The 69,620-nt window shown below is 41.9% G+C and overlaps 2 protein-coding genes and 2 long non-coding RNA genes across 5 annotated transcripts; 3 read left to right on the top strand and 1 right to left on the bottom strand.

The window, feature by feature from the left end:
- The first annotated feature begins 9,089 nt into the window (after positions 1-9,089).
- Positions 9,090-66,332, top strand: LOC110367212 (Fc receptor-like protein 5). The gene is made up of 9 exons (XM_036133977.1): positions 9,090-9,414; positions 9,716-9,751; positions 60,294-60,566; positions 60,646-60,891; positions 62,522-62,815; positions 62,895-63,140; positions 64,838-65,131; positions 65,211-65,456; positions 65,558-66,332. The coding sequence occupies exons 1-9, from the start codon at positions 9,351-9,353 to the stop codon at positions 65,593-65,595; spliced, it is 1,737 nt and encodes a 578-aa protein (XP_035989870.1). The 5' UTR covers positions 9,090-9,350; the 3' UTR covers positions 65,596-66,332.
- LOC110367213 lies at positions 22,948-26,614 on the top strand. The gene is made up of 4 exons (XR_004930250.1): positions 22,948-24,809; positions 25,096-25,131; positions 26,205-26,477; positions 26,557-26,614. It is a non-coding gene; the product is annotated as an uncharacterized LOC110367213 (long non-coding RNA).
- LOC118561776 lies at positions 35,114-51,764 on the top strand. Its single transcript, XR_004930248.1, has 3 exons — positions 35,114-35,227; positions 35,418-35,453; positions 51,449-51,764. It is a non-coding gene; the product is annotated as an uncharacterized LOC118561776 (long non-coding RNA).
- LOC118561775 lies at positions 38,200-49,560 on the bottom strand. Of its 2 annotated transcripts, XM_036133979.1 has the most exons (3): positions 49,043-49,560; positions 47,673-47,744; positions 38,200-41,842 (listed from the first exon to the last, which is right to left on the bottom strand). In XM_036133979.1, exon 3 carries the CDS (start codon positions 41,547-41,549, stop codon positions 40,284-40,286), a length of 1,266 nt encoding a protein of 421 aa, XP_035989872.1. In that variant the 5' UTR covers positions 41,550-41,842; positions 47,673-47,744; positions 49,043-49,560; the 3' UTR covers positions 38,200-40,283. The 2 variants fall into 2 exon arrangements, with proteins under 2 accessions (XP_035989872.1, XP_035989871.1); XM_036133978.1 differs by lacking the exon at positions 49,043-49,560 and having other exon boundaries at positions 47,673-47,987.
- Positions 66,333-69,620: the final 3,288 nt, after the last annotated feature.

Genomic DNA, 69,620 nt, shown 5'->3' with positions numbered 1-69,620 from the left:
TGCCGCGAAGGCCTACCAAACAGGGCCGTTGCCGCGAAGGCCTACCAAAACAGGGCCGTTGCCGCGAAGGCCTACCAAAACAGGGCCGTTTGCCGCGAAGGCCTACAAAACAGGGCCGTTTGCCGCGAAGGCCTACAAAACAGGGCCGTTTGCCGCGAAGGCCTACAAAACAGTGATGTGAAATGGGAGATGAAGGTGAGGTGAATGGTGAGGTGAGGTGAGGGGAATGGTGAGATGGATGGTGAGATGAGGTGAGATGAATGGTGAGGTGCTCGGCCGGTGCTCGGGGTTGCTGCATGGCTGATGCATGGGGGCTGATGCATGGGGGCTGATGCATGGGGGCTGATGCATGGGGACATGAAAGAATGAATGCTCATGACATGAAGGACACAAAACAGGCACATACAGAGTACATGAGGAGTAGGAGACGGGCACATGGCAGGGCACATGGCGGGCACATGGCCGGGCACGTGGCCGGGCACATGGCAGGGCACATGGCAGGGGTATGAGACAGGTACGAGCGGGGTACGAGACAGGGCACGAGACAAGGCACACAACGTAGCACGTGGCAGTGCACGATGAAAGTAGGTGAAGAGAGTTTGACAGAATACTTTATGAATGCCTGGCCAGAGCAGCAGAGCTCGTGAAGGGCACAACAATTGGTATAAATTGCTGGATTTAAAATGCACTTCTGAAATAAAATGGGTTAAGTACAACTCAACCCTACTGTCCGGTTAAACTGAACGTGAATGACATTGAAGGTACTTAATGCGGACGGATTGCCAATAGTAAGTCTTTGAATGACGAAATCAGAGATTTAAAATGCTGAGACATTTGCTAATACAGCCTGCAGGTTGATGATAAAGGAGACGAGAAGAACGTTGCCATATCAAAGATAGTAAGAGAACACAGGAATGGGAAAACCAAAGAGGAAAATGGTAAGGTTAACATTTCAACTTACAAACTTAATTAACACTTAAAATCAAGCATACTATGGACAAGAAATTACTGTAGAAAATATGAACAATGAGTTGAATTAGACTGACATAATTATGAAATAAGAGAAGATTAATGGAGTCCATCACGAACCATACTGCAACCAGTAGGTGGCAGTAATGCTACTACAAGCCTGTAGCCAACCGCCAAACCAGAAGAAGAAGAAAACGAAAACAAACAGAATGGATGGGATACCTCTGCCTAACAGACGGACAGTTCAGGAGCATGATGAGCGAAATGCATGTAATAAGAATGAAAACATGAGTGGATACATGTTACCTTGAGCTGCTAGGAGCGGGCATGAGAGGAGATCAGACTGAAAGTTGCGCAGGACGATAGCCGCTCTCGGCTACGAAGCAGAGCGGGACCGGAGCTGAGTCAGAGTTGTGACGGCGTCTACGACGCTTGTGAAAGCGGGGATTTGCAAGTTCATAGCGCCAGGAATCGGAGCTGATGAAAACAGAGGTTGGGAGACGGAATGAGACGCCACGGCGGAAGAAGGCCCGCTAAGAGAGGGAATCCAGGTCAGTGCTGGTTAAGATATGCTGGAGCGAATACAGAGATTGCAGAGGATGGATGCGCGGCTAGATGGCGTTCCTAAGAGCAGCAGGATTTGAGGATGAGTTGTTATCGTCTTGAATCGGACATCTGATTCGAAATCCAACATGCAATCCGTTTGCGCTTGCTGGTTAGCAGGCTGAGACGTGGATTTGAAGTTGCTTTTAAGATGAGCGTGGGATGCTGATTGGCTTCATGGAGGTGCGGTTCGTAGCTGATTGGCTCACATCAGAGGCGTATCGGACTCTGATTGAATGGAGGCAGGCGATGAGTTTCTTCAATTGAACTTGCGCCTTCAGCTTCATTTCAATCTGAAAAACTCACAGAGAAAGAAATGGCAATTAGAAGGATTTTATTGATACAATATTTTAAGTCTTTGGCGCTCAGACCTCGGCAGGAACATTAATGCTGAATTATACTTTAATATGCATAAGTAGATGTATGAGAACAGGGATGTTCCCCCCAAAAATGCCGAGGTCAGAGCGCCTGCTCATAAGGCAGTGTGACGGGATAGTGATTTGAATGGGAGATGATTAGGTGAATGAAATGAACGAAATGAACAAGGAGAAGTGAGCAGAGATGCTTTCTTGCGGAAGATGTCTTGCGTATGCTTCTTGCGGAAGATGAGAGCAGAGATTCTTCCTAGCGGAAGATGTCTTGCTTATGCTTTCTTGTGGAAGATGTCTTGCTTATGCTTTCTTGCGGAAGATATCTTGATTATGCTTCCTTGCGGAAGATGTCTTGCTTATGCTTTCTTGCGGAAGATGTGAGCAGAGATGCTTTCTTGCGGAAGATGTGAGCAGAGATGCTTTCTTGCGGAAGATGTCTTGCTTATGTTTTCTTGCGGAAGATGTGAGCATGAATGCTTTTCTTGCGGAAGATGTGAGCATGAATGCTTTTCTTGCGGAAGATGTCTTGCGTATGCTTTCTTGCGGAAGATGTGAGCATAGATGCTTTTCTTGCGGAAGATGTCTTGCGTACGCTCTCTTGCGGAAGATGTCTTGCGTATGCTTTCTTGTGGAAGATGTCTTGGGTACGCTTTCTTGCGTACGCTTTCTTGCGGAAGATGTCTTGCATATGCTTCTTGCGGAAGATGTCTTGCATATGCTCTCTTGCGGAAGATGTCTTGCGTACGCTTTCTTGCGTACGCTTCCTAGCGTACGCTTTCTTGCGGAAGATGTCTTGCGTATGCTTTCTTGTGGAAGATGTCTTGGGTACGCTTTCTTGCGTACGCTTTCTTGCGTACGCTTTCTTGCGGAAGATGTCTTGCATATGCTTCTTGCGGAAGATGTCTTGCATATGCTTCTTGCAGAAGATGTCTTGCATATGCTTTCTTGCGGAAGATGTCTTGCGTATGCTTTCTTGCGGAAGATGTCTTGGGTACGCTTTCTTGCGTACGCTTTCTTGCGGAAGATGTCTTGCGTACGCTTTCTTGCGGAAGATGTCTTGCGTATGCTTTCTTGCGGAAGATGTCTTGGGTACGCTTCTTGCGTACGCTTTCTTGCGGAAGATGTCTTGCGTATGCTTCTTGCGGAAGATGTCTTGCGTATGCTTTCTTGCGGAAGATGTCTTGCAGATGATGCATGTAGAGAAATGAGTAATCATGACAAGATGCGACACAGGTGACATGATGCATAACAGGATGCATATCAGAATGCTTGACGCAGGCATGAAAGAACATATGACGAGACGCAGGACCAGATTCTTCGAGACGCACGAGAGAGTGCATTGCAGGATACATAACAGAATGAGTGACGGGATAACTGTCAACATGAGTGGCAATATGAATGAAAGTATACATGTGATTAATGATGATGTGAAAGAAGCATGAAAGATCAACTATATGATAGGAGAGTTACGAACTGTGATGATTATGAATGATAAACTCAATTTGAAAGAGTGAAACATGAAGGGTCTGACGGAACATGTGAAAAGTTTCAATCCACCACCAGTATTTGCAGTTAGATTACCTTAAAGCCGAGAGGCATTGGGCAGCTAAAATGAATGGAAGCTCAGAACGATGTGTGAGGCATGATGATGATGACCGAGCCCATTGTTTGAGTGATCAGGAACCTGTGAAACAATTATAAAGAACCCCCCCCCCCAAAAGCTACGGATGGCAGCATCCGTAAATTTTTAAACACATCCACGTCAGAAAGGCATTATAGAATATATTTCGATCAGGCGAGAAGCAGACCAGACGGTCAAAACGGCAGCTCTCAACCAGAGTATCCTGTTCAAGAAGGAAAGAACAAATTTAGCGAACTCTAGCTGCCTGGAAATAAAGCATGACTCTGGCAATGATGCATTTGTGAGATTGAGGTGACCAAGCAAGGAGGGCAGCTGACAGTCGAAAATAACCGATATGGGACGAGACTGATATCTTGTGAATTCGAGAGCTTACTGCAGGCAGGAATCATGCTGGAACCAAGTTGAGATCAATACCTAGAACTCGATTTGCAGGCCGACAGGTTTAATTTAAAAAGGACAAACTGAGAATAGTGAAAGGAAGATCTAGGAGAGGACGTGACCACAAGATGAATGAATGAAGAGGATGAAGATGGTAACATGACTGAACATTGTGCCAATTCAGGCACCACAGAGAAAGCGTGCTCCAGACGGGCAGAGAAGAATGAAAAGGAGAAGCAGCGTAGCTTAATGAGAGGGCCGTTTGCCGCGAAGGCCTACCAAACAGGGCCGTTGCCGCGAAGGCCTACCAAAACAGGGCCGTTGCCGCGAAGGCCTACCAAAACAGGGCCGTTTGCCGCGAAGGCCTACAAAACAGGGCCGTTTGCCGCGAAGGCCTACAAAACAGGGCCGTTTGCCGCGAAGGCCTACAAAACAGTGATGTGAAATGGGAGATGAAGGTGAGGTGAATGGTGAGGTGAGGTGAGGGGAATGGTGAGATGGATGGTGAGATGAGGTGAGATGAATGGTGAGGTGCTCGGCCGGTGCTCGGGGTTGCTGCATGGCTGATGCATGGGGGCTGATGCATGGGGGCTGATGCATGGGGGCTGATGCATGGGGGCTGATGCATGGGGACATGAAAGAATGAATGCTCATGACATGAAGGACACAAAACAGGCACATACAGAGTACATGAGGAGTAGGAGACGGGCACATGGCAGGGCACATGGCGGGCACATGGCCGGGCACGTGGCCGGGCACATGGCAGGGCACATGGCAGGGGTATGAGACAGGTACGAGCGGGGTACGAGACAGGGCACGAGACAAGGCACACAACGTAGCACGTGGCAGTGCACGATGAAAGTAGGTGAAGAGAGTTTGACAGAATACTTTATGAATGCCTGGCCAGAGCAGCAGAGCTCGTGAAGGGCACAACAATTGGTATAAATTGCTGGATTTAAAATGCACTTCTGAAATAAAATGGGTTAAGTACAACTCAACCCTACTGTCCGGTTAAACTGAACGTGAATGACATTGAAGGTACTTAATGCGGACGGATTGCCAATAGTAAGTCTTTGAATGACGAAATCAGAGATTTAAAATGCTGAGACATTTGCTAATACAGCCTGCAGGTTGATGATAAAGGAGACGAGAAGAACGTTGCCATATCAAAGATAGTAAGAGAACACAGGAATGGGAAAACCAAAGAGGAAAATGGTAAGGTTAACATTTCAACTTACAAACTTAATTAACACTTAAAATCAAGCATACTATGGACAAGAAATTACTGTAGAAAATATGAACAATGAGTTGAATTAGACTGACATAATTATGAAATAAGAGAAGATTAATGGAGTCCATCACGAACCATACTGCAACCAGTAGGTGGCAGTAATGCTACTACAAGCCTGTAGCCAACCGCCAAACCAGAAGAAGAAGAAAACGAAAACAAACAGAATGGATGGGATACCTCTGCCTAACAGACGGACAGTTCAGGAGCATGATGAGCGAAATGCATGTAATAAGAATGAAAACATGAGTGGATACATGTTACCTTGAGCTGCTAGGAGCGGGCATGAGAGGAGATCAGACTGAAAGTTGCGCAGGACGATAGCCGCTCTCGGCTACGAAGCAGAGCGGGACCGGAGCTGAGTCAGAGTTGTGACGGCGTCTACGACGCTTGTGAAAGCGGGGATTTGCAAGTTCATAGCGCCAGGAATCGGAGCTGATGAAAACAGAGGTTGGGAGACGGAATGAGACGCCACGGCGGAAGAAGGCCCGCTAAGAGAGGGAATCCAGGTCAGTGCTGGTTAAGATATGCTGGAGCGAATACAGAGATTGCAGAGGATGGATGCGCGGCTAGATGGCGTTCCTAAGAGCAGCAGGATTTGAGGATGAGTTGTTATCGTCTTGAATCGGACATCTGATTCGAAATCCAACATGCAATCCGTTTGCGCTTGCTGGTTAGCAGGCTGAGACGTGGATTTGAAGTTGCTTTTAAGATGAGCGTGGGATGCTGATTGGCTTCATGGAGGTGCGGTTCGTAGCTGATTGGCTCACATCAGAGGCGTATCGGACTCTGATTGAATGGAGGCAGGCGATGAGTTTCTTCGATTGAACTTGCGCCTTCAGCTTTATGTGGCAGTAATGCTACTACAAGCCTGTAGCCAACCGCCAAAACCAGAAGAAGAAGAAAACGAAAACAAACAGAATGGATGGGATACTTCTGCCTAACAGACGGACAGTTCAGGAGCATGATGAGCGAAATGCATGTAATAAGAATGAAAACATGAGTGGATACGTGTTACCTTGAGCTGCTAGGAGCGGGCATGAGAGGAGATCCGGCTGAAAGTTGCGCAGGACGATAGCCGCTTTCGGCTACGAAGCAGAGCGGGACCGGAACTGAGTCAGAGTTGGGACGGCGTCTACGTCGCTTGTGAAAAGCGGGGATTTGCAAGTTCATAGCGCCAGGAATCGGAGCTGATGAAAACAGAGGTTGGGAGACGGAATGAGACGCCACGGCGGAAGAAGGCTCGCTAAGAGAGCGAATCCAGGTCAGTGCTGGTTAAGATATGCTGGAGCGAATACAGAGATTGCATAGGATGGATGCGCGGCTAGATGGCGTTCCTAAGAGCAGCAGGATTTGAGGATGAGTTGTTATCGTCTTGAATCGGACATCTGATTCAAAATCCAACATGCAATCCGTTTGCGCTTGCTGGTTAGCAGGCTGAGACGTGGATTTGAAGTTGCTTTTAAGATGAGCGTGGGATGCTGATTGGCTTCATGGAGGTGCGGTTCGTAGCTGATTGGCTCACATCAGAGGCGTATTGGACTCTGATTGAATGGAGGCAGGCAATGAGTTTCTTCAATTGAACTTGCGCCTTCAGCTTCATTTCTTCCAAATTTAGGCCACAGTGTTTTCATCACCCAGGTATCTGTAAATCTTTATTTTATGTTAGCACCACATCTTGTCCCAGCCAATTAATCATGTCAATAAATTAATAGCTCTCTACAACCCTAGAATTTGCATTTTCATATAATTAACAATCGCTGTCTGTCGCGATTATTGAAGAAATTGTGTAGTACCTTCGAACCCCATAAATATTGACCACATGTGGTTAAATCATAACATTAATTTTATGCCTCTTTTAATTATCTGTTCAGCCTTAGTAGCTGCATTTTAATCTGTGTAATTAAAGAAGTTCTTGGATGAACGTGTCAGTGTGTTGGCCTCTCTAATTGGATCTTTGTGTTTTGAGCACAGACCTGGTTGGAACAGAGAAAGTCTTCTCTGATGCTTCTTCTTCTGGCCCCAGCAAACCCCCAAAAGCCCTTTACAGTCAGTGTTAGATTTTAGGTAATCCCCGTGAGACCACCTTGTCGTCTCTTGTGTCCAACCTGGTTCCAAGTGCCTCAGCCATCGAAACACTTTCACCACCTGTGACAAATTCATAACAGTTTCAAACCACAACAGTTTGTCCTGGGCATCTCCACACTCCCTGTGTGTGAAATTTCTTTCCACTCCATCCGCTTGGAGCAAAACTATATTCATGCCTTCCCATAGGCTGAATCATGAAGCCTCGTTGCAAGCCCAGGATGTCAGCTCATGTCCTGTTAAGTGTCCTGCTTTAGACCCCATTTATCCCCAGTTGCATACTGCTGAATCACCCTATTTATATGTTTTTCCCACTACAGTGCAAGAGTGTGTTCTAGGTGGGTTTTCTGAACGCCAACCTGTCCATGTCAGTTCGTGAAACCTTGCAGTTAAAATCCATCACCTCTAAAGCAAAGCAGTCTTGCACAGTCCTGTTCAAGATGGACTTCCAATGTTGGGCGCCATTGTAGCTCTGATGTTCCTCAGAGTCTTCCTTCATTCATTGATATCATCTTCAAGCTGTTATCCCTTCATTATCACCTTGTGTCCAGGAGTCGCTCTGCTATCCTGACCAGATTCCAAAATGTCCAGCTAATCTAATTGGCCCTGTTTCTTTTCATTAATGTATGTAAGAGGATAATCATTAAAAAACACGTCCAGTTGCTTTGTTTTTTATCCTTTTCTTGGAATGACCATGACCTGGATGACTGAGAATCTTCACCAGATTATCATTAAAGTATCTTGACCCAAAGGCCCCTAGGCAAATAGGTAGCTAAACTCAATAGTATATGTATTTGTTCACCAGGATATTTCAACATGTGGTTAAAGGGAGAACAATTGTGTTATTTGCGTTCGAGTGGAGAGATGTTAAGTCTTCTTAAATCTTTAAAGTAACTGCGTGCAATTCCGAACAATTTTCTCTGGTGCTTTAATCCCAAATTTATTCATGTTAGTTAGTAGAATAAATCATTATTATAATCTTGCAGTTTTATCCATTTAAGCCCGTGAACGTTGTGGCGCTTTGCTGATGTCTGCCGGAGTAGCAGCTTTAAGCGGCATCCTAATTATTTGGTTCTTTTTTCCGCCTCTACTTACTTCAAGATATCCAGTAAACGCAGTGTCCGCAATTTCTCCATCGCATCAGCAGGTAGCATAAAGGTTAAGAGTTTATTCTGTTTATATTGAAACATTAATTCACTCACTCGTTCATTCATTGGTTCATTTATCTTATTAACGGTTGATGCAATGCCCACTTCAACTTCCTCACCCACAAGTTTTTCTTGTTCATATTTATTGCTCTGAATTGCATACATTTTTCTTACCCACTTTCTTTTAATGCTTTAACGGCCCCTCTATGTATCACACTTGTGGCTTCAACTACCAATAGTCATACGTTGTCCAACCTGATTATGGTCACTGTCATGGTTTTTAGGTGTTTGGCCCACATGCAGAACACAGTCTGCAGACAGAGAGCAGTTTAAGACGTTTATTTTAGAACATGGAAGCAGTGTGGTGGATATGAGGAGGAACCACGATGGGTGAAAAAGCACATACCAGCATGCCAGACAGTGACGCAGGACGGGGGCTGGGTCTTTCTGCGGACGAGAGAATGAAGGGTTAGACAGAGCTAAATGCAAAGGGAAGTGTGCGGAGTGACGGAGAGCTTACGGCCGAGTTCGGGAACGTTCAGGGGGAAGTGGAGCGGGGAGGTGGGTTCAGGGGGTGACTTTCTAAGATGTTAGCAGATGACAGAGTGGCAGACGGGCGAGGCCTGGACTTGTAATGTTGTTGGTCTTTTACCTTTTAAGGTCGTGAACATTTGCATAAGAATAACTAAAAACTTGTTTGTTCAGTTTGCTTTACGATTCTGCTTTTTGGGATAAAGTTGATGCTTCTGATGATGATGCTGATGACGTGTGAGGAAACGCTGTTTTCTCAGTAATAAGAGGAGGAGGGAGAAAAAAAAGCTGCATAAAGGAAGAGGGCGGACTTTCCTCTGGATCTCCTGCCAGAAATGAAAAGCTGTCGCAGAGCGAGAGGAACCATGGAGGAAAGAACGCCACAGAACCTGCTGCTCTGTAAGTCCAGAACATCTGGGTTTTCCTTAAAGATCCGAGTTTTACTGCCTGTTCTGCTGAGGAATGATGACGGAGAAGAATGGAGGAGAAACTAGTTAGACTGCATGAACTAAAGCTGGATCTGTTATCCAGTAAACATTTACTGGATAACAGATCATCTGAACATGTGAACTAAAGACATGAAGCCATCTTAGAAAGAACTACTGAGCTAGAATTGGACCATCAAGGTGTCCCAGAGATCAGTTTTCTATCAGAACTGTGAACTTTGATTGAAACCAGTCTAAATGTGTGTCATCTGCAGGTCTGAGTTTCCTCCTGTGCTGCACAATAAACCAAGGTTAGTAACATTTTCACCTTTTAATGCTTTTAATGATCATAGATCATGATCTATAATCATGATCAGAAACTAAAGTTCTCAAGAATTTTGTTGTGGATATTAATAATTATCAAATAAGCAAGCTGTCAAAATACCTCTAAAATTGGTGATGTGGTGAGGTCGACCATATCCCCTTTTGCTTACAAATGAAGAATTAATTTGGACATTAAATTTGTAAGTTTGTTAAAGAAGGACAACATAGGACAACATTTTTCTAAAAGGGTTAGTACTTATGTAATAAATAAATGAAGTAATGAGTGTTTTAGTGCAGACAGGCTAAGGGGAAAATAGAATTGGTGTATTCAGCGAGGAAGATGTGGTACCGTGGAGGAGTAATGGAGCGCGGAATGGAAAAAGGTAACAAAAAGAAGGAGCAGATGTTTGCAGGAAGTCTGCCCGAGAAGAAAAGATGACGTGGTCCATTTAGAGCAGAAAGAAGAGGAACAAGAACTTTGAATCAAGCAACACTGGTGAGTGGGGTAAAAGTCGAGGGGGCCCCTTGCAACGTTAGAAAGGAGGAACCAGGCCTTCAGCTTCCCTGACTCGCTGCTTGGGGTAAATGTTAAAAGGAAATGAGACATGTGATGCTGTTCGATGCTAACCTGACAAAAGCCAGCTGTATGTCGCTCCGCCTAGCTCCACTCATACATCTGGGACACCGCCATAGGAATTGCCTTTATTGAAGGCTGGGCCTTATCAAAAATTCTTGCATATGATTGGATAAGCCACTTGTCTGTCATCTTTATCGACGTGCTATTTCAACCACTCACACCGAAGCTAACCCGTGACGCTGATGAGAGCGACGCAGAAAAAAAAAAAAAAAAAGAAAAAAAAAATTATGTGTTTGCGGCTCTAGAGGCACGCGTTTTATTGACAGTGAGCTGACAGGAAGAGGGGGGAAGACAGGCGGCAAAGCGCCGCGGGTCGGAGTCGATCCCGGCTGACCGCGTTGAGGACTAAAGGCCTCCTAACATGGTTCACGCTAACCGCTAACCGCTCCGGGGCCCCGGAAAACAAAACTTGCCAAATCCGGTCGGGAGAAGGGCGAAAACATGGTTTCCACCAACAAAAGCCTTCAGAGCCGTTCTCTGATGTTCTTTTAATGAAACAATATTAGGTAGATTGGACAACACGGAAGAAATAGCAGCATCAATGTTAACGCTTCCTCGACGAGCCGCCATTGCTATCAAAACAGTCTCACGTCATGGTCGCATCTCCACTACGTCACATCTATGAAACTCCAGCCCTGCGTCCTGATTGGCTAGACAATAAAATTGGTTGGAGAAATCACTTTCTACGGGCGATGTCCCAGATGTATGTGAGTGAAGCTAGGCGGAGCAACATACAGCTGGCTTTTGTCAGGTTAGTTCAATGCAGGGGGAGGGTGTGAAGCGCTGCAACCTCCCAACGGTTCTTTCACCACATAAAGGAAAGATTATCTGTGTGCTCGTGGCTCAGATCTCGTCTCAAGAAGACACGCAGCACGGAGCAGAAGAACAAAAGACCTCATACTGAGCAAGCATGAAGCGACAGTGGAAAGAAAAAACACCCATTAGCGGGAAGGAAAAACCTCCAGCAGAACCGGGCTCAGTATGAACGGTCATCTGCCTCGACCGACTGGGGGTTACAGAAGACAGAGCAGAGACACAACAAGACAGACAAAAAAGCACAGAAGCACACATTGATCTAGTAATCTGTTCTATATTAGATGATAATATACATCTGACATCTATAATATACATTACTCCACAATTCTGGGCCAACGATTCTGCAAATTCTGTTTAAGAAGAACTGCTGTGGTTTGACCTGGTCGATCAGAAGAGCCAAGATGTGCCGAAGATGTGAGTTGCACCTGTGAGATGTCAGTTCTGAAGCTGAACCAACTCGTCGAGCAGAAGAGACGCGCCTCAGGCACAGACATCAATGCAGGGGCTCAGAGCGTGTGTATTTGTGAGCGGGGCATTAACGGGACATCGGGAGAATGAAGTTGTTCGGCTGGACAACTCCTTTACCCAGAGTTCAAATACAAGTTGGGTTTCCACCAAATTTAAAATCCTCTCCTGAACGCATTAGTACGCAGCCTTAGATAAGATATAGGGAGTTGATTAGAAGTTTAATTTTGTAATTTGTTATATTGCTTAATGCTGTTGCTAATCCCCTGCCAAAGCATACTAATTAAAGAAGCATATCAAATTTTATTAGGAGTTGTGGACATTGACTTATTGAGTCAACATTTTTCTGAGTTCTTCTATGATTGTAAAACAGACATGGTGCATGGTTCTAGAAATATTTAGAAAGGGCTTAAAAGGTTGCCTGTAGCCCAAACTTTAAAACAACACCCTTAGGGACTATTGAGTTTCTTTCAACATACTGATCCTGTAACAAGTGCCGATGTACAAATGTAGGAGCCACCGTTAACTAGGGCGGTGGTCGGGGAACAGCTGGCTTCAGACTACTAGGTTGCCTGACCTGTCCACTGAAGAAGGACGTGGCCCGCGGATGGAGGTGGTTAGTAGATCAGTCATGTCCTACTTATCTAGCTAAAAAGGTCTCACAGGAATTCTAAATAGGGTAATACTCGTTAGATTCAGAGGTCTTTAGAACCCCAGCTAGTCTGAGCTTTAACCCAAAATAGAAAAGGATGTGGGGAGCGGGGTTTTAGTTCAAAGCCGGAATCGTCTGAGCACATCGCCCATTTAATTAAGAGAAAGATGCATCTTTGTCTTAATTTAATCCTTTTAATCCAAAGACACAAAGCCTTTGAATGTCTCTGTCCCCCAACACAGTCAGGAAACAGAGCAAGAGGAAAAGGGTTCACTAAACCTTTTTACATTCTGTGTTAACATGGAAAATGGGAGTAATGATAAGATGAATGTAGCCAATGGAACGATCCACTTCCTATCTAACCCAACTCCTCTCTGAGTCCTTTATTAAAGAAAACACAATAGTAAATCTGTAAGCATGTGAGCTTCTTTCCCATGGGGAAGTTATGCAGGTGCATCCAGACCAGATATGACCACAGGTACATACATCAATAAAAAATTTCCACAACAGTTTCCTCAGAGAGAGATTAGAAAACAGAAGAAATATGAGACCGTCAGTCGTTAAGTAGTAATGTGTTCATTAATGCAAACATATTTGTTTTCTGAAACAGTGACTTTAATATCAGTCGTCCCAGCTGCTCTGACTGTGAGTCCCAGCAGATCTCAGTTCTTTAAAGGAGACTCTGTGTCTCTGAGCTGTGATGAGGACAACAGCTCTGCTGGATGGACTGTGAGGAGGAACACAACCAGAGGAACCAGAACTCAGTGTGGAGATGGATGGGGTAAACCAGCTGGTTCTAGCTGTAACATCAGCAGCATCAGAGAACATGACAGTGGAGTTTACTGGTGTGAGTGGAGAGAGGGAGCAGCCAGCAGCAGCATCCAGCTCACTGTCACTGGTAAGATCAGACTGTGGAGTTAGTGTTGATGAAGCTGTGTGGAAATGGATGAAATGCTGTAGTTTGTCTCTGTGTTGAGGTGGATCAGTGATCCTGCAGAGTCCTGTCCTCCCTGTGATGGAGGGAGATGACGTCACTCTGAGCTGTCACACAAAGACCGCTCCCTCCAACCTCCCAGCTGCTTTCTATAAAGATGGCTCCCTCATCAGGACTGAGCCTGCAGGTCACATGACCCTCCACCATGTGACCAGCTCTGATGAAGGCCTCTACAGGTGTAGCATCAGCGCTCATGGAGAGTCTCCATCCAGCAGGATCTCTGTCTCAGGTCAGGATGACTGATCTTCATTTCATTGTATCCTGACTTAAGTTTCTATAGTTTTATAATTGATGAATTGAAAAACAACTTTATAAATATCTTTATTTCAGAGGAACCCTCCAACTCGGCCCCTCGACATACTACTGGCTCCTCCTCGTCTCTTCTTGTTGTCTTGTTGCCTCTTGCTTTATCGTTTGTTGTGTTTTCACTGGTGTGACTGTTTCTATTAATGAAGCCACCGCCACACGTCAAGCAGTAAGACGACATGATTCACTTTTGCTCCTTAATCACAATATTTAATTTGTGTTACTGCATTAAAAACATATGTTTGCATAAAATAAACAGAAAGTCATTTAAAAGCATTCAAACCAAAGAGAGTCCCTCCTCACCATAAAAACCTTTAAAAGAAAACACCATCACTGCTCTAGAGTCCCGTGGTTCATGCTTTACACCACTACATGTGAAGCTGATGGAAATTGTTAAATCAACCTTGTTGTCTTTGACCCTATCTGACCCCAGGCTATTCCTCCTAGTCAGATCTAAACAGTGTCTAATGCCTAATCAGCTGATTCTAAAAGGCCCATGCTGCTTCTCCATGTCTGGTTCTGGTTCTGGTTCTGCAGAGTAGGCTGGAGCCAGAAGACCTTAGTGGTCTGGAGGGTTGATACACTGACTAACATAAGGATTTTAAAGTCTATTCTCTGAGATACAGGGAGCCAGTGGAAGGACTTCAGAACCGGGTCCATGTTCTCTACGTTCTTAGTCTTAGTGAGGACTTCAGAACCGGGTCCATGTTCTCTACGTTCTTAGTCTTAGTGAGGACTTCAGAATCGGGTCCATGTTCTCTATGTTCTTAGTCTTAGTGAGGACGCAGGCAGCAGCGTTCTGGATCAGCTGCAGCTGTCTGATCCACTTTTTAGGCAGACCTGTGAAAACACTGTTGCAGTAATCAATTCTACTAAAGATAAACGCATGGATTAGTTTTTCCAGATCCTTCTGTGACATTAGTCCTTTAATCCTGGAAATGTTCTTCAGGTGATAGAAAGCTGACCTTGTAACTGACTTTAGATGCTTTTGGAGGTTCAGGTCTGAGTCCATCACTACTCCCAGATTTCAGGCCTGATCAGAGATTTCTAGCTGAAGCAGCTGAAGCTGTGTGCTAACCTTTGATTTCCCCTTATTTTTTGTCCAAATATTATTACTTCTGTTTTGTTTTTATTCAATTGATGAAAATTTTATCATATCCATTCATTGATTTCTTCTAAGCATTTACTCAGAGCTTGAACTGGTCACCTGGTGACATGGTGAAGTAGAGATGTGTGTCGTCTGCATATTTATGGTAGCTGATGTTGTTTTTTTATGATTTGAGCTAGAGGGAGCATGTGGATATTAAATAAGACGTGACTTACAATTTTGTTTTTCAATCTCTACAGATGGTTCTTCCTTTGTCTCCTATTTGGAAGTACGGTGTGACTTCATAACAAAATTAAAATAGTTCACGATAAAACTTTTTTGTACTTTTTTGTACTAATCTATTAAGGAACCAGAAATGTTTTTGAATCAAGCACATTTACAGAGTAAAGTGTAAAAGTCCCAGAAGTGCGGTTTGAATTAAAACATGCACTCAAGACAAGATTTATTTTATAACAAAGTGAAAAGATACTAAATTAATTATCAAAGTAAAGGTGTGAGACAATATAAAAAACACAATCTCAAAAAATAGCTCAGTTTTCAGTACTAAAAATTCTCTAAAAAATCCTCTGGGTTAATGGGCTGCCTCACCAAGAGGATTTTCTTCTTCCCCCCAAATGTTGTAGCCCAGAAAAGACTCAGAAACCTCTCTAACATCAGCGTTCTAGCTTTTTAAAGAGTACTGAAGCATGATTAACATGTGAGGAGGAATCAAATACAAAAAGTAGACTGCAGAGAAAAGTCTCCAGGGCAGGATGGTGTTGACTACAGCTGATTAGAGTAAGCAATGCATGGACTCATCTTCTGCTTCCTGGCAGCGTCTCACTTCCATGTTGTTCTGGTAGCAGAGATTAGTCACCTTCTCCTTTCCTGGTATGTGCTTTACAGCAGATGCTGGAGCTCATAAAATAAATATATAGGTCTAGTGTATGTGTGTTTGCATGGTACCGGCTAGTTGTATTGTACCAGAGTTTAACTTAAAGCAGATACCCTTTAGATTTAACAAAATTTCTTAGGGGGACACAGTTACTGAAAGCAAAGGACTCAAGGCCCGGACATTCAGAAATTAAAGTCATTTATGAAAGTATTACAGTGATTTGTTACCTTTTTAAGTTTTGTTTTACTGTATCAAATCATAAATGTAACTAGAAAAATGTGCATTTCCTGCGAACATGCACTGTGAATGCAGTAAGCTGAATGATTGAGCAAAAGATGCAGAAGTTCTTTGAAAAAGAGAAAAAAATAGCTGAAAAAGTTGAAAAAGTTGAAAAAGTTGAAGAAGTTGAAAAAGTTGAAGAATTTGAAAAAGTTGAAGAATTTGAACATGAAAGAACAATAGCTGAATAATTAGAAGAAGAAAAAAACTGAGGGAATGGCACCAAACATCTCCTAACTCATTCTAAACACTGAATCGTTTAACAAAGCAGAAGTAGAATTTCAAACTTGAATATACTGTAGCCATATGTGGGCCTGCATTTCTAGGAGTATAAGGGGTTTCGCCCCCCATTGAAAAGCATTGGATGTTTGACACCTCATAGCTTGGAGATGCTTTATGCGACATAGGCCAAATTTCTTGTGGAGCTTTCTCTCTAAAGAAAGTACAGCCTCTGTGAAGCAGAAGTTGGTGAGACCTTCCTAGAGCTACTTCCGGTTAGCAACATGCTAACAGTTAGCCGCTAACATGGTTGTGTTCAGTATCAGTTGGTGATTGTACTCTGTCAGTTTGGTCCAAATCCTGTACTGGGAAGTGCCTCAAATAGGGGTGCCAATACTTAATGCCACCAAACGTGACCAAAGTTCATGGGTCAGATTGGCCTCCTTTAGCAACTCAAACTCACCACATCTGGGCCCAGAACTCAACATTTGACCAACATGGTGTGTAGCGCCATTTCCCACAGGTGGGTGGTGCTGTATTGGCTAATTGGGTCGTGTCTGGGCATCATGCCAGGTCCTGTTGGAAGCAAAGGCCCAATAGGAAAGCATGTGAAATCCAAAATGGGACAGAAAAGTGGCACATGGCTGAAAGTCATTTGAAAATTTTAAAATGTTAAGAGGAAGCGACTGTGCGAATTTCAGATTCCTACATTAATCACAGCCACTGCAGTGGGTGTCGGAAGTTGCCATTCTATCTCAATGGAGCTTCTCCCTCTGGCCCTAAGAGTTCCGTCGTCATGGAAACTCACTCACACACCTGCAGCGGGCCTGTCTACAAAAGTGCAGACACTTTGCTCACAATATGTTCCATTAGGTTATAATGGAGAACTTTCCCCCGCACAATGCTCCATATCTCCTGATCCGTAAATGGTAGAGACGTAATTTTTTTTCTGCGTTTATTTCTTAACGGATAGGGTAAGAAGACTTGCTATCGGTTTTGGCTGGAAATATTTTAATAAAGGCGTAAAAAATTATGATATAAAGGGGATTTTTAAGGAATTTCAAAAATCCTCTAAAAACGGTCCCGAATAAATCGCTCTAGCTGAAAAAGTATAAGAGATATCAAAATAATTCTTTCACTGTGAGTATCAGCAGGCTTTTGAGGACTATGTTGCTAATTTTCATGTTTGTACAAAAATTGGTGTAGGCACAGCGACGATGTAAAAAAGTGGATCATGTGGAAAAATGCAGCTCTAAAGCCTTTTTTAGAATTTTGCACATTCGCTACTCCCGAACAAACTGTTCCTGCGGCAAAACCGTAACAGTTATCCAAAAAATTCCTTTTTTGTGAGTGCCAGAAGGGTTGGGACATTCATGTGTGAAAGTCTCATGCCTGTACATCAAACGGTTTAGGAGTAGCGACGATGCGAAAATGTGTGATGTTTTGGATTTTCAGACATAATTTTTCAAAAGAGGAAATGAATGGGGAAAGTTTTGGGTTTGTGTCGCTCTGAGGTGATTTGCGAAGAATCTATAAATGCTACACCAATGAGGGTTACATTTCCTGAATCCAGACAAAATTTCCTACGTTTTGTTGTATAATTTATGTGGATAGGTTGAAAATTGAGCGAGTGAGAAGAAGTTGTTCAGAGAAGAAGAATTTGTTGAATTTCTAGAGTGCACTTGATAACTGCCTCCTTGACGACCATAGCAACGCATGTTATTTGCTGAATTTCTTGAAAAGCCAAAATTATTTTAAGGAGGTACTATATGAAAATGGTAAAAGATATGAAAAAGCTGAAACATACCATAATAGCTGAAAGATATGACTACATTTCAAAAGTTGAATGGCGTTTCTAGCTGAAAGTAGGCTGAAGCAGTAAGCTGTCAAAAAGCAGCTGAAATGAGCGGAATTTTAGTGAATTACATTCATTTCCTATGAGAGAAAAAAAAGCTGAAAATTTGCAGAAAAAGCTGAATATTTTAAAAAGTTGAAAAGTTAAAAGTACAAAAAGATTGATTGATTCCAGAAGAAGCTGAATAGTTTAAAAGTTGAATGGTTGAAATCGGACAAAATTCACAGTAATTAGCAGAAACCAAAAGTGTAATTCAAAGAAAGACATCAAGTTTAAAAAAAACGTACACCTTTTCTTTTAAAACTGAAACAGACAGAAAAACAGAGCAGATATGAGGTATATGAATGTACCTCATAAACTTTCAGGTAAACGTGAATCCCCCCACTGATCTTCAACACAGGAACACCACAGGGCTGTGTCCTGTATATATATATATATATATATATATATATATATATATATATATATATATATATATATATATATATATATATATATATACATAATTTAGAAGCGCTTTCACAAAAAAGTTTGAGCCCAAAGTCGCATGTGTCCGAGGGTAAAAGAAACTTTGCGCTCACGCGCAGCGCGGGTCTGTTTTGGTACAGTTTTCTAGCACTCTTGAAACTACGGAAAGCGCCGAGGGTAAAAGAAACACAGTCCGGAAAGTGCGGCGGGGGAAAAAACATTAGGGAACGGTGTGTGTGTTTTGACGCGCGATTAACGGCGACAAAAAAATTGTCGGCGTTAAAATGGGTTTACGTTAACGCCGTTAATAACGCGTTTAACTGACAGCACTAATATATATATGTATATATATATATATATATATATATATATATATATATATATATATATATATATATATATATATATATTGTCATGGTTTAAGTTTTGTCTGGCTTCTTTCTTGGTATTTTGTAGTTCACTCAGCTCTCCCTCACTCAGCTATTAGTCACACCTGTCTGGACACTAATTAGTCTTAATTCCCGTCACCTGTCAGTCTCCCTTTATAAACTCACCTCAGTTGTGTTCTCGTTGCCGGTCCATAGTGTTTACTCCCGCTCAGTCTCTGCCAGAATCCTTTGTCAGCTCAGTTTTTTGTCACAGTCAGCCAGAAGACTTACTTCAACTTTGTTTTTTTTGTTCTAGTCAGCCAATAGACTTTCCTCCAAATGTGTGAGAAAAACGTAAGCAATTCAGAGGCTATGAGGAAAAAGAATATAGAATATAGAAAAAGAATATAAATAGATAAAGCACCACAAAGGTTACAGGCTTAAATGGATAAAACTGCTAAATTAGCATAATGAATCATTATATTAACTGACAATGGTAAAGTGAGGATTAAAGCAATAGTAAAAAATTATCATGGTTATACAGGAACAGGTACAATTACATGGAGTCACCGGCAAGGTTTAATGACATTTAATATCTTTCGGCTCGGATGCGAATAAGCAAATAGTTCTCCTTTCATATTTTTTCGACGGGTAGGCAGCGAAAGGGAGACCCGTTGTGTGTCCCGATTTGACTCATCTCGTGGGATACACCCTATATTCTTGGATAGAAAATGGTGTGTCTTTGTCTTTTTCAGTCCTGGACGTGGAGACATGTTTGGATTCATGATACTTTGATTTCTACTTTTTGGATTTGGTGGATTTTTGATGTATCAGCAAATACACCGGATATCGGTAGCCATTTGGCCTTGATCAGTCTACCGGCTGCATATGACGCGCTCACTAAGGTGGTGAACGGACAGACCTGGAAGATGGAGGAGCAGAGCCGAAAAGCTGGCTGTGCTGGAACACAGACTGGTTTCGGTGGTTGAACTCAAAGGGGTGATGGGATAAAATCTGGAAGTGAAGCGTAAAAGCCCAACAATTTGGAAAATTGGTTTTCACCATTTGGAACCAGCAAAAGACTTGAAAGCTGACAGGAAAGTAGTGCAGCTTGCACTCATAACAAATAACATATTTGGACTATGCCTTCCCTATCAATGAATCACTCCCGGATTTTTATGGCGTAGAGTGCTCAGAACTCTCCCCCGCTCCCTCCTCCCCCGCTGACATCTGCGGATGCTTTCTGAACTGTTGGCCGGTTGATAACATCAAGGACAATGGCCTCTGGAGAGTGTTCATGGAAATATAAACACTTTTACCCAAACAGACACACATAACTGATGCTCACAACAACATATGAACTTACACGCGACTAGTCTCCAATGTTAACCTCTGCTTACACGTGTCTCGTCATATTTGGGCTTCTTGTGCCAGAGGTTTTTTATAAACTAAATTAGAGATCACAGGAAAAACTAATTTACTCTCTTATCATACAAACTCTGGATTCCTGGACAGAAAAGGTCACTATGTAGAAAAGTAGTGGGTAGAAAGTTAAATTAGTTATGGGATGATGAAATTGAATCCCACTGTTACATTTTGTCTTTTTAATCAAATGCATGAAATTTATGTTATCCATTTGTTTATAATGAAATGAAGTAATGCAAAGTTAAAACACATATTTTCTCTCTGTAGGAGTGAATTAGTTATTTGGAGAAAGAATACAATGCAAAATAGATGTATATAATAAAAATATTTACTATTTTATAGCCATACCACTTTAAAGAGGAAACGACTTTTCTTAAAATCAGAAATTCACAATCATGTATGTTCAAACATCCTCATGTTCCCCTGTATCAACTGTACTGAGACCCTCCCAAGTCCACAAAATTGTCAACATGAATCAACAATGTATCAACATTTGAATTTTAGCATTATTTATGCATCCCTTTAAACAAACTCTTTACTTTTAACCACTTATATACTTTCCCAGTGATGTTAGTTTACAGTAGGTCCTGCTTTGCGTCCTGTTTTCATCTCAAAAACATGTCAGCATTCTTATTTTTCTGGTAGCCAAGAGATTACGATGGGACCTGTCCTTAAATAAACCTTCTTAATCATACTTCCTGCTTGTCTGGCGTGATACTGGGTCCATCTGTCCCGTTCTTGACAATAAAAGCATTTTAATTTTCCCTTACCTCAAGTAAAGTTGGACAAGCAGGTCTAGTTGCAAAGATGTTAAGTGACATTATAATGACAAATTACATTATTGCTTATGGTAATTTCAATTTTTCATAACAATCATAACAATCTAATTTTCATCTCTGTATAATGTGACAGACATTTTAATATCTAAACTTTATATTAAAAGTGTTACAATCTCTCTGTCTACTGAAGTGTTCAAAGTTCCTTTCTCTGGAACCAAGGGGACTGAAGTTTTTCAGGAGGTCAGCTCCTTAAAAACAGCCCCACACCTGTGAGGGAGCCCGCCCCGGTGTAGGATGGGCTCCCTTGCCCTCTGAATCTTCTTAGTTTCCCCATGGGCACAGCAAGTCATAAATGGAGTCTTCTCCCTTTTAAAATTGGAGAAATATGATCCCTCTTGTTGATTTTCATCAGAAAAATGAACGCTGCAGCATTTTGGATCAGCTGAAGACTTTGAACCGCATTTTGTGGACTTCTTGATAGTAAAGAATTACAGTAGTTCAGCCTTGAAGTAACCATCTGGTACGCTGGTGCCACCGTTAAGGACAAGGGCAGACTGCAGCGTGTCATCAGGTCTGCAGAGAAGGTGATTGGCTGCAATCTTCCATCTCTCCAGGACCTGTATGCCTCCAGGACTCTGAGGTATGTGAGGAAGATTGTGGCTGATCCCTTCATCCCAGTCACAGACTATTTCAGTCACTTCCCTCTGGCAGGAGGCAGAGGGAAGGGAGAGATTTTTTTTGTCTGCACCATCAACACCAAGTCAAATTCCTTGTAAATGCAGACCTACTTGGCAATAAACTTGTTCCTGGTTCGGGTTCTGATTCTGAGTCTGATAATTGCTGTTTTTAGGGCTGCACCTGTGTTTAGGAGACTTGGTGTTCCCTTTGCATGTGTTTGCTTCTTTTCTCTTTTGGGTTGGTTTGAGTTACTTTAAATGGACCTGTTTGAAAACTTAGTAATTTAATTTACACTTAGCATTCTTAAGATTGTCAGACCTTTCTTTTGCTTTAAATTGGGTTATATTGTTTCGTGTTTGTAAAACCATCTTTTTACAATAAATCACCTTTTCATTCCACTAGTTTCTCTGGACACAAATTTTATGTTGCTGTCCCTGAACCCCTACACCTTGAGGGCGTAACATAAGGCCATGAACTAAATTCAGCAGACGAATGTAATCCTCTTTCAATACTTCTCCTACAAGGCTTCAGCTTGTAGGAAGAGTTTTTCCAGGGTCCGGCGTTCTTTTAAGATCCTTGGTCTGATACATTAGACACCAGGTCACAGTTCAAAGGGCTATAAATCAACACCTCTGTGTTTTTCTCTTTACAGAAATGTTTAATACCACTTACAGATCCATTGCATAATATCAGGGTCCTTGTCCCCGTGGTGTGTTATGATCGTTGACATGATCCTCCTGGGTCTCATGTTGGAGCGGAACGAATCTGTTTAGTAACGGAATTCCAACATTTCTAGCAGGTTTACTCTTAACATTTTTTGTGAGAACAGACCATTGTTGTTTCACTTTTCTTGGGACACTTCTCTGTTTGTGGGGCGTTCGTTGATCCTTTGGTCTTGCACCCAGAGTGGTCCAGGGATTCTCATTTTCCTCAGGCAACTGTTTGTTCACTGAGTCGCTGGGCTGGTGGTCACCGTTCGGAATCACAGGCAGGGTTGTTTCATTTCCATACGTGGCGTTTACATCGTAATTCACTTCGAGTCGGTGGATTTTCAGATCCATAACAGTTATTTTCTGTAGAAGCATGTCAAAGTCCTCTGTGGCGAAGGTAGGCATCTTTTGAATCGAGTGGTTCTTCTCCACATCCACTGCTTGTTGAATTCTTTCAATAGGAGCATTTTTCCTGAGAACTGACTCCTCTTGGGTGTAAAGAGGCATCTTTAGCTGAAAACTAAAATAGTCCACAGGGGGGAATCAAAATCAAAGAAAAATAAATAAAATAATATAACTAAATCCAACTTTCTGTAGTTTTGGGAGAGATGAAAATTAGATGAGTGATCAGAGATGTTTTTGAATGATGAAGGTTGGTGGTTGTCAATGTCCCGTTTCTGTTACACCCACAAAAACACAACCCTCAAGGAAAACATTCTAATTACAAAACTGATAAGGTCCAATGTGCTGAAGTCACTTATGCTGCCCTTTGCTTTGTTTATTCTTTCTAGAAGAAAAGATGCATAAATACATAAATGTGCATAGATGTTAACATAAGACTCTGCAGATTTGATCATTTTCATTTGATTAGGAGGAGTTAAATTATGAATTGATTCAACATTTTCTATCAAAACAAAATAACAAAACCTCATTTTGACAACAATAATAAACCATGAAATACAGTCAAAAATCCAATATTTATTAAATGTTTGAATTTGTGTCTAGAATGCCTAATTCTGTGCTGAAAATGGACCATCGTCTGATAAGAGAAACATTGTTGAAACCAAGCGCTCCAGAAACATGAGAGGGTTCAACGCTTTTCTGCTTTTATTCGTCAAAATCCTGTACTTTTCCAAACTCAAATATCCAGAGTTCTCTGAACATTTTAGCATTTTATGGAGATATTTTGACAGTAGTAAGGTATAAGGTGAGAAACCACCACAGTCACCATTCATGCCCTTTGCATGATTTGTTTTTGCCATAAAATGCATTTCTACAGCAAGAACAGGAGGAAAGGATTTGGTGCCCAAGCAAAGTCAAAGGACTCAGTTATGTGTGGTGAAAATCATCCCATCCCACCCGTCATCCATTGTTTATTCTTAAACTCCAAATGACGATCTCAAATCTCTTTCATTTACACAGTGCACAGGATCTCACACAAAACAGGAGTTATGGTTATAAAATATCTAGATTTCAGTCAGGGAGAACATATGGTTTCAATGAAGCGTTGGGACTGCACTACCAATGCCCCAGTGAGCACGGCTCGGTCCTCCGACTCATTCCTATTAGATTACATCAGCAGCCTTATCATGACCGAGTACTCCACTCACACCAAGCAAAAGCCTCTTTCAAAAACACTGAATAAAAGTCAGCTTGCCTCCTATTTAAACCTATTCACTGTTTTTAGAAATGACACCATTTGACGTAAACGAGGCTTTCAAATGGTAAACAATTACTTTTAGAGGAGTTTAAAAAAATGAACTAAAACAAATTCTGTGCATGTAGATATAGCTCGTGTCTCATACTCAGTTATTCCTCCGCCTCCTTTTGCAATAACGGTCGGCATAATAAATGTAGAGTTTTTGTAGCTTTGGAGGCGAGGTTGTGAGTATTGGAGACCCGGCTCCATGCTGTTAAAAACACAGCAGATAGTGGCCCTTAGCTACTATCTGCTTAGCCTTAGCTAAGGCTAAGCAGATCTGGGATGGTCTAAAAAAACATGCAAAAAAACACCAAAAACAAAAAACTTATGAGCTGTCTGTTTGAAATCACCTTTGGACTACAGCAAAAAAAAAAGTTATTTAAACTTGAGGGAGATCTTGGAAACTCCTCCCAGAAAGGCCTGGACTTTAACTTCTAAAATGTTTAATATTTATATAAAAATGACTAAAACTTGTTTGTCCAAAGTTTGCTTTAAAATTGTGCATTTGGGATACAGTTAATGCTTCTGATGATGATGCTGACGAAGTGTGAGGAAGACCTGTTTTCTCACTAACAAGAAGAGGAGGGAGAAAAAATAAACTGCAGAAAAAAAAGGGGTGGACTTTCTTCTGGATCTCCTGCCAGAAATGAAAAGCTGTCACAGAGTGAGAGGAACCATGGAGGAAAGAACACCACAGAACCTGCTGCTCTGTAAGTCCAGAACATCTGGGTTTTCCTTAAAGATCAGAGTTTTACTGTCTGTTCTGCTGAGGAATGATGACGGAGCAGAATGGAGGAGAAACTAGTTAGACTGCATGAACTAAAGCTTTGACATGTGCAGGATTAAAGATAATCTGAACATGTGAACTAAAGACATGAAGCCAGCTTAGAAAGAACTACAGAGCTAGAACTGGAACATCAAGGTGTCCCAGAGATCGGTTTTCTATCAGAACTGTGAACTTTGATTGAAACCAGTCTAAATGTGTGTCATCTGCAGGTCTGAGTTTCCTCCTGTGCTGCACAATAAACCAAGGTTAGTAACATTTTCACCTCTCAATGCTTTTAATGATCTCATAGAGGCGGAATTAAAGTTCTTCAGGATTTCCTCAGAGAAAGATTAGAAAACACAAAAAATACATGAGATGTTAGATGGGAATTTACAATTTTCCATTTTGGTAACACTTTACTTGAGGGGTATGGAAGACCAATCCTGCCATCATTAAAAATACAGACAGAAATAAAAGAAGGACTTTATAATGTAAAATTGATTGAAAAAGTAAAATTTGTGTGCCATTAAATCTGAAAACATAATAAAAAGAAGATATTTCTTCAACAATTGATTAATTATTCATCTAAACATATATATTTTAACCTTTTTTCCCTTCTCCTCTTTTTCCACTTCCTCTATTTCTATTTTGTATTTTTTTTTTACTTTTTCCACTTGGTCCTTCTAACTGCAGCCGTTAATGTTAAAACACTGCTATTATTAGCTACTTTTTCAGGGAATTTTATATTATTAACTCCTTCATTTGTTTCTGTAATAATTTTTAATTATAGCAGGATTGGTCCTCCAGAGATATTAAAAAAACTGAGTTATTTATTAAGCATTAAATAACTTAAATAACATTAAAACATGCACAACAGGCACAACAGGTCTAATAATAAACTTGTATAAAGTTTATTTAGATGTGTATCTTAACATTACACTTTGATGTAATGACTTTGACAACAGTCATTAACATTTATAAAGACTTCTTCATGTACAGAAAATGTGCTATGTCATGTTTATGACAGTGTAATGTCAATCTTACGCACAGCCCTTTAGGAAAAATGTTACTTAGTTGTTTTTTTTACTATTCTTTATTGCCTTTTTGCATGTGGTTGATCATTAATGCTAACATTAATGATGCACACTGTTTTTCTCCTGCATTGTAATATTCTGATCAATGCTGCACTTTATATTGTAATGTTGCCTTATTCCACCTGCAATCCCATTACACTGTCATAAGCTGTATGCAACGAAATTTCATTCTGTATGCACTCTGTACATACAAAATAACAATAAAGTTGTCTAAAAACATGTTTGTTTTCTGACTTTAATATCAGGCATCCCAGCTGCTCCGACTGTGAGTCCCAACAGATCTCAGTTCTTTGAAGGAGAGTCTGTGTCTCTGTTTTGTGAAGACAGCAGGTGTGTTGGATGGATTATGAGGTGGAACATAACCAGAGAAACCAGGACTCAGTGTGGAGATGGATGGGGGAAACCAGCTGGTTCTACCTGTACCATCAGCAGCCTCTACATAGAGGACAGTGGAGTTTACTGGTGTGAGTGGAGAGAGGGAGCAGCCAGCAGCAGCAGCATCCAGCTCACTGTCACTGGTAAGATCAGACTGTGGAGTTAGTGTTGATGAAGCTGTGTGGAAATGGATGAAATGCTGTAGTTTGTCTCTGTGTTGAGGTGGATCAGTGATCCTGCAGAGTCCTGTCCTCCCTGTGATGGAGGGAGATGACGTCACTCTGAGCTGTCACACAAAGACCGCTCCCTCCAACCTCCCAGCTGCTTTCTATAAAGATGGCTCCCTCATCAGGACTGAGCCTGCAGGTCACATGACCCTCCACCATGTGACCAGCTCTGATGAAGGCCTCTACAGGTGTAGCATCAGCGCTCATGGAGAGTCTCCATCCAGCATGATCTATGTCTCAGGTCAGGAAGACTGAGCTTCATTTATTTGTTTCGTTACTTAAAATTCAAAGTTTTGTGATTGGTTAATTGAACAATAGCTTTACAATATGTCTATTCCAGGAAAACCCTCCACCCCTGCCCCTCTCCCCGCTGCTGACTCCTCCTCATCGTTTCATGTCGTCTTGTTGCCTCTTGCATCATCATGTGTTGTATTTTTACTGGCGTGACTGTTTCTGTTAAAAAGCGACATCAAAACAAGTCAAACAGTAAGACACACAAGTCTTGATTCACTATTGCGCCTTAATTACAATTATTGTGTTTTGATCAAATTTGTTTAAATAAAAAAAGAAAATCAGGCATTTCAACCATCGCTCCAAACAGTTTCCACATTAAGACACTGATGTTAGACGAGAAGTCCTGCCTCTCAGTCTCCACTCCAATGCATCCCAAACATGTTCTGTTGAGCTATGTTCAGGACCCTGTTTTTAGGACTGTCAAGGTAATCCAAACCAGATTCTCTTCTCCATATCTTTATGGATCTTGATTTATGCTCTGGTGCTTAGCCATGTTGGAAGAAGAAGGGCCGTCTCCAAACTGTGCCCACAAAGTTGGGAGCATGAAGTTGTTCAAAATCTCTTGGTCTGCTGAGTTCCTCTCAGGACTTCAGCTCCTAAAAAACAACCCCACACCTGTGGGGAGCCCACCCTGGTGTGGGATGGGAGCTGTTATTATTAAAAGCTGGCCTGTTGCTGCATATCTCTGAAGGCCCATCTTACCCCAGTTCCAGATTTGGCAGTAAATGAGGAATACGTTGATCAGAGGTAAAACATTGCAATATGCATATTTAATTTATTAGAAATTAAATATGGAGACAGGGTATTACATTACCATTATAAATCCATCACTGCCATTGGCGATGCAAAATTCTGTCTAACTTTCACAACTCTGAACACATCTTTTTAAGGTTGAGACCCTCCCATGTTTTTTAGGAGGAGGGGGAATCTGTTTCGAACAAAAGAACTCTCTTTCTGACCCACCCCCTCCGGCAATAAACCTTCATGTGTTATCCTAGCCAGCAACGGGGGGGAGACATACCTTAAGCTTGGGATATTTTTCTTAACAGAGCCCATCTCTGATGTCCTCCAGTAGCCTAAGCCTATAGCAGCATAACTATAGAGATAGCTCAGAGTAACATGAGCCACTCTAACTATAAGCTTTGTCAAAAAGGAAAGTTTTAAGATTAGTCTTAAAAGTAGACAGGGTGTCTGCCTCACAGACCAAAACTGGGAGTTGGTTCCACAGGAGAGGAGCCTGATAGCTAAAGGATCTGCCTCCCATTCTACTTTTAGAGACTCTAGGAACCACCAGCAGACCTGCAGTCTGAGAGCGAAGTGCTCTGTTAGGAACATACGGGGTAATCAGAGCTCTGATATATGATGGAGCTTGATTATTAAGGGCTTTATACTTAGGGCTGGACGATATAGAAAAAAAGCTAATCGATAAAAAAATGCATATTGATCGATATCGATAATTATTGAAAATATTTAAAACCATATTTTATGTACAGCTCTGCCTGGACATTTTATGATACCGCTAAATGATTTAATTTTAATAAAGAACACAAACACAGAATTCCAATTAAGTCTTTATTTAACCAACGTTTTTAACCATAACAGAATATTTTTTAAAGAAAAATAACTTAAGAGACCTGAGTTATGTTATTAAATAATGGCAAAGAATAAACTAAAGTGACCAGTAAAATGACCAAAATAAATATACCAAATAAATAAATAAAATAGCCTATTTAGGTGGGAATAGTACACTAGTTACTTCTCAGGTTTCATAATTGAGAGGCTGATGCAGGGCTGAGGTCTGAGGTTGTGGCGTGTAAGGACGCAGATTGCAGCTCATTTTGCACTGATTCCCAGCACTAATTGCACAATTTAGGAAACGCTGTTAGAGAAAAAGTTGCGTCCCGGAACTTTATATCGCGGATCAAGGGTGGCGAGTAATTGTTTGAAGTCAGGTTTTTCAGCTGCAGACGTATCAATCACTATGAAGCATGTTACTGCATGCCTGATGTCCTTATGCCGCTTGGACGCTTTTTCATTTTATCACAAAGAAGGGAGCCCAGTTTAGCTGCTGTACCTGCTTTGTTTTGGAAGAACTTCCAGAAGATTCCCACGAAGACGCGCAGCAGCGCGGGGCTAAAACGGCTCGCGCTGCTGCGTGTGTGAGCGGCTTACGTGATGAAACAAGTTTGTTGCGTTACCAGACTTTGTTTTTACCGGTTTCTTGCAAGTTTTACAAATCACTGGTTTATTTCTGTCAGGCTGGCGAACTAGTAAAACCCCGTTTTGGGACAGTTTCCTCCGCCGCTCCTTGCTGCGACATATTCACCTGCTCTGTGTTGTGGTTTGAGAGGGCGGGGCTTAGTGACAGCGTGCCTAGGTCCGCGATTACGATTGGTCGAGAGGAAGTAGTGACTGTAGCATCAACTAATATGATAGGCTGAAAGGAAGGAAGGAAAACTGTTTTTTATCGAACTTTTATCGGCCCGTTTTTTCCTATCGCGCCACACGTCTATCGATCGATATATATATTGTTATTGAATTATCGTCCAGCCCTACTTTATACGTTACAAGAAGAATTTTAAATTCTATTCTTGATTTAACAGGAAGCCAGTGAAGGGAAGCTAAAGTTGGAGAAAAATTATCCCTCTTGTTGATTTTGATCAGAACTCTCGCTGCAGCATTTTGTCATGATCACAGCTTTTGCTGGGATTATTTCCTGTTGCTTTTGCTCTTGTCACGGCATTCTGGATGGTTCTAGCTCTTTCCCCTGATTACTGCCCCATGTGTTTGGCACTATTCAAGCCTGCCTCCTTCAGATTCTGGAAAACCACCGTGTGAGTAGACCTTCCAGCATTCCTGGCCTAGACTATGTTTTGACTTCTGATTGTTGTGGATTCCTGCCTGTGTCTTTGCCCTTTTTGGATTCTCCCGTTTCTCAGTTTCTGGACATTGACCCTTCCCTGCTCCTCGATTCTGCCTCTCAGCCCACCCAGTATGTACTTCTGCTCGTTGGATATCGGTGTTTTGGATTTGGAATAGGACCTTGGACTCTGCGTACTGGATTTTCCCTTTTGTGCCTCTGCCTTCCCCCAACCATCTGTGTAGGACCTTGGACTGACTCAGTATTCTCCGACATTACACTCCCCTTTCAGGAGAGAGATTTCCTCATTGGATTCAACCCTGGTTACGGATTCAATAAAGGTTAGTGGCTACAAGGGGAGTGGTGGCCTAGTGGTTAGAGCAGTGCTCTTGCACTCAGAGAAGGATGCAAGTACCCGGTTCGATCCCCAGTGCCGGCACTCTGGGTCCCTGAGCAAGACCCTCAACCCCAGATTGCTCCCTGGGCGCCACATATGCCAGCCCACTGCTCCCCAAGGGTGATGGTTTAAATGCGGAGAACAAATTTTGTTGTAATGTATGTTTCAATGACAATAAAGATGATATTACTATTATTATTACTCTGGAGCTGTTACAGTCTCCCTGTGGAAGCTTTCAGCCACTCTCTCCTCTGCAGAGCTGCCAGTACCGTTCCCTGAAGCTTCCCAGTTCGGCTATACTTTCCTTTTTGATAAACTTATTAAAACCTTTACCTGATGTTTTGTGAAAAGGTGGGTAAAAACCTTAATATTCATTACACATTTTGGATCAGCTGGAGACTTTGAACTGCATTTTGTGGACTTCCTGATAGTAAAGAATTACAATAGTCCAGCCTTGAAGTAACAAATGCATGGACCAGTTTTTCAGCATCACTCCTGGACAGAATGTTTCTAATTTTGGCGATATTCCTGAGGTGAAAAAAGGAAACTCTGGAAACCTGTTTAATATGGGATTTAAATGACATGTCTTGGTCAAAAATAACACCAAGATTTTTTACTTTATTACCAGAGGCCAAGTTAATGCCATCCAGATTAAGTTATTGATTAAGAAGTTTAATTTTTTGAGGACTCTGGCCCAAAGATTACAACTTCTGTCTTGTCAGAATTTAAATGCAGGAAATTTAAAGTCAGTTTTGTCTTCTTTATATCATCTGGAAAACGTGTTTTTCAATCTTTTAGTTTCAGTTCTGCTTCAGTCAGATTGTTTGCTATGTGAAAACCCTTGAATGTGTAATAATTTACCTCTTTTTTCCAAAATAAAAGCATCAAATATTCAATGTTTTCAGTTGTCCCTCTGTCAGATTGAAGTGTGCTTTTACCTGGTGGTTTGACTGTGTATTACTACAGCACAAAAAGCCTAAAACCCTCAGCAGTTCAAAGCAACAAGAAATTACATTTTAGATCAATATTTTACTGTTAAATTAAATTGAGAGATAAATAACAGATACATTTTTGGAAATGCAATAAAAACATCTACTTGGGCTTATCTAGTTAAAACATTCTTGCTTCAGTTTATGGTTTTTTTTCAGGTTCATTATTTTCTCTTCCTGATCCCAAAAATGTTGAACTGATGCCAATGTTAACATTTTATCAACGTGCAGAAACACCCGAAACTCAGTTTCAGTCTTACAGCTCCTACAGTAAATAACAAGCCAGAGACCCAGGAGAGAAGGTGGAGAGATGTTTCTGGGTGGATTTCAGTCATCTGGAGCAACATTGAGTGTAGAGTTTCAACAGCCTGTCACTAGAGAGGAGGCATTTTTACATGATAAAAACAACAGTTTCAAGGTGAACTCCTTTCAAGGAGAAACATGACCCAACCTGTACAACACAGACACTTTGACCTCTGAACCCCCTGCAGAGTCCTTTACCTCCAGCTGGTGACACCTTAGAACCAAACACACACCCGAGGGTCTGTTGGAGAAATGACTCCAGTAACTTTAACTAAATAGTGATACAGGGCAAAAGTGAACAAACAAGATAATCCCTCAACTATATTGGAAGCCCATAAGACACTTTACAAAGAAAGGAAAACACTGCAGAAAAAAAAGAAAAACCATAATGTTTAATTTACATTCTCATTGCTCTTCTCAGCACAGTTACAAAATCTGCAGTACTAATAAAACAAACAAGTAAATGGCTTTAGTACCCGAGATTTGGTTAGAAGATAAGATTCCTTATTAGTAGATGTAAAATTTATTATACATTTAATAAATCTACTTAAATTAAAGACTGGATTTTTTTGTATGTTTTGTAGCGCAAGTTTATCTTCCAGAAATACAAACTGAAATTGTTTCAATGCTTTGTGATTTTTATTTTTTTTTACTTAAGGATAATTGCTTTAAATAAATATGGAGGATCCTTAATTTTCCAGCAAGGCTTATTCAGACAACTCATTTCTTTCTTTATTCCCTCTCATGTGTCCTTTTTATGTGACGTTAACAATCGTTACTTTATCATTATATCGGATTAAATCATTATGCACAGCAGCCGTAGAAATCCGGGCAGCATTTATCAGTGTACAAAAATAAAATAAGGGCTTCTTGTGCGGGTGGCATAAAATACTGAGATGTTGTCTTACTTTAAGAAAAAATACATTTCAAATGTTTGTCATAACATTTCTCTTCCAGTTAAAGTCAACAAAATAACTTTAGCTGCAGTAAGGGCAAGATCTTATGTAATATGTATCTGATCATTTCTATGCTGATGACATTCAGCTCTATTGTTCTTTTAAGCGTAATGAATATTTTATAAACTGTGTTAATAATATTAAACAGTTCCTCTGTTACAACTACTTGCACATAATCGCTGATATGATGGAAACACTCATCATTGCTCCTGAGAACCAAATAATAAAAATTAAGAAATGTCTGGGTGTGTTGGCCTCCTCTGTCAAACCAAGCCTCAGAAACCTTGGCATAATTTTTAATTCTGCTGTGTCACTAGAGTGTCCTTCATTCTTCTTTGAGCTAAGAAATATCTCTAAGCTATAAGCACTTTTCTGTTTTTATTTGTCAAAATCCTGTACTTTTCCAAACTGAGATGTCCAGAGTTCTGGAGAATCACCACATTCACCGTTCATCTCTTTTCTCTGCCTTATGCATGATTTCTTTTTGGCATAAAATGCATTTCTACTCCAAGAACAGGAGGAGATGAAAATTTTATGTGGTGAAAATCATCCCATCCCACCCGTCATCCATTGTTTATCGTTGTTTATATATATATATATATATATATATATATATATATATATATATATATATATATATATATATATATATACTTATATGTATACATATATATATACGTCTACATACATACGTACCTACGCGTATATATGTGCATATACATTGTATACATTTGTACATACATACATACATGTGTGCTGACTTATGTTCAGGTGGTGATAGCAGCAGAAGTCACTACATCAGGATTATTGCACGGGTTGTAGTACAGTGTATTAGATAGATTATCGCACATTAGTTATTACAGTTGTGGTTACAGTTACAGTGCAGCATTGTATAATCTGATAGCAGCAGGGATGATTGACCTGCGGTAGCGCTCCGTTTTACAGACTTAAATCTCTTTCATTTACTCAGTGCACAGGATCTCACACAAAATAGGAGTTATGGTTATAAAATATCCAGATTTTGGACAGAGAGACAGATGGCTTGAATGAAGCGTTGAGACGGCACTACCAACTCCCCAGTGTGCACAGTTCAGTCCTCCAACTCATTCCTAAGAAATTACTTCAGCAGCCTTATCATGACCGAGTACTCCACTCACACCAAGAAAAGCCTCTTTCAGAGAGACTAAATAAAAGTCAGCTTGGCTCCCATTTAAACCTTGCTGCTTTTTAGAAATGACACCATTTGAGGAAAAAGAGGCTTTCAAATGGTAAATAATTCCTCTTAGAGAAGGAGTTTAAAAAAAAACCAACTAAAACAAATTCTGTGCATGTAGACATAGCTCGTGTCTCATATTCAGTTATTCCTCCGCCTCCTTTAGTGATAACGGTCGGCATAATAAATGTAGAGTTTTTGTAGCTTTGGAGGCGAGGGTGTGAGTATTGGAGACCCAGCTCCATGCTGTTAAAAAAAACAGCAGATAGTGGCCCCTTAGCTAGTGTGGAGCCACAGAGATTAGCCTCATGTAGCGGCCCCCCCATCAGCACCCGAGGAGTCGGGTAACCAGTCCAGCTGGGTGACGGTACTTAGGAGGCACGGCTCTAGATTACAGCCCCTGGGACACCACCGTAGTTCTATAGTCTTTAGCAGCTAATGGACTCATTTCCAAGTCAAGAAAATCAGACAGTAGTTTACAATAAATGTGCAAGAAAGTTAGTTAGAAAATTGTGCAATTTGCATCGTTTCTAAACAGTCAGTCCCTGAGAGATTGAAGTGTACTAATACACATTTCCATGTAAGAGGCAGTAAAAATGACTTCCATCAGATCAGACACCTGTGGAACCAGTACTGAGCTTTTGATGTGTAACGTATAATAAACTGAGCTGTTGTGTTGTTGATTTCCAGCAGGGGGTGATAGCCCTTACAGCTTTGGGAAAAAAAAGCTGTGTTTAACTGTTAGGGATTTTGATTTTAATGTTAATGTTACAGTTGGATCTGACTTACTGGAAGGTCTGAAGCCAACTGATGGAATAAATAACAACTGATATGATAAGAACTCCTTTTTTCTTCCACAATGGGGAAGTTCTGGTGTAATAGTGGCAAAGAAACACTTACACAAAATTATTAGCAATGAAAAACAAGAAAAAAAAGGGGACAAACTAGTCTAATCTAAGATTAGCTCAATACTATGATATGCACTGTGCATCGTAGCTAAGTAGCTAAGGCGTGAGAGTTACCTTAGCATCTGTCGACATTGTAAATGGTTAATGATCCGATCAGAACCTGTGCAGCTATTAGCATAAACAGGTATCGAGTCTGTTGTGAGCAGCAGGTTAAAAAGGTCTGGCTGCAGCTGGAAGAAACAACACTTAGAGGATCTGGGATGCTCTAAGGAGCAAAATGGATAATAAAGAAACAGAAATAATTACCATTTAATGGGTTGATGACAAACACATGCAAAAAATATATATAAAAAAAACATGAGCAGTCTGTTTAAAATCATCTTTGGACAACAATGAAAAAAAACCTCATAAAAACCTGAGGGAGATCTTGGAAACTCCTTCCAGAAAAGTCTGGACTTGTCATTTTTTCTTTCAACTTTTAAAATGTTGAATACTTACATAAAAATGACCAAAACTTGTTAGTCCAAAGTTTGCTTTAAAATTATGCTTTTCGGAATATAGTTAGAGCTTCTGATGATGAAGTGTGAGGAAACGCTGTTTTCTCAGTAACAAGAGGAGGAGGGAGAAAAACAAAGCTGCAGAAAGGAAGAGGGCGGACTTTCTTCTGGATCTCCTGCCAGAAATGAAAAGCTGTCACAGATCGAGAGGAACCATGGAGGAAAGAACACCACAGAACCTGCTGCTCTGTAAGTCCAGAACATCTGGGTTTTCCTTAAAGATCAGAGTTTTACTGCCTGTTCTGCTGAGGAATGATGACGGAGCAGAATGGAGGAGAAACTAGTTAGACTGCATGAACTAAAGCTTTGACATTTCCAGGATAACAGATAATCTGAACATGTGTTTATTGAAACCAGTCTAAATGTGTGTCATCTGCAGGTCTGAGTTTCCTCCTGTGCTGCACAATAAACCAAGGTTAGTAACATTTTCACCTCTCAATGCTTTTAATGATCTCTTAGAGGCAGAAACTGAAGTTCTCCAGGGTTTCCTCAGAGAACGATTATAAAACAGAAGACATATATGAGATGTTGGACAATAATCTCTAGCTTTAGTTTTCTTTTTCTATTCTATTTAGTTCAATTAAATTTTATTTATAGAGTGCCAATTCATGATACATGTGTTGTGCAATTACACTCTTTTAATGTTATCTAATCTTTAATAACTATCTGTCTGTTAGGTATTGTCCAGTGGAAATCAGCTGTAGAGCTGATATCAGGACAATAGTTGAAAGGGATGAATTGGAGCACTGGCGATATTTTATCAGCAAACTCTGCACACATATAGAATAACTGAGTGATAACTTCTCTTCAAGTTCAAGAGTTTATCAACAGAAATAAAATGAGCATCCAGAGAACATCACCATATAATGCTGTTAATCTGAATTAACGCTATATTTCAATCAACAAATCCTCTCTACTAGGCTAGTGAAACTTAACTAAACTACTAAGCAAAATGAAGATAAAAAGAAGCTAAGCTAAGGCACTATGTGCCTGCTGTGACGATCTCGGCACTGGTGCTGATCTGATCCTCAACTCAGCACACCTGCTCATAGGGTTGGGAATTGAAAAGATTTTCACGATTCCGATTCTCTTTTCGATTCTGTGAAACGATTCGATTCCTTTTCGATTCTCTTTTCGATTCCAATTTGGGAAAAAAGGAGAACAAACAGTTTGATGATGAGCATCAACTTTGTTTCCTTAACTATCACACGACCTTACAAACTAACAAGGTCGTGATGTCCACAGCAAATGTGCAACTGGAGTAACATTTATATTTGTTTAAATAAAAAAAGGAATATAAGAACAAACTTAAATAGAGTAGATGAGTTGTTTAGAATACAAGAAAATGTAAGTTTGTTGTGACAGTTGCTTATTAATCTCTCTTTAGATAACCTCAGTCATCTAAATCTAAAGGAGAAGCCATCCATTTAATGAAAAAGCATTACTGTACAATTTTGGGAAATAAACTCATCTCCCCTTGATTTAAATAAACAAGTGTCACCTTTCTCTCGCTCCCTGAACTGCGGAGCAACTTCATATCATGTTTCGTTACATCCATTGCAATAGCTAGAATCATGTAAGAATTCCAGCTACCAGTAGTTCTAATTAAACATGCTACCAATGAAGGGCTGGATTAATGAGAAAGGCACACTCCCTTAATAACCCCAAAGAGAGGTAGGAAATTGGTTTATTTCCAGAAATGGCATATGATTTACTAGGAACCAGCCAGTGATGTAAAACTAGCTACTTACCACCAGAGTTGCCTTCCATGCTGGTCGTAACTTTAGCTTCTGTCCGGTAAGAATCAAAAACATTCATTAAATGTATGCCATGTTGTGTTCGCAGGTGTTTCTGCCTGTTGGATCTATTTCCTCCCGCGGATGTATATGCCATTTTGCAATGATTGCAAAGCGCCTCGTTGGCATCTTTCTCTTCCTTAAAATGAAACCAAACTTTCGACCGCTTCCCCCGATGGGGCGGCATTTTTTTTGTTTGGTTTTTCGCCTGGTCACGTCGTACTTGCTTACTGGATGCCGTGTGCGTAACTTACGTAAAAAACGTGACGTAACTTGCGTAAAAACGTGACGTAACTTGCGTAACTTGCTCAGAGCCGCAGCACAACCGAATCGAAAAGAGAATCGTTAAGCGAGCTGCCAAACGGTGCCACGGAATTGAAAAACACGGAACCGGTTCTGAACAGGAACCAGTTTTCGATTCCCATCCCTACCTGCTCATCTCCACCATGCCTGCAATTAGTTCTCATTGGTCCCACCTGTTTCCTCCTCCATATAATCCTTGTGCAGATCAGCTACCAGTGCCAGATCGTCTCAAACCAGCGGTAAATGCGTCCCAGCACTTCTGTTTGTAAGCCTGTCTGTTGTCTGACCTGTTTCTCTGTTCTCTGTTTCCTGCCTGATCCCAATCTGATTCAGTTTGCATGCCTGAAATCTGCCTGATTGGTTTCTGGATCCAGTACCTGCCTGTCCGTTAGTAACTGAGCCTGGCGAACTCTCGGGTGCTTTTCGGTTCCTGCCAGTGACCCGGACCTGGACTGTCTTGCTGCTCGTACCACCCCATCAGAACTGCTGCAGGAGCTCTGCCTTCCCTCCTCAGACCTTTCCTCCGCCAGTGTCTGTTCTCTGCAGCTCAGCCTTCCTGGTCTATCCTGGACTCTGTTCCGTCTCTGTTCGCCTGCCTCGTCCATAAATAAACCTTTTAAAGCATTCGCTCCGTGTACGGCTGAATATCGGGTTCTGTCCAAACAAAGTATCACACCTGCAAAAGAAGCAACAGACAAAACAAAGTGGTGATCATAATTCAGTGAATCCTGGTTCACTGCAGATCTGAGTCAAAGAACCAAACTTGATCTTAAACAACATGGAATGAGCTAAAGTTAGTTTAACTACTTCAGAACAACATTTTGTATGTGTTTCAACCACTGAGTTATATAATACACTGGAGTGCTGATTTTGCCGAAAAAGTGAAGTCACTGGCCGCCATCTTGCTCCTCCCTACTCTCACAGAATCCCATAGGATTTGGTTGTGTTAGAGCTACCGCACCCTGGTGGCGGTGAAACACCCCAGTGGTCCCGGTCCGTTTTACCCTTCAGACGACCGCCACTTAACTATACTGGAGACGTAAGACTCTCGAAACAGTAAAGTATATTTCTATTATTTAATTCCCACAAGGTCAGAGAAATGGTTACAAAGTCATCAGCGCTGATGGGCTCTTGATCGGCAAGACGCGCCGACTGCTCATCACATATACATTATATAGAGATCTAGGTACACACCCACGCAAGGGCTGTACGCTTCCTGACTGTGTCATCAGTAGGGAAAATGTGTCACCACCAGGGTGCTATCTGACAGATATGTGCCAATCTTTGTGTTAGTGCTATCTAAGTGTGCCCTGTGGCTCCCAGTCAGGCTGTCTCCACCACTGATCCAAGGATATCCTTACAGACCCCCCCATGATGTGCCTAAATGACACATCATTAAGGAAGATCATCCGGACCCGGATCAGTGGTAGGACCGCCCGCAGGCTGTCCCTCTGCAAGAACAATCACATCCCCTTGTTACCCCGTAAACCTATATGTAATCAGGAGGTTCCATCCGGCTAGCACGTGGATCCCTGCCCTCCCCCCAAGGGTGGGAACGCCATTTCTCCGGTAACCTTCTGCGTAGTGTAGTGTAGTGTAGTGTAGTGAGCTAGCCCAAATCATTCTATATGTGCTTGATTAAGGAAAGAGAGAGAATAAACACTGCCCCTAAGCACAGCTTTAAAATCTGACTAAGCATCATGTGAATCAGTTAATGTAGACCCTAACAGTCGTCCTCTTTTCCACCTCTGTATGCTCCTTCTGTCTTCCAACCAGGCGTGGTCGTCCTCTGGAGAAGGAATGGTTATACACAGTAGACCATTTGACATTCAAGCATGGCTCTAATATGGGAGGACACAAATCATTCTTTAGCCATGCCTTTCTTGCATAACACATTTAGACCTTGCGGAAATAACTTAAGTGATTTTTCTGTATACATAAATTGTTTAAAAATCCTTCAAATTAGTGGCGTCCTTATCTCAATGTGATCAGACCAGAACCTCTTGTCTGAATGCGTTTGACCCTCTTTCTGCTCACTAATTACAGCTCTGACTTAAAATCATTAACATTTCTAGGTTTTTAAAAAAAAATTTTGATTGGTTTTATGCTACAGAGGAGGATCCGGTTAACTCGCTTCATTTCACCTTGTGTGTCCTCCCCCATAATATTCATAATCATTTACTTCACACTGTATCTGTTCCGATTCTATTCTTAATCATGTTGACCACTGTTTAAAATAAAAATAAAAAAATCGAAGCATAAAGGATATTAGGAGAGAAGGTTTTCTCCCCTCTTAGTTCAGACATCGTTGTCTGTGGGGCTTAAAAGCCGGATCACAGTCTCCCCCTCATCGGCTCCTTTGTGCAAAGGAGCCGATGACTGAATCATCGACATCTGGTAGGCAAGAGGAGCGGCCCACCCTCTCGCAGCCTGGGCTCCCAAAGCCTTGTCCACGCACCTGAAAAACAGTGCCCGTATGCACGGCACACAACAGCAGGCACAGACAGCAAACATTGCAACAACAATGACAGAAGAAGAGAATATACTCACGAAAAAACTTCCCCACTTTCCAAACCATTTTTCCATCACCGCAGTGAATTTGTTTTCTATTCCAGAGTCAGCGTTTAGCTCCTTTGACAAAGACTGCAGGCCTCTTATTGCTTTTGTTAGGGATCCATCAGGAGCTGTGTTATTTGGGATAAAAGAACAACATGCATCGCCGATTATACTACACGCCCCTCCCACCTTTGCCAGGACCATGTCCAAAGCCAATCTATTTTGATAGGCGACTAAGGATGTGGCAGAAAGCTGTCCATGAACTGCCTCAAACCCATCTCGAGTAAGGTTCGAAAGCCTTTGTACATTATAATGTATATAATTAATTCGATCAACATTTTTGTTTGGGGTGATCCATATAAATATAGATTCAAACCCCGCTGCAACCTGATTGGCCAATTTATACTCATCGGGCACCCCACGCGGGATCCCGATTGCATCAATCCACACAGGTGAATCTTTAAACAGATCTACAGATCGTCTCCTGACATGGTTACGGGTAACATCCCCCAAGGATGCTGACCAGTCCGCTTCGGACACGACCTGGATAGGTGACAGCAGGGAAACTAAAGCACATCGGCCCCTCCAATTCACAGGCAGCCACCCCGCAAGGTGTCACCACCGCAATACCACCACACGTCAGCCCTGTTCACCAGTAACTGTCCAGCAGTTCTAACCCCTGTCAGGTCGTAAGTAATCACACAGTATTTAGGTGACAGGCGACCAACACTAAAGTGCCCGTCTGCAGCGTTCCCATTATTAAAGCAGGTCACCTTCGTTAGCATTGTCGGTTGGAAGATGGGAGGCGTAGTGTTTTGCGGGGCCACTGGAAAAATGGCATGCCATCCAGCACATCTCGAGTTCAGATTATCATTGGACATAACCTGAAGTAGGCAGTTGATATCACTTGAATTTGTCGCTGGGCTGGAACCATTGGTTGTGTATTCAAAAGCGGTTTCAGTAAGAATCAGATTTGGTCTGGCCTGTGCACATACAATGCAATTTCCCTTCTGGGCTTTGTGCGCCGCGTCCTGAATCAACAGGAGCCAGGTGTTTTTCTGGGAGTACCCTGTAGCTAATTGCAGCTGTTGTGAGTATGAAATCTTAGTGCTATCAAAAGCCCGCACACGGGCTGTCTGTACTGGGTCCTTAGCTTGATAGTTAGGGTGTTGTGAGCCCAACAGATTAAAACGTATGAGCCCTTTAGTATCTACGCCTGTGGCTTCCACCCCCAAAATAAGGTAAAACCCTTTATCCCCCTGTTTCTGACAGTTATTGAGCTGGTGTTTGCCGCAGTAATACACGTTCTTCCTAAGGTCCGTCACACTCAGTAGCAATGGATTTAACCCCATGTCTTCCCCCCCCATGGAGGTCGTGGTCAGTTGCCCCCTCATCAGCCCAATTTTCTTTTCCTGTAGTTCTTTCAAGTCACCTGATTGTGGTGCTACATACCCCCCTGGGCCAGTGTTCCAGCCCACATAACTCCATCGGGGACACCATGTGCCCCCAACAGGTGCGCCATACAGGAAGTGACACATGTAAACTTCATAACCCCTCCAAGATGTAGGGTCCTCCCCACAGTCAATGACGTCACAGAGATCGAATTGGAAAGTTACTGAGCTACCCAGAGTATAGTTTAACTCTAAGCCACCGTAATATTTGATGCAGGGATCCGACGATCTTTTCCAGACCGGCGCATCGCGCTTGGCCCTGTGCACAAACGATCTAGAATCGTTCATGCGGGAGGTTGTGGTATCAAAATGAGTTTGTTCAGCATAGATTAAACCAGAAACAAAGAAAAATAAAATCAAACTAGACTGTCCTCCCCCCGATACTTTGCTGCAGCACAGCAACATTCTTACTCCTCAATGTTTTCTCCAATATCCCTCAGGTGCTTTCTGATTTCTCTGAGGTTCCTCTCTGTGGAAGGTGTGCCCTTTCTGCAGTGTGATTTGTGCCAAGATCTGCTTACCTTGGTTTCAGCTTCGTCGAGCCAAACCTTCAAACTGTAAGTGGTTGAGCTTACCACCTTAAAAGGTCCAATCCACCTGGGGTCTTTCCACGTTCTGTGGAACACTTTTCTGTATATCCACTCCCCAGGTGCAATTTGCTCCGGAGTCTCTCCCTTTGGTTCTCCAGTCAGGGCTTCCTGTGTGTTGTGAGACAAAAACTTCACAGCAGACTGCAACTGTTGGACATAATGCGTTAGCTCCTCTTGTTGTAGTTCCAAACTGGGTTCACAGCCCTGTTGGAGAGAGGAAGTGAAAGGACAGGGCATCGTCCTTCCTGTCAAAAGTTCATGGGGAGACAACCCCATGCGATCAGTGGGTGATGATCTAATTGAGAACATCACCAATGGCAGCGCAGTCAGCCATGTCATCCCAGTATCAGCACAAACTTTAGCCAACTGCTCTTTGATTGTGCGATTTGTTCTCTCCACAAGCCCCTGTGAGGCCGGATGATATGCTGACCCAAACTTCTGCTTGATCCCAAAATACTCCTCGACTTGTTTTAAGGAGTCTGAGGTGAAGTGTGTTCCGTTATCCGAACGGATGCTAAGTGGAACACCATAGCGTGGGATCAGGTCATTAATTAGCCAATTAATGACCTCTCGTGCAGATTCTGTTTTGGTGGGCGTGGCTTCAACCCACCTGGTGAAAGTATCAACACAAACAAGCAAATATCTACATCCTTTCACCCTTTTTTCTTTTCCCATGTCCACAAAATCAATAACAACCTCCTGCCAAGGTTTGCTGGGAACAGGGAATGCTCCCATTCCAACCTTCAATGTTCGTTTTGGGTTGTAATGGCAGCAAATGGAGCAAGTATTTACAAAATATTTACAAACATCTTTGATGAAAGGGTGCCACCACTTTTGGCTAATTAGCCTTAGCATTTTTTCACTGGACTGGTGGCCCCTGTGGTGCGCTTCTTCACAAAGAAGCAACAGAAGTGCAGAGGAGGCCACAAGTCTCCCATTATGTGACCTCCATACACCCGTCTGTTCATCCTGTTTTGCCCCTTTTTCAACCCATGCCTGTTTTTCCTGGGGTGCTGCAGCTTTTTGCATGTCAATGACTTCCACCAGCCCCGTGTCCCGCGCAACAACGGGGGACTGAACCATCTGTGCTTTTGCTTTTACAGTTCTTTTATAAACAGCTACTGCTTTTGCGGCCGCATCAGCAGCGTTATTCCCCATTACTATCTTTGAGGCCCCCGATTGATGACCCGCGCATTTAATGACCGCCACGCATTCAGGTTTCGTCAAGGCTTCTTTCAAGCGCAGCATGTGATCAATGTGTTTGACAGGTTTACCGGCTGTGGTTAAAAAATCAGTTCTCAACCAGTGTTTTAGGTCGACATGGACTGTTCTAACTGCGTAGGCCGAATCAGTGTAGATGTTCAATTTTTTACCTTCATGCAGTTCGCAAGCGCGGATCACAGCGATTATTTCTGCTAGCTGGGCCGACGCCGGAGGCGGGATGACCTTAGCTTCCACGGTGTGCCATGTGCCCCTTGAAAAAAGGTTGAGATCGACAGCATTGCAGATAACAGCATAGGAGGCCACGATCCCCCCTGTTGGGGTAGCGTGGCTGTGACCATCTGTAAAAACGTCAATGACACCTGGAATGGGTTCTGTTAAAACAGAAGGGAAGACATTCATTTCATCTCTCACCAGAGCTTCGCAAACGTGGGGTGAGTGGTCCGATGTGGGAGCTGCCATGTTAGATTCGGTCCCTATGTAGAAAACATTGGGTTGGAGTAGGATGTCCTGGAGCTTGCCCGTTCGCTGCCTTCCTAGTGTGAATCTGCTGCTCGAAATGTAGCTTGCTACAGTGTGATTAGTGTGAACCCTGACATCTCGACCACGAGTGACGTAGGATGTTCCTTTTAACGCTTTAGCGATTGCACACAGAGCCCTGGTGCATGTTGGATGTCCCATCTCCACTGGTTCCAGCTTCGTACTATAGTAACACAACACTCTCCTGCCCATAGTACCAGGTTGCCACAAAACTGATGAAACAAAACCATTTTCTTCCTTCACATCTAGCTCAAACATTTTCGTTAGATCAGGGGATGCTAGTTCCGCAGCCTCATTCAGGTGTTGTTTTAAAAGAACAAGTGCCTGCTCTGCCTCACTTGTCCACACTAATGGTGCTTTCAGATGACCGTGCCCTGCCTCTGTGAGAAGTTTGCGCATGGGAGCTACAAGTGCAGTGAAGTCCGGAACATAGTTCTTGCTGTAGTTTGCTAAGCCCAAAAAGGACATCATTTCACGTACCGTGTGTGGTTTTGGGTGGGCAAGGATGCTCTGCTTGTGACTGTCTGTGATCCCCACTCCTGCTGCTGTGATAATTCTCCCCAGAAAAACGACCCTGGCACGACAGCACTGCATCTTCTCCTTGGAGACCTTGAACCCTTTAGAGTTTAACCAGGTCAAAAAATCTGCACTCAGCTGACTGACCTCTTGTTCCGTGGGGCCTGCCAAAAGGATGTCATCCACGTACTGCAGGATGCTGCACCTATCCAGCAAGGGATGGTCAAAATCCTGCATCAGCCTCTGCAACACATGATTGAAAAGCGAGGGGCTGTCCGTCAAACCCTGCGGCAGCCTGGTATAGGTATACTGCTGACCCTCAAAGGTAAAAGCAAACAGCTTCTGGCAGTCTGGATGGATCGGAACACAGAAAAAAGCGTTAGAGAGATCCATAACTGTGAACCATTTGAAGTCCCGCTCAAGGTTTGAAAGCATTGTGTAGGGGTTGGGCGTATCATAATGAGTCGATTTTAGTCCAGAGTTTATCTTCCTCAGGTCATGCACCAAGCGATAGGTTTGTTTACCATGCTTCGCAACAGGTGTGATCGGGGTGTTGTAGGGAGAGTCACAGGGAACCAAGACACCAGACGACAACAAACCGGAGATAGTACCTCTGATGCCGTCAACCTTCTCAGGCGAAAGCGGGTACTGCGGTTGGTTCACAACCTCAGCCGTGGCCATCTGTAAATGGATGGGTGAAACATCACAGCACAGGCCAACATCAAATGGTCCTCTGGACCAAACAGTGTCTGGAACAGATTTCAAAAGCTGCAATGCAATTTCAGAATCTGTGTTTTCCCTTCCGTGACTTCTGCTCCTTTTCACTCTCTCCAACTTCACACATACCTTCCCCTCATAAATGAGTTTGTAGGTGTTGCAATTTGGGCTGTATTCCATGTGAGGACTGCCCTCCACCTTCTGCCAATCTGTCGCTTCGACTGCTTTTTTCACCATGGGCCCCAGGTTTTTTGCCTGTTCCCCGTTTGCGACCTTTAAGGTGAAGTGGGGATGCATGTCTGGAGCTAGCTGATACAGCATCTGCAACTCCTCAGGTAGTTTAGCTGCAGCGGCGACCCCTTGTGGTCCTATGAAAATGTTGCACCAACTCACCCACAGCAATAATTCATCAGAGCTGTACGTGTCCTGTAGCAGCTTCATGGTCATTTCCCATGCATCCTGATATTTGTCGATGTCAAACACCTGTTCTGGGGATCTCAGATAGTTCAGCGTAACATGTAGGGGATCTGCTGGGGTAGAGTAGGGGCGGAGAGAAGTTATCCAACCGTCCCAGCGTTCTGCAACATCCGACAAAGAATTGTCAGTACAATGCAGCACATTTCCCCACCACACAAAAGCATTTTGTTCTTCAATACACGGAGTCTGGTTCATTTGATTTATGTTGGAGTTCTGAGTTCTAACAATCCTGCCATTTGGGAAAATCACATCAGTGTATGAGAAGGAGCAAACCACTGCGGCCCTTAGAGCTGCAATCAAATCACGAGCCAGCAAGTTTATAGGGCATTGTTTTTCAATCAGAAACTCATGCAAAAACACCATGTCAGAGTCATCAAAAGGGAGCACACATTCAACTGGTTTTGAAAAATAACATGTCTGGCTGTTACCGGAAAATCCCATCACTTCAGTGAATCTGCTCGAGGTTGGGAGATCAAAATTTACAGTGCTGTAACGTGCCCCAGTGTCAAGCATAAAAGGGTAACTTTCACCCTGAATAAAGATGTCAAAAATTGGGGCAGGGAACTCCTCTAAGCCTACTTCTGTAATGGAACCCCGGCACCTTCAGTACTGTGGCATCTGATCGCAATTGGGTGCCTGATGTCCATATGACTGCTGTGGTGGTGGGTTCTGAGATGTTCGCTTTTGATGTGGTGAGTGCATTGGTTTCTGCTGCCGTTGCGGGCGACCAGGGCCAGGGCACTCTCTTTCAAAATGTCCCGGCCGGCCGCAACTCCAGCACTCATCATCGTCTTGCCAATATTGGGAGCTCCTATGTGGCCTTCTTCTGTTATATCTGTACCGCTGTGTACCATTTCCAGGCATTTGTCCCCGCTGAGCCCTCTGATACATCTGATATGAGACATCTGTGAGAGAGAGATCATCCTGCTGCCCTAGAGGTCTGGAATCAGTAATCATCTGTGTTTTCCCCGCCTTAATTTCCTTCCTCTTGTCATTGTTCCTTTCTTTTTGTTCCCATAGCTGTTCACTTAGGAGCTGTTGCTGAAGTTTTTTTATCTCATTATTACCTTGCTTCTCCCCTTTATCCGCCCTCTCCAGGTGATGTATCAAGGTGGCCATCCACTGATCTAACGCCATGACTTCACCCGCAACCAGCTTCTCCATTTCTTCTTTAACAGTTCCTGTCTGGCCCTTTATCATGGCCTGCTTAAACAATTTTTGCAGCGTACTTGATAACGGATAAGATCCTGTTTGTTCTTCCCATACCTTCAGTATTCTGTCTACATATGCTTCAGCTGCCTCTCCTGTAAGACGTGTGGTGTCATTTAAGAGGTTAGAATCTGTTCTTACCGGGTAAAACGTCCTCAGCATGTCCCATAGGCGATTCGCCACCGGAGCCAACGGGGCAGCTGCTCCTAGGTTGCTGGTTTTGGCACATTCCTCGATGGTGTGTAGTTCATGTGGTTCCAAGTAAGCTGATAGACCATTTCTTGCATCCCCAATAGACAACACATGTCCGCTAAAGAGCTTCACGAACTCCATTATCCAAACATTTCCCCCTTTCCTAGGATCAGGCAGCATTGCCTTCATTTGCACGGCATCAGCACATGAGAAAGGGTTATATGTGACTGTCTGTACCTGACCTGCAGCATTATAGGTTTGGACCAATGGCATCTGAAGCTTGTGGCTTGCAGCCGATTTCGTGGGACCCGCTTCCTTACCTGAACGCAGGACGTATCTGGGACCCGATGCATCCAGTGGCTGGGAGTAGGCTGCCCTTTTCTGCAGTAGGGCGTTTGCAGGGTACATTTCATACCCCTCCCCCTTACCTTGTTCTGGTTTCTGCGTGTGGTCTCCTTCTGTGGGCACAAGTAGTTGGTCAATCAATTCTGAGCATTCCTGTATTCTACACGCCATGTTAGTCTCTTGCTCAGCTGCTTCACCAAAGTCGAGCAGTGTGTCTGATCTTATCTGCTGCGATACACTTACCTGTTCTTCCTCCTTCAACCCCCTTTTTTTTCCGCTGTTTGTTTTATTCGTTTGCTTTCGACATCTAGTTTTTGTAGTTGCAACTGTAGCTCCAACTTTTTTCTCTCTATTTCTATCAGCTCCTCTTGTGTTGCACTATCGCTTTTATCTGCCTTGTATGTACGTTTGCTACAGTGCGTCCCGTCAGTTTCTATGTCATCTGTGTCATCTGATACCGTGGTTTTTAGGACGTTTCTTACCGCTTGTTCTATCGTTTCCCGCAGCAGGTCCTGTTTGCGTTTATCTAACCTCTTTTCTTCATACGTCGGTTTTATATCACAGTTTATCTGTCCCCCGCGTAGTTCTACGATAGGCATTTGCACAGTAGGGGCCGATGGAGTCACAACATGCTTAGCTTGGTACAACAATCCAGATTGCATTGTATCAACAGCACCCTTGGCAGACATGTGTGTATCAAAACAGGGAGGCTCGTGCTTACCCTTTTTCATGAAGGACGGTGGGTCCTCCACCCCCCGTAGTTGTATGCCCTGTTGTTGTTGTTGGTCGTATCCTGAAAAGCATGCGCTGAAGTAAAGTTTAGTTAGTTTTATCAAGTCTGACATTTTGATTTCCTCTTTTTGACATTTCTCTCGAGCAAAAACACTAGCACCAGCAGTTTTTTCTTGTGCCTGGACTAACCTATTTTTTAAAACATTTAAATAGTGAGTTCGCGTCGGAGCTTCTGGTGGGGGCCCCTCAAAGTCACCAAAAACCCCGTCGCCCCTCATCCTTTCGCACCACTCCTCAAATTGTTTCAGATGATGTTCAGCATCTTTGTGTGGGAAGCTTGCCACTATGCTCCCTTTTCCTGTCTCCAGCAGTGTTCTCAAAGAACACCCCTGGAGCTCATTTGCTACTGAATCCTCAGCCATTCCAGCACTCACACGTTTTGGCCAACCTGCTGGGACAGCGTCCTGTCCCCGGTCCAATGAGAGCTTATTTTTTATCCCTCAGACACCAAAACTTATTATGTTCCTATGTGCCTTATTATAGTGTTTTTACACGGCAATTTCAATGAGCCAGTGTACTCAGGATGGGCAGGTCATTTGTCACCTGAACAGGTGCACCCTTACCCTTCACTTCCACGGCTCAAAGATAGTAACGTGTCTCACACACACATACACACTCTCACACTCTCTGGCCAATCTTTTAGTTAACTCCGTACGTACCTTCGTTCTTGCTGGTTGTGTGTGTGTCCAGCTCACGGGCTTATTCCGGTCTTCCTGTTTCTAAAACAGGTCACGGTTCATAAAAAGATATCTTGAACTCACTGGCTGATTCTCTATATTCGTCTGTAATCGGGGTTTTAACAGAGCCACCCTCCGTCAAACCTCCGCATTCACACCATTGTGTATTTGCCTGGTCTTGTTCTCAATCTCATACGCGCTCGTTTTTCGAAAAGGCAGCTTTTATATTTCCGTGAAGACGAAAGATTTTATGTTAGTCCCCGCGGAAGATAAGGGGCTCTAAACCCACGTTTTCTAGGCTACACGATGTTTTAGAAGCCACGCGTAATGGCGTGTCTGTCAGAATGGCCGCTTTTATGCTAGACACAGAGGAAGACGTATTTTCCTCTGTGCCTAACAAGGGACCTCTAAACCCAATATTCTCAAGGTTCACAATATTTTCATAAGTTTGGCCAAAACTTCCCGGACTTTCACCTCTGTGACCGCACGCAAATCCCAAATCCTTATCGATTATCGATACGTTTGCAAACAATTATCCTCAACCCTTTCTCTGCCTCTGGGAGTACAAAAGTCGGCCCTCCAGGAAGAAAAAGACACTAGGAGATGAATGAAATCTCCTTACCTTTTTTGTGCGGCCGCACGTTGTGTTTTTCTTCCGGAATGGCGTCCTGACCGAAAAAACGGAAGTTGGTACGTCGTCCTTTGGGTCCGGGTGGAAACACCAGTTTGTTAGAGCTACCGCACCCTGGTGGCGGTGAAACACCCCAGTGGTCCCGGTCCGTTTTACCCTTCAGACGACCGCCACTTAACTATACTGGAGACGTAAGACTCTCGAAACAGTAAAGTATATTTCTATTATTTAATTCCCACAAGGTCAGAGAAATGGTTACAAAGTCATCAGCGCTGATGGGCTCTTGATCGGCAAGACGCGCCGACTGCTCATCACATATACATTATATAGAGATCTAGGTACACACCCACGCAAGGGCTGTACGCTTCCTGACTGTGTCATCAGTAGGGAAAATGTGTCACCACCAGGGTGCTATCTGACAGATATGTGCCAATCTTTGTGTTAGTGCTATCTAAGTGTGCCCTGTGGCTCCCAGTCAGGCTGTCTCCACCACTGATCCAAGGATATCCTTACAGTTGCAACAACAAGCAGTTTTCTGGCTGAGTGAAAACGTTTCACAGGTAATTCTACAGTCAGTGGATGTACTAACACTATCAACTACTAGGAAATTAGGTGCTGAAATATTTTACATGTTATTCATATTAAATATATATATATTTGTATATATAAGTATGTGTATATGTATATATGTATATATATGTATACACATATGTAAATATATGTTTTTGTACATTGTTATTTATATATTTATAAATGTTAAACATATATATTTAAATGAATAAAATGCAAAATATTTCAGCACGTGACTTTCTCAGTACTTGATATTTTTAGAACATAACATAAAACTATATGGCATTTGACATTTTAAAAGTTTTAAGCCCCCCCTGAACATGAGAAAATCCTCGTTATTCGATGCTGTAGCGCACATATTCCCTAGTTACTGGGGGGAAATAGGGAGTACCAATATGGCGGCTGGTGGCATCACAGCGACTCGTTCAAACAGACGGTGATTAGCACTCCAGTGTATTATATAGCTCAGTGGTTTCAACCCATTCACAATGCTAAACCTGAGCTAAACAAAACATTATTTAATGAAATAACATTTTAAAGAATTATTTTCTCAGTAAGAACTTTAGGGAAGCTCGGTTTTATTAATGCGTTTATACCTCCGGGACGCTAGGCGTCGCTGTAGCAATCTGTCGCTAAAATCAGCTAATCTAAAGTTATACAAATCGACATTATTATTCCATATTAATGCCGAGATAATGTTCGTAGCACTATGGAACGATGGTGGAGTGAAACGAAACAAGCGTTATTTTTTAAACAAATCTTAGTCACTGATCTGGGAAGAGCAATGTTACCGGAAGTTAATAGGATTTAAGCTAGCGGACTTTTGGTGCTATTTTTAAATAGCAGCTTTTTTCACTTTTGTCGTTATGAGTGGACCGGATAACACAAACATCAATATCCCATCAATGTATAAAACCCTTGTGGAGATAACGTTTGTTATAAACATAAAAACATACTCGAATTACTTCAGCAAAGAATGCTAACGGCGGCTACCCTGTAAGCTCCATGTGTTTCAAACACAGAGAAAATGCATTACGTAACCTTCTAAATAAACCATTTAACTTTCGCTGCTTATTCCTCTGCCAAACCTGTCGGTGCCTCTGTGTGAGTTCTGCTTCACTTTGGGCATCCGGTTGGAAAGTAATACTCCAAACATGGTCAGGGTGCAGGGTAGGCCGGCCGAGGTCCCGCATGCAGTCTTTGAGCTCTCAGCTTGTCTGGTGAGGGAAGGCGACCGATCCGCGTCTCCCGTCAGCTTTCCTGCAATAGCTGAGGAAAAACAAAGCTGTTTCCGCATTCTCTCACTTCAGCATTGCGCAGAAGTGAGAACGCAAACTTATTTTTGATTCGCCCGGTCAGGTCCTCGAACCCAGTCGGGTCCTCTGCTCCCCAGAGGACAAGTTTCTCCCCATCGCTGTCCCAACGAAACAGCAGGAACTGAGTTCTAGAGAAGCGCATTTTTACTCAGCTAGTGGGTCTTTTGGGCCCCATGAGGCCCCATGCCTGGCTGGCTGGTCCCCAAGGGCGGACTCTCTTTCCTTGAGAATCCCCGGAAGAAGTGGGAGGGAAGACGTGTAGTCTGCTCTCTATAGCAGGCGCCTGCTGTGAGAGGCTGTTTCTGCTCACAACCCACCCGACTTCTTCCAATGGTACATGTTTCCAATTCAATCTGAATTCTAGTCCATGGCTCTGGTGGTACAACACATGTCATCTCAAGGCACTTTCCAAATTAGGAACTGCTTATTGGCAGGTTATTGATCATTAAGTAGAAACAAATGCTGAACTTTAGAATATTTATCGTCTTCATGTTTTTAATGTTAACTAAAGCAGGCCTCCCAGTTGGTCCGACTGTGAGTCCCAGCAGATCTCAGTTCTTTGAAGGAGAATCTGTGTTTCTGAGCTGTGAGGAGGACGACAGCTCTGCTGGATGGACTGTGAGGAGGTACACAGCCAAAGAAGGTGTGGACTGTGGAGATGATTTGGAAAAAGCTGCTGGTTCTACCTGTAACATCAGCAGCCTCTTCATAGAGGACAGTGGCGATTATTGGTGTGTGTCCAGATCGGGACTAAACAGCATCGGCATCCAACTCACTGTCACTGGTAAGATCAGACTGTGGAGTTAGTGTTGATGAAGCTGTGTGGAAATGGATGAAATGCTGTAGTTTGTCTCTGTGTTGAGGTGGATCAGTGATCCTGCAGAGTCCTGTCCTCCCTGTGATGGAGGGAGATGACGTCACTCTGAGCTGTCACACAAAGACCGCTCCCTCCAACCTCCCAGCTGCTTTCTATAAAGATGGCTCCCTCATCAGGACTGAGCCTGCAGGTCACATGACCCTCCACCATGTGACCAGCTCTGATGAAGGCCTCTACAGGTGTAGCATCAGCGCTCATGGAGAGTCTCCATCCAGCAGGATCTCTGTCTCAGGTCAGGAGGACTGATCTTCATTTCATTGTTTCCTGACTAGAGTTTCTGATGTTTAATCATTGATCAATTGAATAATTTCTTTACAAATATCTTTATTTCAGAAGCGTCCTCCAACTCTGCCCCTCCATTTCTTACTGACTTCTCATCTCTTCAGGTCGTCTTGTTTCCTCTTGCATCCTTTTGTCTTGTGTTTTTACTGGTGTGACTGTTTCTAATAAGAAAGCGATATCGTCACAAATCAAACGGTAAGACACAAGCATCTTGGTTGACTCTTGCTCCTTAATCACAATTATATACATGTTTAATCTATGTTAGTGTCTTAAACACATTTGTTCAAAATTAAAAAGAGAAAATCTGGCATTTTAACCATCGTTCCAAACAGTTTCCACAGAAGAGCTAACAGCATCATGAAAACCGACCCTGTACGCCTTCATCTCTCACATCTAAATTGTTCCCAAATCCTGATTTCCTGTATCCATGACCTGGTACTGACTCAGTTTTATTACAATCACCGACTGAAAAAGTAAAGACTCAGAAATACTGGTACGATCTGGACAGAATCTTTAGAGCATCGTAACAGACTCATCAGACAGTGGTACCAGCAGGAGATGGAGTTTCATGGAGAACAGACAATATGTTCCCAAAGTATTCATTCCCCTTTCTTTTATAAGCGTAGGGATTCATGATTAACATTTGAGCAGGAATCTAATACACAAAATGCAGTGTAAAGAAAAGTCCAAGGCAGGAGGAAGTAAAGCATCTACGTACCTCTACGCCCATGTATGGAGTTCTCTTCCTCTTTCCAGCAGTGTCTCACTTCCAGGTGTTTGTAGAAGGCTCAAATGTAGTCGGCCCTCTTTTCCTGGTACATTTGGACTTTCAAGATAAACCTAGAACTGGTTTATCAGGTTTAAAAGGAAATAATGTTCTACAGTGATCAATGGTACAAGGGAAATTTTGTTTGGGAGGCTCCTTGGCTTTATTTTAACATTTAGTTTCCTGGCTTTCTCAATTCTTCTTAGATGAAAATTGTTTTCTACAATAAATATGTTGTTACAGATTAATGAAGCCTATTCAGATAAACCACTGATATTCTTCTCATACAAGACGGCACCATGGAGAAGACATTGTGACAATATTTTTACTGTTTCTGAAAGGTTACATGCCAGTAAATCAACACTGTGGAGGTGAGATACCAGTGGATGTTGACAGCGACACAGACTTCCTTAAGTTTAATGCTATTTACTCTACAAAGGACTTTTTTTATAAAGTTTATAATCTTAGCCTTAGATTTGTTTTTATGTGGGTACAGATTGCTGTTATCATAACACTGCACTAAAGGTTATGCTCCTATTATGTAAAATGCTGTACTTCATTAACATGAGTTAAACCACCGTTGTATCATCAGTAAACTTAATGAGCTGATGTGTGATAAAATCAGCTGTACAGCCATGTGTCAATGGAGTTGTGCCTTGCTGCTAAAACATATTATCTGTTCTCTTCTAAACAAGGACTTGTCTGGGGTTGACTTGATTGTACCATTGATTGATTGATTGACTTGTTATACCATTATATATGATGGAGAGCAGGGGTATAGCTGATTAGATGCATCCCAGTCTGTCACATTTACAAAACAGTCTGTTTTACATTCATTACAAGATCTGAAAAACATGTTTGACTCTTTCAGTCTCAGTTCTGTCAGATTGTTTGCTATGTGAAAACCCACAACCCCTGTATGTGAGATCATTTCACTTTTATTCTGGAAATAAAAACATCAAATAATAAATGGTTTAAGTTGTCCCTCTGTCAGATTGCAGTGTGCTTCCACCTGGTGGTCTGACTGTAGATTTCACTAGCACGGAAAGACTAAGACCCTCATCAGTGATCTGTCTACCCTGCTACCATAATATCACTCTACACACAAACTTCAAATGCTAAAATCCAGGAGATGTCCGGGGACTGCTTTTTTAGTCGACAGGTTGTCCAAAACTGAGACTTCTGACAGCTATCATTAGCGTTAGCTAGTGCTAAATGACAAATATCTAATATGTCGAAGAGCAATGCAAAACATACAAGACAATCATTAAGTACATAGACCTCCATGATCTGCAATTTTGAAATGAACAGTATGGCCAGAATTTTCCTTCAGTTGATCAAGTTAAAGTAAAGCGCTGTGTTATATTGTAAGCTACATAACAGTGTTCTCGAAATGAAAAAAAGATAATGTGATTACACTGTTACTGAAAATATAACACCATCACTAACACCATTCTCAACAATACTAACAAACAAGCGCTATGCTGCAGCAGCGTGCATGGAGAGATATAAATTATAATAAAGCAGTGCCATGCAAAAATACAACATTTCTCTTTATTACCCTCATCTGGGGATGTTTTTGAGTCAAGGCGTAAGTGAACAAGACTAACAGAGCAATTAACCAACGGGCCGTGCAGGAAAACCAAAGCATGCTAATTTGTTTGACTCGCTAGATCAATGCAAAGGAAGATTCACAACTCTGTTTGCAAAGGTAAGCAAATAGGGTTGCACTTTGCCAATGCAGAGGGACTAAGTGTAATTGAGGCATGATGCATTTACATTTATGTCTACAAATGATTTGCTGAGTTTTAAAACACAGACTTAGTATGAAAGAGCTACTGGGTGAAAGATGATTACTGTGACCTAGGAGCACTGATGGCTGAGGGCAAGAGCATGACATGAGGTGCAATTCATCCTCTCTTCTGTAAAGAACTGCTCATATTATTGCGACATCTTTCTGTAATCCACAAACAGATCTTCGAAAGTTGTTTCCGTTTACCATTCAAATGGCCAAATTTTATGATTATGGATCATTTCTACAGACAAAGCTACAGGCGAGTCTTCACCTCCAGAATGTTAACAATTTGTTTATTAGATGCCTGCGTTATTTTGGCTTTTAATAGTGAGAATTGGTGTAACTAATCATGGGATAAAGTGGGTTGGAACATTGGAAAATGTGTACTGTGTGTATTAGATGCATGCAAACACTTAGTCTCTTAAAGCCCATTTTAGGATTCATATGCAAAATCCAGCTAAATAAACGACAAAGTGAGGAGGCAGCCCCCCTCTTTTTTCTAAGAGTGTCACTTTGTGACACACTTTGAAACTTTGGTTTAACTCAACATGGTCAACAGCCATCGCACAAACAGGGACATATTTTAGACTTGATCATCACTGAAAGTCTCAACATTTTCAAGGTCAATGTAACCGATGTTGCCCAATTTGATCACTGTCAGGGTTCTGTTTTTACCTGTCCCACCCTGGACATTCTGGGACCTTCTGCCTCCCATGCAGCCCGGTCACTCTGATTACCTCTACCTGCCATCACTAATTAAAGGGAACTCATGCCACCTGTCAACTCTCCTATGAAGCCTTCCTCAGTCTGCTCTTCCCCGCCACATCATCTTCATCCCAAACTTCGTCTGCCAGTCAGATCTTCCCATGTCTGCCAGCCAGATCTTCCCATGTCTGCCAGCCAGATCTTCCCATGTCTGCCTGACAGTTTTCTACATCTGACTGCCAGAGTTTTCTACGTACTCTAAGTACTCTCTCTGCCGTGCTGCTGGCTCTTTCTGGATCCCAGCGCCCTCTTCGTTGCCCTTGGAGGTTTCCTGGCTCCCAGCGTTACGCCTGGCTCCACAGCGCATCACCCGCAGCTCTCCAGCTCCTGCACGTCCACCGACTCCTGCCATAGCCATCATCCTGCTCCAGCTCAGTATAGACTGTTGGTTACATTCTCCACCACTTCACATCTTCAGTAAAAGCACTTAATCGAAGCTCTGTGTGTGGCTGAGTTCGGGTCAGCCACACCGTCATCACTTTTCTGTTATCTTTGAAAGCATCATTTCCAGTGACTCATTTAGCCAAAGGGACATTGTAAGAAAACACACCTTTAAGGACAATTCCACAGAAACTTTTATCTAAGCTTACTCTGATACTTCAACCTTTGTCACGTTTTGTAGACTGAACCCGGACACAACCACAGCAGAGTATAGTTTAACAGTTTATTGAAGTTTGTGGATCGTGGAGGAAGGAACCAAGAGTCTGTGCTGAGCTGAAGCAGGAGGATGGTGAAGGCAGGAACTGGCAAGCGGGACGGAGCCAGCGCACGGAGGCAGCAGGACCAGCAGCACAGCAGAATGGAGACTTGGAACCAGGCTACAGCAGGCGGGCGGAGAATGGAGGAACTTCAGGCTGGACGAGACTGGATGAGGTGAGCAGCAGAAACAGATGTAAGCAGGAAAACAGAACGAACCGATATGTGAGGACTGAATGCAGGGAGCTTAAATAGTGAGGCTGACAGGTGTGCTGAGTGCTGACTGATTAGCGACTGACAGGTGTGGATGATTACTGAACCGGAGACTGGAGCTGTATGGAAGGTGGAAAGTGTCTAGAGACTGTGCATGGTGCAGCAGACAGGCTCTATCATGACAACCTTGGGCTGCAACTCAGTAGATGAGCCAGTAGTTAATTTCCATTCTAAAGTATGTAGCATTGCTACAGTTAAAGTGAAAGTTGTATCTGGGAAGAAAAAATCTCCGTGGAGAAATGCTCCAGCAGGTAGAAGAGAATCGAAAAGCTGAACGCAGGTGGAGAAAGAACAGACTCCAGGTTCACTATGACATCTATAAAGAGAGACTTTACAGATAAAACTTACAACTGAAAAATGCAAGAGAATCTTTCTTCTCTGAGATCACTAGGAAAAACATTAATAATGCTTGTGTCTTATTTGCCACAGTCGACAGGTTAACAAATCCTCCTGTGTCCGTGGCTTCAGAACTCCACTCCACCAGGGCCTGCAATGAATTTGCTAACTTCTTTACTGAGAAAATCCTAAAAAATTAGAGGATCAGTTTGTACATCCACACCAGCTCCAGAACCAAAGCTGTATCCAACTGGAAGTTATCTTGACAAAATGTCCCAATTCAGCCAAATAAACTACAAAAGCTTAGAGACCACTGGTGAAAAAGAATAATTTAGACAAACTACTACTCCAGAACTACAGGCCCATCTCAAACCTCCCCTTTATCAGTAAGATTATTGAAAAAGTTGTATTTCAACAATTAAACACCTTCTTAACTACGACCAGCCGCTTTGACGTTTTCCAGTCAGGTTTCCTCACCACAGTACAGAGACCGCCCTTATCAAGGTGTTTAATGACATCCATATAAATACAGACTGTGGAAGAACCACCGTGCTGGTTCTATTGGACCTCAGTGCAGCATTTGATACTGTTGATAGGGATTTATAAATCACTGAATGGCTTAGCACCTAAATACATCACAGACTTGTTATCAGTGCATCAACCCTCCAGACCACTCAGGTCTTCTGGCTCCAGCCTACTCTGCAGAACCAGAACCAGAACCAGACATGGAGAAGCAGCATTTAGTTCCTATGCTCCACTGATCTGGAACAAACTCCCAGAAAACTGGAAAAGTTCCTTTAAACCAAGATTAAAAACACGTCTGTTTAGGATTGCCTTCGACTGTTCTAGTAAACCGTTTTACTGAAACATCATTAGTTCAACTTTGTAGTCCAACTGTTTTTAAAATCCTTAATATTTGCTTTTGGTTTCCATTTTTCTGTTTTATTTTGTTTCAGTTTTTCTACATTTTATTACAGTTTGCTTTTTCTCTGTTATTATTTCTCTTTCTTTTCATAATGGAAAGCACTTTGCATTGTGCTTGTAAATGTGCTGTACAAATAAATGTGCTTGCCATGCCTTGCCGTCTGCAATGTCTTAACACATTTTATTATAAATCACAGCTCAGATAAACCCAACCAGTGCAGTGTGTGTTGTGCAACCCTATTATGACATGCAGAGGATTGTCTGCATCTGTTTTTCTGCTTATTAAGCAAAAAAAATAAAAGGAAGACAAACTTGCCAACAAAGCAGAAATGGTTTTGTTCGTTTGTTTCTTCATGTCTGTAGTTATTTCCACATCAGATGTAACATTTTTTTTTAAACTGCAATGTTGAATTGTGCTTTTTGTTTTGTTCTCAATGCCGTGCTGTAAAGATCTATGAAAATTCAGCTATTTTCTGTGGAAGGGTTTTATTTTTCTTTAGGTGGGAGACTTCTGGGTTTGTGTAAGAGTTCATGATTGTAGGGACTCTAGCAAGGTTTCCGGGGCCTTTAGAAGACAAATGGCCAACAGCATCACAGGTGCTCCACCGCGCGTCACTGTAGGCTTTTCCTCAAATATCCCTTTGTTTCTCACCATTCCCACTTGTAATGTTGCTGCATCTTCATCCAGAGACACTTAACCAGATCTAATTGCTAGGCCATAATTTTCAGTGACATTGGATGGATTGGTGTGTTTCAGCACTTTCAATTACTGAAAAGTGCTTTCTAAATAAACTTGCCTGTCCCGTTTTGCCCAGTGTCAGGCCACTACCTTCTGAGCGATGTGGTAAATGCAGTAAACACAATTCATCGGAATCTAAAACGGTGGCAATGACAAATCAAGTGTATTTTAAAAATGTATTGTTTTAAAAAGGAGAATGCTCCATCTATAGATACGGCTAAGAAATCACAGGGAAACTGAGGGGCAGGACTGGATAAGCTACTGCTTCTTCCTGCTCCCCTTTTTCTTTTCACAGACATTTTATAAGAGAAGAAAATAACACAGGTAGGTTTGGGTAAGTATGTGTAACTCAAACATATTTGGACCTTCTGACCGACTAGTTTAATGGTTATAAAAGAAAATCAGAAAAGAGAAAGAAAACATGAAATTGGCAAAAATTCATATTCTTTGATGCTTTTAGCATGTGGAAGATGTATATTGGAAAGAACACCGTACCTAATTTCTCTAATAGAGTAAGGTTACTGTGAATCAGATGCACTGATTGATGACCTGGAGATCTGTGATCGATTATTCCGGTCTTGCAACTCATAAGCCACAGAATGATGCAGTAAAACAGGTTAAAATCAGTTTAAAATGCGTTTTATTCAATGTGACTGTTCTAATTATGGCTGATTCCAGCAGTTATAAAGTGGTGCCTTTAATGATTTTATGTTTTAGTCGTTTATTTTGAGATCTTGTCTCGATTTGTTGAGTCTGAATTGAAACAGGGTCTGTGTGTTTTTTTCCCCCCATTATTACCCTTTACAGGGGTGTAACACAAGAAGGTTCTGTCTGAAGCCAACTTATGGGAGAATTAACCCTTAAAAATGGCTATTTAATGGGGTGATGATGAGTACATGAACACAAATAACAACATATTAATAGTCTGACACAAAGTTTGTTTAAAATCACCTTAGAACTGCAGGAAACAAACCTGAGGGAGATTTTTGGAAAACTCCTCCCAAAAAGGCCTGGACTTGTCATTTCTTTTCATTCAACCTTTAAAATATTGAATTTTTACATAAAAATTACTAAAACGTGTTTGTGCAAAGTTTACTTTAAGATCCTGCTTTTCATGATAGAGTTATGTGAGGAAACCATGTTTTCTCAGTAACAAGAGGAGGAGGGAGAAAAACAAAGCTGCATAAAGGAAGAGGGCGGTCTTTCTTCTGGATCTCCTGCCAGAAATGAAAAGCTGTCGCAGATCGAGAGGAACCATGGAGGAAAGAACACCTCAGAACCTGCTGCTTTGTAAGTCCAGAACATCTGGGTTTTCCTTAAAGATCAGAGTTTTACTGCCTGTTCTGCTGAGGAATGATGACGGAGCAGAATGGAGGAGAAACTAGTTAGACTGCATGAACAAAAGCTTTGACATTTCCAGGATAACAGATAATCTGAACATGTGAACTAAAGACATGAAGCCATCTTAGAAACACCTACTGAGCTAGACTTGGACCTTTAAGGAGTCCCAGAGATCAGTTTTGAATCAGAACCGTGAACTTCGATTGAAACCAGTCTAAATGTGTGTCATCTGCAGGTCTGAGTTTCCTCTTGTGCTGCACAATAAACCAAGGTTAGTAACATTTTCACCTCTTGATGCTTTTAATGATGTCATAGGTGCTGAAACTGAAGTTCTCCAGAGTTTCCCCAGGGAACGATTAGGAAATAGAATAAATATCTGAGATGTTAAACTGGAAACTCTAGCTTTAGTTTTCTTCATCTGTGCTGTATTGCTTATTAGCAGGTTATTGACTGATAAGTAGAAACAAATAGTGAACAGTATAATATTTATTGTCTTCATGTATTTAATGTTATTTATGCAAACTTGTTATGATTCTTGTTTCTTTTCTGTCTTTAATTTCAGTCCTCCCAGCTAGTCTGACTGTGAGTCCCAGCAGATCTCAGTTCTTTAAAGGAGACTCTGTGTCTCTGAGCTGTGAGGAGGACAGCAGCTCTGCTGGATGGACTGTGAGGAGGAACACAACCAGAGGAACCAGGACTCAGTGTGGAGATGGATGGGGGAAACCAGCTGGTTCTACCTGCGCCATCAGCTACATGGACCAATTAGACAGTGGAGTTTACTGGTGTGAGTGGAGAGAGGGAGCAGCCAGCAGCAGCATCCAGCTCACTGTCACTGGTAAGATCAGACTGTGGAGTTAGTGTTGATGAAGCTGTGTGGAAATGGATGAAATGCTGTAGTTTGTCTCTGTGTTGAGGTGGATCAGTGATCCTGCAGAGTCCTGTCCTCCCTGTGATGGAGGGAGATGACGTCACTCTGAGCTGTCACACAAAGACCGCTCCCTCCAACCTCCCAGCTGCTTTCTATAAAGATGGCTCCCTCATCAGGACTGAGCCTGCAGGTCACATGACCCTCCACCATGTGACCAGCTCTGATGAAGGCCTCTACAGGTGTAGCATCAGCGGTCATGGAGAGTCTCCATCCAGCAGCATCTCTGTCTCAGGTCAGGAGGACTGATCTTTATTTCTTTGTTTCCTGACATGAATTTCTAAAGTCTGATCATTGATTCATTAAATAATATCTTTATTAAAATGAAAGTAAAGAAGAAATATAACATAAGCAAACACACACATATACTTCCGTCTGTAATGATGTACCAAACTGAAAACCCAACATTCAAACGAGAAACCGTGTGAGAGTTAAAAGGTTTATTAGAACAAAATAAACAGAATCTTGGTGCTGGCAGGTAATGTCCAGACAGGAGCTGGAAACAAGCTGTGTAGATGGCAGGCAGCACACAGCAGGAGGTGATGGGCAGAAAAGGTTGGAGGTAGTTATCTGTGAGACAGGCAAAGGATATATAGGGAGTAGGCAGGCAAAGGAGACAAACAGGGTCAAAGTGCTAGGCAAAAATTTAGATAAAAAAAACAGGCCAGGTTGTGTCCAGTATCAGACTTGACGAGGTGTCCACCGAGGACAAGGTGAAAAAGGGAAATTCAAAACGAGAAATGAGGTCAAGAGGACAAGCCAAGCAAACTGTGACGGCTGGACAGCTACTCATGCTATGGCTTTCAACAATCTGGCAGAGACTGGCTGTGAGAGACAGCTAGTTATAGGCAGGATCAGAGCTGGAAGAAATGATGGTGATTAGGAGTGAGACAGGCATATCTGCTCACTCTGATTAGCAGAGTGGAGCAGAGCTGAGATGGCAAACATCCAGCCGGCCTGAAAAACAACAAAGTCAGAGCCAAAGAAAAACAGACGGTCCAGTAAATACACACATTGCTGGCAAAGTGTTCATTAAGACCTTCTGACTTAGGACCATGGAGAGAGCCACAGCTTCAGCACCTCTAGGAGGGACAGCTCTTAATATTTTAACGTAAATAAAAAGACACGATTGTTAAAACAGCTAACAAACATTGAAAGCAATTAGAGTCAGACAAAATGTCAAAGCAAGCAACTATAAAAGGATTTTAAGAGATGCATAAACAATCTCAGTTTCTACTTTAAACCTTAAACAAAGCAGTGAAGTCTGACGTTTTCAAAAATACTTTTTTCTTTACTTTCTAGAGGAAAAGCCTTTGATGGTTTCTTTAAAGTTTAGCCCCTAAATAATATTGAGCTCTACAGACATCAGTGAGAGTCTGAGTCTGTCCTGGTTCATGCTGGATCCTAGTCAGGGTTTAACAAAGGAAAGTTTAGAAAACAAGCGTTCACCAGCAATATTTGAAACTGGCAGCGTCAACTATAATCTCAAAGCAATAAATGTGTTCAAAAATACTGTTTAGAGTTGTCTTCAAGAAAGTCCACGGCTGAGGTGCTATTCCATGTTTGTGTATTTTTTTTAAATAAATTCCAGAAAATATGCCTCCTCTTCAACAAAATCCTCAGCTAAATCATTTTTATATTTTTCACATAGCTTGGTTGCTACAATTAGAAGGTTTAAAAAAGGAATATAAAACAATGAATATTTGTGCTGTTTGATGGCCATCTCTTGTTTTATTTTATTTTTGTCTGCTTTATTGCTTGTTACCATGTGGTCGATCGTTAAGTACACACAATATTGACCGCTGTAACATTTATTTCCCTCTTGATTTTAATGTTTTCATTAATACAAACGTATTTGATTTCAGAAAAAGTGACTTTAATATCAGTCGTCCCAGCTGCTCTGACTGTGAGTCCCAGCAGATCTCAGTTCTTTAAAGGAGACTCTGTGTCTCTGAGCTGTGAGGAGGACAACAGCTCTGCTGGATGGACTGTGAGGAGGAACACAACCAGAGGAACCAGGACTCAGTGTGGAGATGGATGGGGTAAACCAGCTGGTTCTACCTGTAACATCAGCAGCCTCCTACTACATGACAGTGGAGTTTACTGGTGTGAGTGGAGAGAGGGAGCAGCCAGCAGCAGCATCCAGCTCACTGTCACTGGTAAGATCAGACTGTGGAGTTAGTGTTGATGAAGCTGTGTGGAAATGGATGAAATGCTGTAGTTTGTCTCTGTGTTGAGGTGGATCAGTGATCCTGCAGAGTCCTGTCCTCCCTGTGATGGAGGGAGATGACGTCACTCTGAGCTGTCACACAAAGACCGCTCCCTCCAACCTCCCAGCTGCTTTCTATAAAGATGGCTCCCTCATCAGGACTGAGCCTGCAGGTCACATGACCCTCCACCATGTGACCAGCTCTGATGAAGGCCTCTACAGGTGTAGCATCAGAGGTCATGGAGAGTCTCCATCCAGCAGGATCTCTGTCTCAGGTCAGGAAGACTGATCTTTATTTCTTTGTTTCCTGACATGAATTTCTAAAGTCTCATCATTGATTCATTGAATAATATCTTTATTAAAATGAAAGTAAAGAAGAAATATAACATAAGCAAACACACACATATACTTCCGTCTGTAATGATGTACCAAACTGAAAACCCAACATTCAAACGAGAAACAGTGTGAGAGTTAAACGGTTTATTGGAACAAAATAAACAGAATCTTGGTGCTGGCAGGTAATGTCCAGACAGGAGCTGGAAACAAACTGTGTAGATGGCAGGCAGCACACAGCAGGAGGTGATGAGCAGAAAAGGTTGGAGGTAGTTATCTGTGAGACAGGCAAGGGTCATATAGGGAGTAGGCAGGCAAAGGAGACAAACAGCGTCAAAGGACTAGACAAGAATTTAGATCAAAAACAGTCCATGTTGTGTCCAGTATCAGACTTGATGAGGTGTCTATCGAGGACAAGGTGAAAAAGGGAAATCTAAAATGAGAAACAACGTCAGGAGAACAAGCGAAGCAAACTGTGACGGCTGGACAGCTACTCATGCTATGGCTTTCAACAATCTGGCAGACTGGCTGTGAGAGACAGCTAGATATAGGCAGGATCAGAGGTGGAAGAAATGATGGTGATTAGGAGTGAGACAGGCGTATCTGCTCACTCTGATTAGCAGAGTGGAGCAGAGCTGAGATGGCAAACATCCAGCCGGCCTGAAAAACAACAAAATCAAAACTAAAGCAAAGGAGACGGTTCAGTAAATACACACATTGCTGGCAAAGTGTCCATTAAGACCTTCTGACCAAGGACCATGGAGAGAGCCACAGCTTCAGCACCACTAGGAGGGACAGCTCTTAATATTTTAACGTAAATAAAAAGACATGATTGTTAAAACAGCTAACAAACATTGAAAGCAATTAGAGTCAGACAAAATGTCAAAGCAAGCAACTATAAAATGATTTTAAGAGATGCATAAACAATCTCAGTTTCTACTTTTAACCTAAAACAAAGCACTGGAGTCTGACGTTTTCAAAAATACTTTTTTCTTTACTTTCTAGAGGAAAAGTCTTTGATGGTGTCCTTTAAATCCAGCCCCTAAATAATATTGAGCTCTACAGACATCAGTGAGAGTCTGAGTCTGTCCTGGTTCATGCTGGATCCTAGTCAGGGTTTAACAAAGGACAGTTTAGAAAACGAGCGTTCACAAGCAATATTTGAAACTGGCAGCATCAACTATAATCTCAAAGCAATAAATGTGTTCAAAAATACTGTTTAGAGTTGTCTTTAAGAAAGTCCACGGCTGAGGTGCTATTCCATGTTTGTATTTTTTAAAATTAATTCCTGAAAATATGCCTCCTCTTCAACAAAGTCCTCAGCTAAATCATTTTTATATTTGTTATATAGCTTGGTAGCTGCAATAGGAAAGTTTTAGGTTGAAATGGAGTTCTCACAAATGTTGTTAATGATCTCTTAGAGGCAAAAGTAAAGTTCTTCAGGATTTGCTTAAAGAAGGACTATAAAACAATAAATATTTGTGCTCTTCAATGGGCATCTTTTGTTTTAGTTTTTTTCTTTGCTTTATTGCTTGTTACCATGTGGTCGATCATTAAGTACACACAATATTGAACACTGTAACATTTATTGCCCTCTTGATTTTAACGTGTTCATTAATGCAAACTTATTTGATTTCAGAAAAAGTGACTTTAATATCAGTCCTCCCAGCTGCTCTGACTGTGAGTCCCAGCAGATCTCAGTTCTTTAGAGGAGACTCTGTGTCTCTGAGCTGTGAGGAGGACAACAGCTCTGGTGGATGGACTGTGAGGAGGAACACAACCAGAGGAACCAGGACTCAGTGTGGAGATGGATGGGGGAAACCAGCTGGTTCTACCTGTAACATCAGCAGCCTCCTACTACATGACAGTGGAGTTTACTGGTGTGAGTGGAGAGAGGGAGCAGCCAGCAGCAGCATCCTGCTCACTGTCACTGGTAAGATCAGACTGTGGAGTTAGTGTTGATGAAGCTGTGTGGAAATGGATGAAATGCTGTAGTTTGTCTCTGTGTTGAGGTGGATCAGTGATCCTGCAGAGTCCTGTCCTCCCTGTGATGGAGGGAGATGACGTCACTCTGAGCTGTCACACAAAGACCGCTCCCTCCAACCTCCCAGCTGCTTTCTATAAAGATGGCTCCCTCATCAGGACTGAGCCTGCAGGTCACATGACCCTCCACCATGTGACCAGCTCTGATGAAGGCCTCTACAGGTGTAGCATCAGCGCTCATGGAGAGTCTCCATCCAGCAGGATCTCTGTCTCAGGTCAGGAAGACTGATCTTTATAAATTTGATTCCTGACATGAATTTTCAAAGTCTCATAATTTATTAATTTAATAATATCTTTATAAACATCTTTATTTCAGAGAAACCCTCCACCTCTGCTCCTCCACCTCCCCAGTGACTCCTCATCTCTTTATGTCGGCTTGTTTGCTGTTGCATCATCAGGTGTTCTGTTTTGACTGGTGTGACTGTTTCTACAAATTAAGCGGCATTGACACAAACGTCTTGATTTACTATTCCTCCTTAATCACAATTATATGCATGTTTAATCTTTGTTACTGTTTTTTTAACAGATTTGTTTAAATAATAACATCAATATGTCTCAATATGGAAAGGATCAATTGTTTTATTATTGTTATCGCAACACGGCACTAAAAGTTTTTACTCCCACTACTTAGAATACTGTACTTCATTAACATGAGTTAAGCCCAGAAGGTTTTTGGACCAATTTCTGCTTGAATTTACACGTCTGAGATAAATCAAGCTTCAAAGATGTAAAGTGTAAATGTAAAAGCTAGTATTTGGGGCTTAAAGGGTTAAACCGCTGTTGTATCACAAGTGAACTTAATGAGCCAATATGTGATGAACTGCTAAACATTTTATCTGCTCTCTTTCTGCTCATTTTAAGCATCATCTGGGGTCTAATCGACATGATATAACTTGATATACGGCATAGAGGAAGGTTATAACTGTTTTAGGTACATCCCAGTGTGACCTTTATTAACATTACAGCAGGTTGAAAACATGTTTAGTTTCAGTTCTGCTTCTTCCAGATTGTTTGACATGTGAAAACCTACAACCACTGAATGTGTGATTGTTTAACGTTTTTTCCCCCAAATAAAAGCCTAAAATATTAAACGCTTTCACTTGTCCCTCTGTCAGACTGAAGTGTGCTTCCACCTGGTGGTTTAACTGTGTATTACAATAGGACAAAAAAAAGACTAAAGCCCTCACCAGTTCAGAGCAACAAGAAATTACATTTAAGGTTAGTGTTTTTGATTTAAAATTAAGAGATATAAGATTTAGAAACTGCAGCATTAACATTTTGTTGGGCATGAATGATGCGAGTCAAATCCAGGCCTACAGGCTTCCGCAAGTGTGCGATCTCTTCCCTCGCACAGACATAACCATAGACATTATAAACGTAGACGCGTCGTTGTGCGGGTTCTGCCTATGCAGTGGATGACTCAGAGCGTCCGCCATGTTGAATGTGGTATCAGAGGGACTTTAATCTCAGAACATACTTTATATTCGTAATATTTTTATTTTTTAATGTTACAAATTTATTTTTGTATCCCTTTGGCTTCATTTTCCTGACTTTATTCTCGTAAAGAATAAAAACAATTAAAAGAATTTAACCTGACCCTATTACTCCAGGAATAAAATAGTTCTGCTAACTGTGACTATTTTGGAAATGTTCCCCCTTACTTCCCATATTAGTAATTGTATCTCTTTAATACTCCCCAAAAAAATCTGTTCCTAATTTGTGTCTATACCAGATCCTAAAAGGTTTACATGTGACACGGCTTTATAAAATAATGAAGACCACAATGTTTAGATATAACCAATTGATTTTTATATTCATAACACATATACGTTATATATATATATATATAAATATATATATATATATGTATGTGTGTGTGTATGTGTGTATATGTATATAAATACACACATATTTCAAAATCTATATATGCACATCTATATCTAAAAACATCGGTCAATAGCTCTCTGTTCTGCCAATCTCTATCAATTAATCTATGTATTTCATTACTCTCTACCACATACAATATGGCGGTGACAACGACGTGCAAACCTGCACCCAATGAGGCGTCTACGTATATAATGTCTGAGGACATATATGCATATATAATGTCTATGTTCTCTCAGGACATTTTCGTTGATTTGTTGAAAATCTTACGAAAATTCATGAACCAATGTTTTGGAAAGCATTATATAGGAAAAGCTACGTAAGAGGGGCATTAATCAAGAAAAGTTAAATTAATCATACAACAAAGAAATTTGGCAGCATATTTTTCTTTCTTTTAAAAAACGTACAGATTTTGCATAAGACTTCTGTTAATTTTTCCAGTGGGTGATATGGGGCCTACATCTAAAGAAACAATATTTATGTAAATATTTGCCCATTATAAGTAGATTGTTGACACCACATCCACTACTTGCAATCTTAAATATCCCAAATTGGATTTCTTTTGAAGTGAAAGCAAGAAGTTGAATCCCTTTGGATCCACATCAGAAAGTCAAACCAAAAGGTCTGAATTATCACATAATGAAAGAAAAGATTATCCACATTATCTCTTTCTACAGTTTCCAATGTCTAGATTGAATTTTGTTTTTAAAAAATCTCTAGTTGGATAAATACTATTTATAATTTTAAATTGAATTTCCTTTGCTTTAGGAGGGACCAGAGGTGAAACAAATTTAATCCTAATCATTTTTGTGTCCGTTTCCTTCAAGTCTTTGAAAAACATATTTCCTCCTAACTGGATTAAGAGAGTAGTAATGTAACAAATGTATTCGCAGAAATGTATTGTTGCATCAAGAATCAGAAAAGGCAACTTTTACTAAATTCGATGCTAAATTCTCTTATTTTAAACTTTAGGAATTCCCAATTATTAATATCTCATGTAAGCGAGTTAATACATTCAACTTGATCGATTACTTTTCTAATGTTGGTATAATATTTCTCATATTGTAAAAGTTTAGCTTTGAACATGCAGAAGGCTTTTTTGTAAGATTTTTTAAAGTACAGGCTCCAGATTAAATTCTATAAAACAATTATCTGACAAATTGCACCTCAAGTCTAGGAGTCAATCCTGGGTTAAGACACATGGTGCTATATATAAATATCACACAACAAATTACAATACATCAATAGGTTTGAATCATGCAAATAACCTGTCAGTTTCCCTCCCATTACGTAAAACCTACATATAAACCAGCAGGAGATTATTGGTGTTCAAATGGGACATCTGCTAAACTCAACGAGCAACAGGAAATCAAAAACTCAAGGTCAGCCTGTTTCACGCACTTCTCTCATGGAATTTTGAATTATATATATATATTTCTCTTTCACTCATGGCTGTCGGCTGTAGTGTCCGAAGGTTACTTAAACGATGAATCAAAATGCTTTTATTCCTTAAAACAGTTGATCCCAAGTTCAACCCAATTAAGAGGCAGGAGGCGTGGGTTTTGTACAAAAAACTAGCTGTCCGGACTGCTAACAGGAACATCCCCTCGCTTTGTCAAAGTAGATCTTAGACCTTTGCCAAGCAGATGTTGATGCCACCTGGTCCTCCTCTGATAAAATTGACATCCTGAAAATTGTGGCTGACTGAAGCTCATTCCACCTGAAGTTATCTAACGGGTGTATTGTCTCTGAGCCTTTAAGCTGGTGTGTCTACAGCACGGGAGGATCTCTAGAATCTGCTTGGTCCCCCAGACTGGTCTGTAATTTTGAGATGGGGCCAATTCAAAACCGTTTTTTGCTAAACTAAGTCTGGGTCAAACAGTCCATGAAGGCATTCTAACACCAGCAGATGAGCTGGATCCCAACACACATTCAGTCATTTACTTTTTGGGAGTCTTGGAGCAGTGGTGTCTAAAGATGTTTCACCGTTGGCCAAGATTCCCAAGCACCTGGGAGAGTTGCATTTCATTTCATTGTGAATTTATTTATCTGTTCAGGAGTGAATAAATCAAACATGCAATGTTGTCATGACACAAAGTAAAAAATAAATAATTACTGTAGATTTGAAAAAAGGTGTTTAACGTTTGCTTTAATGAAAGACAGCTGTACAGTTTCCTAACTTTTTGGGTTGAATGTTTTCTGTTTTGGTCTACAAATTGTTTTTTAGTCCATAAACAGCAACAACGAGAACCTTCTTTGAAAACCCTCGCCGTATTTAGCAGAGTTTAATGGATGGGTGTGAAGAAGTCTGTTTCTCAGCAACAAGTCAAAAACTTTACTTGTGGCTCTACTTAGGCTGTGTTCACACTGCAGGTATTGATGCTCAATTAGGATTTTTTGCTGAAATTGGATTTTTTGAGGTGGCCGTTCACGCTATTAAATGTGGCCATCATCAGACTTCTGTCTGAACGGTTCAAGACCGCAAAGATAACAGA

This window comes from Fundulus heteroclitus, unplaced genomic scaffold (genome assembly GCF_011125445.2).
Source record: "Fundulus heteroclitus isolate FHET01 unplaced genomic scaffold, MU-UCD_Fhet_4.1 scaffold_71, whole genome shotgun sequence".
NCBI classification, from domain to species: Eukaryota; Metazoa; Chordata; class Actinopteri; order Cyprinodontiformes; family Fundulidae; genus Fundulus; species Fundulus heteroclitus.
The sequence above is the reverse complement of the archived record's forward strand: the minus strand, read 5'-3'. Positions and strand labels throughout refer to the sequence as shown.

What these genes read in the sequence shown, in the direction of transcription:
- LOC110367212 (XM_036133977.1), top strand. Translation starts at nt 9,351, where the DNA reads ATGAAAAGCTGTCGCAGAGCGAGAGGAACCATGGAGGAAAGAACGCCA. An exon ending in GCCACAGAACCTGCTGCTCT is followed by an intron (nt 9,415 to 9,715) that starts GTAAGTCCAGAA and finishes TGTCATCTGCAG; the next exon opens with GTCTGAGTTTCCTCCTGTGC. An exon ending in CATCCAGCTCACTGTCACTG is followed by an intron (nt 62,816 to 62,894) that starts GTAAGATCAGAC and finishes CTCTGTGTTGAG; the next exon opens with GTGGATCAGTGATCCTGCAG.
- LOC118561775 (XM_036133979.1), bottom strand. Translation starts at nt 41,549, where the DNA reads ATGTTGCTGTGCTGCAGCAAAGTATCGGGGGGAGGACAGTCTAGTTTG.